The sequence below is a fragment of the Phascolarctos cinereus genome, unplaced genomic scaffold, assembly GCF_003287225.1.
Source record: "Phascolarctos cinereus isolate Bilbo 61053 unplaced genomic scaffold, phaCin_HiC Scaffold_9;HRSCAF=440, whole genome shotgun sequence".
Taxonomy (NCBI): Eukaryota; Metazoa; Chordata; class Mammalia; order Diprotodontia; family Phascolarctidae; genus Phascolarctos; species Phascolarctos cinereus.
The window spans coordinates 218028703-218100791 of record NW_027556402.1 but is presented as its reverse complement, the minus strand read 5'-3'; the positions used below and the strand labels follow the sequence as shown (position 1 = coordinate 218100791).

The 72089-nt window shown below is 40.7% G+C and overlaps 1 protein-coding gene across 1 annotated transcript; it reads left to right on the top strand.

Moving 5' to 3' along the window:
* The first annotated feature begins 25277 nt into the window (after positions 1–25277).
* Positions 25278–50120, top strand: E2F8 (E2F transcription factor 8). Its single transcript, XM_021001889.2, has 13 exons — positions 25278–25588; positions 26843–26977; positions 32259–32537; positions 32893–33049; positions 36027–36338; positions 36543–36704; positions 40591–40728; positions 42349–42552; positions 42880–42967; positions 43221–43788; positions 47795–47927; positions 48124–48521; positions 49327–50120. The coding sequence occupies exons 2-13, from the start codon at positions 26963–26965 to the stop codon at positions 49507–49509; spliced, it is 2637 nt and encodes an 878-aa protein (XP_020857548.1). The 5' UTR covers positions 25278–25588; positions 26843–26962; the 3' UTR covers positions 49510–50120.
* The last annotated feature ends 21969 nt before the right edge of the window (positions 50121–72089 follow it).

Genomic DNA, 72089 nt, shown 5'->3' with positions numbered 1-72089 from the left:
GGAAAAGACTTCTATAGGGACCCTTGGATGAGAGCTCAGGGTTCCAAGAGGTGGAGATGAAGAGGGAGAGCATTCCAAGGATGGAGGGGTGTTCTAGTACAAAACTTCAGAGGAATATGGAACATCATGTCAGGGACAGCAAATGGGCTAGTCTGGCCAAGATGTGTAGCCCACGAAGGTGGGTCATATGCATGCAGTCTAGAAGGATAGGTTTAGGTCAGATCGTGACGGGCCTGAGATGGCAGAGAAATTTGGTATATCCTTATGACCACTGCAATAGGTTTAGGCTTATTGTGTATTGGGGCAGATTTAAAGCCCCCAAGTTGAAAGTGGTTCTGCCCTGGAAAGTGTAGTTAAGTATATGGATGGCTCAGGATTTTGGCCCCAGTTAGAGTAAAAACTCTCAGAGATGGGCTGGGTGGTTGGGACTCCAGTCCTGCACTAGGAAAAGTCACTCTCCTGTGTGGCTTGAGCTGTCCTGTGCATTTATTCTGTGAATGAAGGGACACAGGGGTCTGGAAAAGACAGAATCGACAACAGGTGTTTGTGAAAAATGAGGTTAGATCAGTCAAGTGTAATCTTCAGCAGAATAATAAGACGATCTTGTCCAGCTGAAGAAAGATGGGGAAGAGGATAAGGACCACCAGTTCCTCCATCTCACTTTCCCCCCTCAGCCCTCCAGACATCTGATCAAGCACCTGCAATTAAAACAACATGTTTGGCTCTTACCTCTTGGAAGCTCCATTGGAGGCTTGGGGTTGAGGAGAATTTATGATGTCACTGCTATCGCCATCAGCCCCATAGTTACACTGCAGTTCTGGGCGGGGGGAGGTTCCTGGGGGGAGAGATCACTACTTCCCTCCTCTCCCAACTGCACCCTCTGCACCCAGGAAATAGTTAAAGGCCAATTCCTTGATTTTCTTTTCCCATTCTCCTGCATTTTTCTCTTTCCAGAATGATCCCTAAAACTCCCACTGTAAACAAATGATAAAAATTAAATTTTTATGTGTAATTGAGAAAAATAATTCTTTAAAAAAAATTCTTCAAAAAAACCCTTCCCACTGGAAAACCCCTCCCTCCATCCTGATCACATGTTAGCTTCCTCTTTCCCAAAGCTGGGAAGAAATACAGCTTCCAAAGTCCTTAGCCTTTTAGCCCCCTCACAAGATAGCCAGTCCAAGCCTTGCCATAAAGACTATCACATCCTAAGAGCAATAGGGAGCCATTGAATTTTCTTGAGCTTTTAACACTTTGATGGTTAGGAACCCCCTTTGATCAGCCTTGGAAGGCTTCTTCTCTCTCAGGATTTTAAAAATGGAATATCCTGGAAGACTTGGATCTTAAAGGACAGATGGATGATGCCTTGGCAGATAGATCGGGATTACAAATGCTATTATTTTACCCGGGTTTCCCACAGTTGGATCCTTTTTGTTTTCTTATTCATAATAAGGAATCTATTTGGACAGGCAGTCTGGTGGTGTGATTCACATCATAGTCCTTACCTCTGCAAAACACTTTCTTGTTACAAAACACTTTCCACATATCATTTCTTGGAACCTCTCAGCGGCCCTATAAACTACGCTAGGATTTTTATCCTTATTTTAAGATGGGGAAAACAAGGTTCAGAGAGAAGTGACCTATTTAAGGCCACAGAGCAAGCGGATGACACATTTGGGCCTGGAGCTCAATTATTCTGATGGTTAGTCCAGGCTTCTTTTCCCCATCACCACCTGTCTTCTGTCTCAGCACTAAATGTCCTAGAGCACCAATGACATCTCAGTAGGACAAAAATGGTGCCCTCCCTGGGAAGTTCCTCCTGCTCCATCTGGCAGATTATTACAGAAATAAGTCCACGTCCTGCTCTTCTTCTCACTTTGTAGTTTTTTTTTCTTTACCCTATCAAGTTAGGAAATATTCAATGGCAACAGAAAGGAAAATGAGTCCCGGTGAGAACCTCGACAGTTTTTTCCTGATATAAAATGATAATCCTGTTACCCCATGAAGGCGATGTTTAGAATAATTTTTATAATGGTTTTCTCAGTAATTGGGATAGTGTTTTAGTTCCTTGGATAAAGGAGAGGAGATGAGAAAAGGAAAACAGAGGAGAGGAGGGGAGAGGAGGCGAGAGGAGGAAGAAAGAAGAAAAGAGAGAAAGAAAGGGAAAAAAGAAAGAGGAGGGAAGGAAGAGGGAGGAAGGGAAGGAGAGAGGGAGGGAAGAATTGTTAATAGGGTTACATGGGTTGTGAAAGAAACCAGTGTGGGAAAGGAAAAAAGAGATATTCTTTAAAGGAGAAAGTAAAGTAAAACTAGCTGGTCCGTAAATGTCCAGGTGGCTCTGGAAGGGTGAAATTTCCGAGACCCCAGCCTTTTTATTGGCTGTCCCCCCATGCCTGGAATGTGCATCCTTCTCACCTCCACCTCATCTTTCCCCTGGCCTCCTTCAAGACTCAGCTCAAAGACCTTCTGGAAAAGGTCTTTCCTCCACCGCTCTCACTGCTACTGCTTTCCCTCTGAGCTTATCTCCCATTTACACTGTATATAGCTCGTATATACTAATTCCTACGTGAACTCATTGGGAACAGGGATCTTACTTCTTATTTTCTTTGAATTCTCAGGGTTCGGCAAGTGCCTGGCACTAGTAAGGGCTTAAAAATTCTTAACTGACTGATTGGGCAGGGCCACAGATTCCCATGCTTTTGTCTGAACCCACCTTGCATAGAACTCATTGGGATGACCCTCATAGTACATGGCCTTATGCAGCTAGGAAAAAGTTAAAAGGCCAGTTCCTTGATTTTCTTTCCCCATTGTCCCAACCCAGTTCCAATGTTTGCATTAACTTTTAATTAGTATTTCCTCTGAAAGAAAGCTAGAATCCTATTATTAACCACCGAAGGTGTTAATTTGCTTAGGAATCTCAGATATTAGAATATATTTACCTCTTGTATCAGGAGGCCCCAACACAAATTGATTTAATCTGACCATTTTCAGAAAAGCATGTAACAATTAAAGGCAAATAAATGGAATTAAAATAAAATTGAATCCAGCCTTTCAATAATATGACTTCTGATTTAATTTAAGTGGCCTAATGAATAAAAAATGAAGGCTTAGTGGCTATGACTGACACCAAGTGAGTCAGAGAGAGCCACCTACTGGTCATAAGTTGCTAGTATTTTACCCAGTTCCAGGATTCTTTTTGCTTTCTTATTTATAATTATTGCTCATTTTTCTCTACACTAGATTTCCCACATTATCTAGAAAAAATTTTGACTCAGGCAAAATTCTCTTCATTGTAAAGTCCTACTAAAACCCAAACTCGCATATATCTTTCATAGACTCCTATCCCAGATTTTGATGAAAAAAAAACAGCTTAAAATGGGTTTATCACCACATCTAGGCTGACTTCAGCCACTTCAAAGGTTCAGGGAAAACAATGATAGAAGATTCTCAAGATGTCACTCAGCCTTATTGGAGTCATCATCCTGTAAAATGAGGGCATTGACTCCATGGTCTCCACGATGTCTTCCTGATGTAAATCTATAAACCTATGATCGTTATCATTATTGAAACAAATAATGAACACCTACTACACGCAAAGCCCTGTGCTATGCCCAGGCAGATCCTTAGAACTTTGTGACCTTGGGGAAGTCACTTCCCCTTCCAGGCATCCATTTTCTCATCTTGTGTTATTGTTGTTGTTCAGTTGTTTCAGTCATGTCTGACTCTTCATGACCCCATTTGAGGTTTTCTTGACAAAGATACTAGAGTGATTTACCACTTCCTTCTCCAGCTCATTTTACAGATGAGGAAACTAGGGCAAACAGGATGAAGTAACTTGCCCAGGTCACACAGCTGGTAAGTATCTGAAGTTAGATTTGAACTCAGGTTCTCCTGTCTCCAGGTCTAGCACTCTATCCACCATGCCAGCTTGCTGCCCTTTCTCATCTTTAACATAAGGGGATTGGACATCATGGCATAGAGGTGATCCAAGGTTCTAAAAAGTCTGTACCAGTGGAGAGAGAACTGGAAAGACTGTCAAACTCACAAGAGTCAGGTATGTTGTAAAGGAAGATTCCTGTTCAGAGGTTCAGTCAGGGTGGTACTACGTGGCCTCAGAGGTCCCTTCCAACTGAGATTTTGTGACTGGATGATGTCTAATGAACAAGGCTAGGATCCAAATTGCATAGATGGAGAAGTGTGGTACAGTAGAGAGAGTATTAGTCTGGAGTCAGTCAATAAACATTTATTAAGTACCTACCCCATAGTAGAGTACACTTGGGGTGTACGGGTGTTCAAGAACACTAGCTCCCCTGGTATGAGGGCTGCTGAGACCTTTTCAGGGCTGCTCATATACCTTTGGTGTCCATCTGATTCACTCATCTCTCACCTGTGGCTCCAAGAAGCTGTAGTATGGCCAGTAACCACAACCTGGTAAACTATCTTGGCAGATGAGCTAAACCAGGTTGAGGGTGACAGACAAGCCTCAAACCCAACAGTGAGTTAGGGGGATGTCTTGTGAAGACTTCCTCCAGCGGAATGGGCAGAAGACAACAGTTTGTTCCAATGGCCATGAAGACAGCTGAAGTAGGCACTGTGGAGCGCTTAGAGCTTGGTCAGACACCAAAGACACCAAGATTACCCATCACATCCTGGGCCATTGCCAGTCATTCTAACTTTTGTCTTGCCACTAGGCTTCAATGACTCAGAAAGACATAGTGAGGCCAACCACTTTGTGCAACTCTGCCTCACTCAAATGCAATTCATGAGCGAGTCAAGACATCACCTGTGATGTCATTAGTCCTCTTTGAAAAGGGAGGACAAGCAACAGCAACCTGGTCCTAGACACTATGCTAACTCTAGGGATACAAAGAAAGGCAAAAGCCAGGACCTGCCTTCAGGGAGCTCAGAATCTAATGGGGAAGACAAGCAAGCAACTATGTGCAAACAAGCAATGAAAAGGATAGATTAGAGATAATTCAAAGAGGGCAGGCACTAGAATTAAAAGGGATTGGGAAAGGCTCCCTGTGGAAGGTGGGATTTTAGCTGAGACTGGAAGGAAGCCAAGGAAGGCAGGAGGTGGAGGGGAGGTGAGAGAACATTCCAGGCATGGGATACAGCCAGGGAAAATGCCTGGAGTCTGGAGATGAGTATCTTGTTCAAGGAACAGCCAGGAGGCCCGTGTCACTGGATCAAAGTGTATGTTGGAGGGAGGTTGGGATAAGTTGTAAGAAGACTAGAAAGGTAGGGGAGAGGGGCAGGTTATGAAGGAGTAAGAGGATATGGGTTCGGATTCTACCTCTGATGCTTATATTTCGGTGGCCTTAGGAAGATCGTGGTTTTCTTATCTATAAAAGGAATGGGCTGGATGGGATGGCTTTGGAGGCCCCTTCCAGCTCTACATCAATGATCTTTTGTAAAAAACAAACAAACAAAAAAAGCATATAATACAAGTTGTCACAAAAGCTTAAGTATAGCTATAGGCTTTAATAGCTTAATATTATTTTTTTTGTTGATTATTTACTCACATTAATTGTTAAAAAAGCTTTATGAAACTGCACTAAGGTATTTGGGAAAACTATATAAGATAATATAAACACCAAATGAGGGTGTTCCCCAACAAAAGCTGGAGGAGCTACCATGTCAGGAACAAAGAACATTTACGTTTTTATCAGATTTATTTTAAAGTAATACCTAGTACATAATTATATACATATGATGTCTATGAAGCCAAGATCACCAAACGTGTCTACTCCCGCTACATCCCATAGCACGACTGGAGAGGTGGTTTTCCATTCTGTTTACCCATTGCTGGGTTTTGAACAGCTTCATTTTTGAAAAGGACCGTTTGCAAGAGCAGTTTATGATCATTCAAGTGCAACGAGTCTTTCAGAGCTGTTGCTGCGTTCCGAAAAGTTACTTGCACATTATTGTCAAGGTGGCTGGCTGTGAGAGGGATTGGATCCTATGAACCTGTCAGCTCTTGGCAGGCCTTGACAGATATCACATCAGCCTTTCTATCCTATATGGCATTAAGGTACTTCCATGTTGGGCCCCTTGTTATGTGGGAAGCCCGGGGCAGCTGCCCTTGTTTCCTCCCAGATGGATTTCCTTGGTATGGCTTGGCCTCTGGCAAGACTCTGTCTACCCCTTCTTCAGACTTTGTAAAAAAGCACGGCTTCAGGCCTGTTCATGAAACACTGTCTCTGAATGGAGGACGCATGTCACCTGGAAAAAGCCCTCAATTTGAAATCAAAGAAAACCGAATCTGAATCCTGCTCTGCCACTTAACCAACTAATGACCTTAGACATCTCTCTGGGCCTCAGTTTCCTTATCTGTAAAATGTGGGACTAGTAACCTCAATGGTTTCTTTAAAGATCCATAATTTTATTTCTAGTGATTAGGAGAAATAATGTGTTATGTTACAAATTTTTAAAAATAGGCCCCTTAAAGCACTATCTAATCAAATATTTTCATTGCAGAATTATATATATTACATATATAATTATAATATATACACATATCATTATATTACATGTAATTTCAAAACAACAACAACAGTAATCACTGAATGGTGAGTTAAATTGTGCTGCACTAATGCAGTAGAATTCTATAACGCAATTAAGACCTACAAGTGTAAGGAACACAAAGAAATCTGGAAAGATCTTCATGAAATAATGTAAAGCAAAAAAAGACAGGCCCAAAAGAATGGAGTACACACTCATTACAAGCATATTAAATGAAAAATGAATGAGAAAGGCTGGATAAAGGAGCCTGGTGGAGACTTAGTGGGAGTGATTGAAAAAACTGTACACTTCGTTGTTGAAATTAATTACCTTAAATCTGAATGGTAATTGAGTGAGTTCAGTTGATTGTATCAATATTTGATGTTGAATTTTTAATGAAACACTTAATAAAAATAGCTCCCATGGTTTTGGCAAAGTTACAGAAGCACTTAGCAAACCAAACACAATAGTTTTAAAATCAAAATACTTGAAGTTTTAAAACGTAAATATGATCAACTAAAATGACCTCCCAAAGTGCCAGCTTATGTAAATGAAGGAAAAAAAGAAAATTGTTTTTGAAGCATCTTACCCAGCGAGCGTACCCTTCACAACAAAGCTCCGGTCTGCCTTTCTAAGAAAACTACACATTACTCCTCCTCACCCACAGGGTGGGGAACCTGTGGCCTCAAGGCTACATGTGGCCCTCTAGGTCCTCATGTGCAGCCCTTTGACTGAATCCAAACTTCGGCCTCAAGGCCACGGATGCCCCGCCCCCGCTAGGCCCAATGAAGTTGGCCTAACTGCTATTTCCTAAATAGGATATTCCATTTTCTGCCTTGGTGTTTGTTTGCAAAAGCTGTTCCTCCTGGCCTACAATACTGTTTTTCTTTACCTTCACTTCTTGGAACATTGATGTCCTTTTAAACTCAACCGCCCTATCCTTCAAGAGGCCATTCCTGATTTAGCTGGTAGTGCTGAGCCCTGTCAATCACTCTGTATTTATTTTATGCATCTTGTATTTATTAGTCTGTAAACATACTGAGACTCAGTCTCAAACATCCCATTCCTTGGGAGACACAAAGGCCATAACGCCCTCAAGGAGCTGCCATTTTTTCCCTGCCTGATGGTGATGCAGCCTCTCCACTTGGACACATTTAATGCTGGGCAGCACTGCAGTCCATTCCAGGGAAAGTTCCCATTGTTGATTCTTCAATATACTGATCCAGAATGGAATTTTTTTATTTAACACTTGCTATGTGCCAGGCACTGTGCTAAGTGCTTTACAAATATTATTTCATTTGATCTTCACATCAACCCTGGAAGATAGGTGCTTGCTATTCTTATCTTCATTTTACAGATAAGGACTAGTCCAGGCACGAGACGATAAGGGCCTATACCAGGATAGTGGCCATGTGAGTGGGATGATTGTAGATGGGCAGGGGTGTGGGAACATAGATGATGAGCCAGCAAAGGAGGTGGAGAAAGAATGTCTAGACAAGTAGAAAGGGTAATAGGAGATTGCAATGTTACTAAAACCCAGAGAGGAAAGTATAGCTGGGAGGTAGGTATAGTGAGCAGTGTCAATTTCTACAGAAGTCAAGAAGGATGAGGAATGAGAAATCCATTGGATTTGACATTTGAGAGATCACATAAGAATAATTTCAGTTGAGTGATGAGGTTGGAAGTCAGATTACAAAGATTCAAGAGGAAGAGATGAGGCTTCACTTTTCTCATCTGAAGCATGAAAACACTTGGGTATGTTTTTAGCAGGTATACCTTTAGGGATTGTGTTAGGTTAAATGGCCTCTCCTTAGATGGAGGTCTCCTCCAACTCTTAAATTCTTTACTTTTGTGAAGGTTTAACTCGAAATTTTGTATAAGGTTTCAGCTCCAGCATTCCATGATTTTATAGCTAAGCATGAATCATTATAAGATTTAATGTACAAAAACAAACTGCATAAACATGAAAGTGTGAAGGTTGCCATTGGATGATTAAATTCAAAATAAGTTGTGCAATTAGCAAAGGATGTTGATCATAAAACATGTGACTCATTGTGGCACATTTGAATCTTTGCTAAATTAGATAAATATGGGCTGCTATCATTGACGTGCACAGATTGAGCTGTAAAGTTAAGGAAAACATAAAAGTTAATTATAAAATAGAACTGGTGATATAGTCTATGAATGCTAGGCTGATTATAATTATTACCAAAATAATCACATCTCTCAAAAAATTACAGTGTCAGGAGTATCCTAACCCACAAATTCATGGACGGGGATGAGTCAGGCATGATGGCACCCGCTAATACATTGGAACATGGCAGAGTAGAGGCCACATAGAGCTATCATAAAAAATCGAGGCCAGGATAGATTAGTCACATCAGATATGTAATCACCACTCGAAGCAGAATGCTTCCTTATCCTGTTTAGACCTCCCAGACGCTAAACCTTTGTACCAATCCATGGCTTTTCCACTTTCATTCCAGTCCCTTGCATAATTCTGAGAAATCTCCACTCCTGACATGGCCCTGCCCTTGTTTGATTAGATATAGATTTGAAACCCTGGTCCACTTTTCCGTAGAAGAGCCCACACTCAGTCTAAGTGACCATCCTTTAAATCACCAGCAGAAGCTACCACTCTCTTCTCCTACCCCCACCTCCAGGCAATCACTTAGATGCAGAGCCATAAGTAGGAATTACAGCACCTTGGGCAAATTCAGTTGAGGATCTAGGAGTGTGAGATCCTCCCATCCATGACTAGCCAACTCTTTTCTCACCCTCTTTAAATACCCATGATTCAGAGTTACAGAATGCCTAGGCAAAAACTCCCTTCCACTGGGGCAGCTAGGTGACTCAGTGGATAGAGCACTGGCCCTGGATTCAGGAGGACCTGAGTTCAAATGTGACCTCAGACACATAACACTTATTAGCTATGTGACCCTGGGCAAGTCACTCAACCCCATTGCCTAACCAAAACAACAGCAAAACTCCCTTCCACTGACTGAGCCTTTGTCCCTTTCTACGTCAGCCATATACTCCTGTGGTCTGTCGTGGTCTGCCTTTTGTGTCCTCTGGAAACCCTATTCCAAGGTTAACAAACTTCCCTTTGTCTTGGACATCTCAAGATCCTTTTATCTCCTTGAACTTACAGAGATCTGCCCAACATAACCCCAAGTCTCCCCAAAACATTGTATCTCAGGCCACCTCCCCAGTATTGGTTACACTTTCTTTCATTCTTACCCCCACCACCTCTAAACACATTTGACACCCTCAACAACTGATCATAGCCAAAAGAAATCAAATGAATGTTTATTAAACACTTAAGGTAGAGCAAATAGTAAGTGTAATAAGTAGCTATTACTATGATAATGATATGCTAACATATTACGTTTACCAGTATTTTCAGGTTTGCAAACCAGTTTACACATGTTATTTCATTTCATCTTTATTCAACCACTGAGCTAAGTGCTACAGGCTGAGAAGTTTAATGACTTGCCCTAGGTTACACAAGTTAATAAGCACTAAGGCAGAATCTAAACCCAGGTCTTTCTAATTCCGAATTCTCTTCTCTTCTCAAAAAGTTTAGTACCTGGCTCACAGTCTCTTTCTCCAGTCCAGTATCTGCTCTCACACTGGAACAAAGGTGGAAAGGAAGCAAAAGCCTGCTTGTTACTATGAACATCCAGACTTCCCTTTGACATACTCTACTCACTGGCTGGTTCTCTATTCATATCTCCAGCTCCTTCCTCCTCTCACTCTAGGTTGCTGTCCGAAAGTTTGAGAACATCGGCAGTGCAAAAACTTGAGGGAAAGTAAAGGCCCCCATGGGGGAAATAGAGGCATCCACAGGGAGGCATGGCCTGAGGCTCTCTTTCTCTTCCCCAGCTTTGCCTGAGCTGAAAGGCTCTGACCTGGGCAGAAGGTACTTGCAAGGCTATCCCTGAAGGGCCCTTGTCTTTGTGGGTGGGGGGCTGCTCCCCAGACCCCTCCTGGTGCCTAGGCTACCTAAGAACTGGGAAGCTCCTGTCTCCCAGAATCACCTGGTCGCATGAAGTCCTTACTCTTTCCTAGAGAATCCAGCCCTAATTCCCTGGAATCCCTAGCACCCTAAAGTGTTCCTTGTCCCCTCTGCTTCTTACTTCCTAGTCTCCCCTTCCAATGATCTCTATACCTTGACTTCTGCCTAGACACACCCTTCCTCCTAACCCTAAGGGGTGGTGGTAGCAACTGCTGGCCTCCCCACCCAACTTTCTATTAAACCTCTCTCCCAGGGATGTCTTCCCCATGAACTCTCATGGAAGTAAAGCAGAGGTCAGCAGAGGACTGCAAGGCACACAACAAAGAGCTACCCTACTAGTAACCCAGCCTGCTACCCTACTAACACCCAGAGGCCACCAGAATCCTTGGAGCTGCAGTAAGGGAGCAAGCCTCCCTGGATCTGGCTATATTTTGAAAGGCATTTGAAATAGTGTTGGGGGAAGCAATGGGTGGGGGCCTCCACCCTGTCTAACAAAAGCACTGAGTCCCTCTCCATTTTTTTCATTAAGAAGACCTCTATTCCAGTGTAGGCTGTTCACGGACATCAACCCCCAGGGATTCCCCACAACCCAAATCAAAGTTGCCTTGATATATGTTGTGGGACTGGTTGCCTTTCAACTTTTACCTCACAGGAAATAGCCTGTAGTCTGGTGACATGGAGGGAACCCAAACAGACTTTTGACAAGCTCTTTTATAGCCAAGGTTGTCAACCAACAGATTTATTGGCTTCAGGAGGGGCGAGAGGTTGTGGTGGGATCTACCAGCTCCCTCTGGACCCCAAGTCAGGACTTGACATGAACTACTCCTGCCCTGGTGAATTGGTTTTTAAAGGAGTTAACCATACCTCTTAATGATAAATTAATTCTGGTAGACATGGTTAATGATTTGCCCAAGCTGGTACTCAATTAAGGCCCACCTTCAGTTGGAGCCGAAGAGGGTCCATGATGGTGGATCCTTTTCCATCTATCCATAAGGGAGGAACGGGTTCCACCTAGTGTAATTAGATCTAGCCCATCCTTCTACCTAGGCATGGGGTTCCATCTGAGCGAGAACCCACCTTGAATTCACCACTATTATGTGCAAATATCCTCTTTGTCATGCATTTCCAGACCCTCCAATACTCACACTCCATTTCATATCCTGCCTATTCATAAACCTTAAAATCAATTTGACAGATCTTCATTCATTGTGAGCCTCAACTACAATGTACTTAAGGATCTTTGAAAATTTCATGAAACTGATTTGAAAGTATAGGGAAATAATCCTATACGAAGTCCATGTTACCTAAGTGAGAGTCAAAACCACTGAAGAGGTACCTATTTGGCCCCAGACCAATGACTCAGGACACCAAGTCCTTATGGATCTGAATGAGGAAAAATGAAGAGATATTTACTCTGAAAATAACCTCCTCCTTTCTCTTCTTAGTGCTGGGGATCAGGTGACTGGTTCTATACAATCCAACATTGCATAGGTCCAGTTGTACTCCTGGTACTTCTGGAGAGTAGAACAGATGCATGCCACATCTAGCCATAAACTGAGACAGATTTCCTGCTCCATTCTCAGTACTACTGGGATGTGTTTAGCATAGTCAAGGTAGAAAACATGCCTTCACTAAACCATATGTTTATGATATACCTCATTTTGAAAGCTAAAATCCCAGCTGGCTGGATCTAAATGATGGCCAGGCCAAGGAAGGCAGTCCTATGGAACTTCTTAGGAAAGAATCAAAGTCCTCTAGTACAGAGGTGTCAAAAAAAAAAAAGCCTGTACCAGATTAAAATGTAATTGGGAAGTATTTAACAAAATAAATAAAACTGAAATGGGTGATATTACATTTTAAAACTAAATCAATATTCAGTGATCCTCATATATGGATTGGTGGCCTCCATTTCAATTTGAGTCTGACACCATTTTTCTGACACCGTAGACCTGGTACAAGTCATTAAAAAGGGTAGGAAAGGATGATTCTGGCATAGCTGTAGAGCCCTGAATGCCATTACCACCCAGTATTGGACCAGTTAATAGGGTGGTGATAATTCGCCATTCTGAACCCCTGTGGAGTATAGAAACTGTCCGGATTTTAAAAAAAAAGGCATATCTGGAAGGAGTAAAAGGAAGACTACCACTAGATGATGCTACCATTAGAGGTGGCTAGGTGGCACAGTGGATAGAGCCCTGGACCCGGATTTCAACAAATCACACCTCATTCACTTACTAGCTATAGCTGTGTGACCCTAGGCAAATCACTTAACCTCTGTCTGCCTCAGGTTCCTCAACAGTATAATAGGGATAATAATAGCACATACTTCATAGGGTTGTTGTCAGAATAAATGACTGTGCCTGGCACTTAGTAGACATTTAATAAGTGTTTATTCCCCCTTATACCCACCCCCATAACATTGTAAGCTCTTTGAGGGCAAACACTGTCTCTTCCCTTTCTTTGTATCTGTAGCACTTAGCACAGTGCCTGGCAGTAGTAGATGCTTAACTAAATGCTTATTGACTGACTACGTGAGTACCAGGTTATATAGTCTAGTTTGTAAAGAGTTACTCTCATGCTTGATTTCCTTTTTATTTCGGCCATGTTTATTTTTACAGGGTGTCCCATAAACTTAGTGAAATTTTAAGCTATCAGTTTCTATATACTGGTCTCCTCCATTAAACTGTAAACTTGTTAGAAAGAAGGATTATTTCTTTCCCAGTGTGTAAGTACAATGCCAGCATACAGTAGGTGCTTATCAAATTCTTATTGTCTGTTCCAGACGGAAATTTTCTGGCTCTAGTCTCCTTTCTCCATTATCTCCAATCAGGATCCGTGGATATTTTCACATTTCTAGATTGTACCCCCTCCAGTTAAATATTTACCTTTTTGTGTTACATTGCCTTCAGTCTGAAGGACAGAGGATACAAACTAAACCGTGGAATGGCATGCCCAGTGTTATTCCCCTTATCACCAGAATGACCGTTATCTTAGTACACCACACAGAATGTTGCCATTACCCAGTCTCCAAGGTCTCCTGTTTTGACCAGGTGACTAGACTTGTTGATTAGAGGAATCCCTTTACATAACATTCGATCTTCCATCTCCACACTCTTGCACGGAGTTATCCCCAGGGTCCGTAAAACATACCACCTCTTACAGTGTCCCCTAACCTCCTTCACAGCTCAGCCCACATGAGTTAGTCTTTCTCGATGCTCTCTCCATCCAGTGGCTAGTACTTCCTGAAATTACTTTGTATGCATTTTTGCATTTACTTATCAGTTACACATTGTGTTCCCTTTCTCTTCTTGGGGATAGGAACTGTTTCCTTTCTGTATCCCTAGTATGTACCACAATGCCTTGGTACATTGTCCTTGTCCTTGACATAATCGTCAGTTAACATTTAGAAGGTCTTTGACAAAGTCTGCAAAGCACTTTGACATGTATTCACTCAAAAACCCTGGTAAGTAGGTGATATTGAAGATAGGAAAATTGCGGCTGGGAGGGGGTTAAGGAGTTTGCCCAGGGTTACCCAGCCAGTGGCAGACGCTGCTGGTCCTGTGTGCTACACACTAAGTCGGCCTGACAAAGTAAATTGTTAATGTTTTTCTGCCTGATTAGCTGATAGGAGCATTGTGCCTCATTTGTTGCTATTCAGTAATCAGGACCCGGGAATATGAACGCTAGTCCAGTGTTCAGTCTCTCCTGTAATTTGCACTGCCTAACACCAGGGCAGTCTGAGGTAACTACTGATGTCTGTCCCTGCCTTCAGCTCTCGAAGCATGTCTGTCATTCTCATTTTGGCTCTGCTTCATTTTGGGTGGTATTACTTTCTCGTATTGTCTAGGGATGTCATGGGTTGGTAATTACTCCAATCAAATCTCATGATTCAGTCCCATTTTACTTAGGTCTTTCCCAATGCAATTATAGGACATACAGTATAAAATTTAAACCAAAATGGTAAAAAATAAATCAAAACTGGTTGATATCGATATACTCAACCTGGTATCCTCAATCAGAACTGGACCCAACTACTCTTAAGGGGACAAAACCTAGGAGCCAGGAGCTAAGTAAAAGGATCTTCACTCTATCTAAAGCACAAAAAGCTAGACTTCTCCCTTATTGCTCTGCAGGGCTGGGAAACCTGTGGCCTTGAGACCACATGTGGCCCTCTAGGTCCTCAAGTGCGGTCCTTTGATGTCAAAGGGCTGCACCTGAGGACCCAAAGGGCCACATGCCACAGGTTCCCCACCCCTGGCTGCAGAGAATCTAATCCTATCCCATAGTTTCTTTTTCTCAGGGTTGAATGGGACCTCCCCCAATAGGCCAACCAGATTTTTGCTCACCTTCGCTAGGACTGCTCAGGAATCTAAAAACATGTTGAGTCTCCATCTGGTCCCGCAGCTCTCAACACAAATAGGGAGCAGGTAAACTACTCTAGAGGCCATGCCCACCTGGCCCAGGATGCCAGTCATGAATCTAGTATCCCCATGGCAGGAGGGCTTTGAGCTCATGTCATCCCTTTCCTTCCCTCTCCCACCTTTCACCTTATGCCATTCTTGCTGACATTACCCATGTGGCTGAGTGACAGTGGGCACAATCTCAGCCCAGGACACACCCACTGTCTCTCCCAGCACAGTCAGCACTTAATCTTTATTCATTTGTCACACTCCCGACTCATTGGGCTGGAGAATGCCCTAAAACCTCACTACCTTTTTCATTATCATGCATAGTAGGGTAGCTGATTTTTTTTTAACCCAAGTATAGGGTTTTATAATTATTCTAATGAATTGCACACGGTTCTAGCTGACATTTATATGACACTTTCACATCTTTGGCGAATGTTTTATTGATGCTTTTTGTTCTTACATCACAGTTGTTTTGGAGGGGAAAACAAACAACCGCTCCCCTCCGATTTGAACTCTCTATTACAATGAAAACTAATTAAGCACAAAGGGCTGCTATAGAAACCACTTCTGACAATGAACCCAAGCACTTGCCCTCCCAGTCCCCCGCCTCTCAGTCATAAGGGATATCCTCGTTCACTTGGACCATTATTGGCTTTTCAATTACTCAGAGGCAGGTTACCTTCAGGTTCTCAAAATGGTTCACATGCATCATTTCATCTGATTGTCACCGAGGCTTGTGAGGGAGCTACTGCAAGTATTATCTCCATTTTACAGACGAGGAAACTGGGACTGAGAGGTTTCCTGCCTTGCCCAGGTTCAGAAGCAGAACTGGGAGTCAAATCCTGCTCGCTGCCCTATGTAACACTCCCTCTCATATTTGATTAGGTATGGCCCATCTGTTCAGATGATTTTTTTTTTGGATCTGGACTCTTTTCTTCAGAGTTAGCCATCTTCCCCAAAGCTTTGTGTCATCCACAAATTTGAGAAAACTGGCTTTTGAGCTTTCTCTTCATTGGCCCAGCAGCAGCATGATAGTGGAGGCAAGGGGTGGATGCTGGGTAAGACCGTTCTCCTACTCAACCACCAGAGAGCAGTGGGGCTCTGATCCTCGTCCCAGACAGAGGGGAAAATCGGCTAGGTCTCTGGACTCCTAGGTGGCAAGGATGTTTCTCTATGAACAAACGTGGCCGCTAAAGCCTCCTTGGTACAATTCTACTGAGGGCTATCAGGAGAGCCTATAGGCTCCAAAGGCATCCCAGACCTTTCAGCCCAGAAGGCACCCTAAGCAGCCTCTGGCATGCCAAAAACACTACTACAAATAGAAAGGCCAGACCCCCATGGTACCAAAGGAGATTCCAGAGGCTTCCAGATTCACTCACCTGTTTGAAAATCCCTACTCCCCTCAAGAAACAGTCCTCAGCTATACCTGAAGACCAGACAAAGAGTGACAAGGCCAGATCCTACTTAAAAAGTCCTCCCTCCCATTCCAAGAGGGTCATAACTCACGTACACCATAGAAGTTAACTATTTACTGTGAGGTCCCGGTGGCACTACAACCAGCAGCAACCTCCTTTCATGACTGTTACCTCTGAATATCCTTTCTCTCCTCCTTCCATGTATTCCAGGGGAAGATAGTCCCTTGCATCCAGGAAGTAGTAGGCTGTGTTGCTGGCACCCAGGAAGTTATGAGACATCTTTGGGAGCCAAACAATTGTCTCTACTTTCTATTTCCCCAACAAACTTTATTTTGTGACCTTGGAACTACCATACCAATCATTAAATGCTTGCCATCCCCTGGACCCAATTTTAACCACCTCTCTCCTCCTCTGTTAAGATTTAGATAGATAGGGGCAGCTAGATGACACAGTGGATAGAGCACCGGCCCTGGATTCAAGAAGACCTGAGTTCAGATCTGGCCTCAGACACTTGACACTTACTAGCTGTGTGACCCTGGGCAAGTCACTTCACCTCACCAAAAAAAAATAGATACTCCACTAAAATTTCATTTCTGTAGTTTGTCAACTACTCCTTGTGAACAGAACAGGGCCAAAGACAAATCTCGTGGGACTCTTAAAGAGACCTACCTCCACCTAGGTTGTCATCAACCTGTTTATCGCCATTCCTGAATACTGCCATTCAGTGAATGCCAAATTTGGGTGACTAAACTCACAGCTAACCCTTCTCCATCTTGTCTGAAAGGATTGATTATCATGAGAGTCATCGGTAAATGCCTTGTTTCAAAGCAAGAATGCTATATCAGTGGAAGGTGAAGACAGTCTCCACACCTGGAGTACCCAAATCAGTGGAATCATGGGTTTAGAACATAGAGCTAGATGGCCCTCCCCTGAGCTAATGAACATTTTAATAAAAGGAAATGAAGTTAGTCCAGCAAAGTGAGTTCCTGATGAATGCAATCAGATCTTCCAGTTCTTACAACCCCTGGGAGGTTGCTTGTCCAGGCCTGGTGCTTGAGCTCACTGAGGGTAGGTTGGCATTCTCTTCCATCTCATCATACACAGGGGGTTTCAGATTCCTCGCCAACCCCTTTCCAGTCTGAAGCTCATCCTCTTTGAGAGACAGGACTAAGAATGAGATGTTTAGTCATCTACCATCTGCCATCCTACAACTAGGTTTAAAAAAAAAATCAAGTGCTTAAGTCCCAGTGGGACTCAGTAGATAGATAAGGTCATAGCATTTGGGGTTGGGAGAGAGTGTAGAAATCATCTAGCCTGACTCGGAGCCCAGTTTCATAAGGAAACAAGAACTAAACCAAGGAAGATAATCCTGGGGAAATTCACCCACGAGATTAAGATCTAGATCGATAAACTGATAAACATGTGAAGCACATACTATGAGCCCTGCACTTTGCTAAGCACTGGGGACACAAAAAAATGGCAGAAGATAGTTCCCTGCCCTCAAGGAGCTTACAGTCTAGTGGTGGTGGTGGGGAACGACAACATACAAATATATAAAAAGGGAATATACAGGATGAATAGGAAATAATTAACAAACAGAGGGAAGGTATTCCGTAAAACAAACATGAGTCATATTAGGATTGGTCCAGAGAACCTTGGCAAAATTAAAATGGGCCATTTTAAAAATCAAAAAGCTGTCTTCCCCTCATAAAGCCTGACCTAAATGTTCCTCCCAGGCCAGAAACTCTTGTCAAATGCCAACATTCATTGTATCCATGGTCTGAGATCCTTCTATTCTTTTTTTCCCCTTTTTTTTAGGCAATTGGGGTTAAGTGACTTGCCCAGGGTCACACAGCTAGTATCAAGTGTTTGGTCTGAGGCCAGATTTGAACTCAGGTCCTTCTGATCCACTGCACCATCTAGCAGCCCCTGATCCTTCTATTCTTTGTGCGGTACAAGAGAATCTAGATTAGGGAGTGATTGTCTTTTGTTCCTGTATAAAACTTGTGTGAAATAACAACATGTTGGGATCACTAGCCTGGTAGCAATATGCAGAGTGGATCTGGGCAGAGGCCAAAAGCAAGGAGACCAGTGAAAAGTCTATAGCACTTGTCTAGGCACATGGCAAAGTGGGGTAGCAGTAGAAAACTGAGAAAGAGGGAGAGTGTGAAAAGAATTCACATGATACTGATATGGGAAGGTAAGGGATAGAGGAATGGTGATTTCTTCGGTTTTGATTTTTGGGGTCATAGCCTGAGAACATAATGCACTTCATAAATCAAATGTTCTGATCAATATGGTCACCAAATTATATAAAAATGAGAATATAGGAAAAAACTGGACTGCAAATTCATCAATGAAAGTTGGCAGCTCATTTCTAATGTAAAGTCTTAGAGAGTAGCCCAGTGTCGTGAGAGATTACTTGACCTTACTCATAGAGCCAGTATGTTTCCAGGGCGGGACATGAACTCAGGTCTTCTTGATTCTAAAGCCAGCCCTCTCTATGCCTTTGCCTGTTTGCTGTAGAATATGTTCAAATGAATCTGCAGTCACTTTGGTTTACAATTTCTCCTTCTCAACAGTATAATTCATTCTTGTCTGCCCACCTGCTTCGGGGAGCTTATACCACATGCTGGAGGCCTTCCTAGCTTTCTTCTGACCTTGAGGGGACACTAGGGAAACACTCTGTTATCTCTCACCCTCCCCGTGTGACTAGCCCATCTTTTCTTTCTAATATATACATATGTAATATATATACACATATAATACATAAAAACATACAACATATACATGTTGTATATGTGTATTATATATACATATATACATAATATATGGATATTATATATGTATATATGAGTGTGTGTGTGTGTGTGTGTGTGTGTGTGTGTGTGTATGTGGTGAAATCTGGGCCTGGAATCAGGAAAGCTCATCTTCCTGCCTCAAACACTTACTAGCTGAGTTACTCTGGGCAAGTTACTTAACCTCTGTCTGCCTCAGTTTCCTCATCTGTATAATAAGGATAATAATAGCTCCTCACCCCCAGGGTTGTTGTGAGGATCAAATAAGACATTTGTAAATGCTTTGCAAATCTTGAAGTGCTATGTAAAGGCTCAGTCATGTTCAGCTTTCTGTGACCCTATTTGGGGTTTTCATTTGCCATTTCCTCCTCAACTCATTTTGCAGATGAGAAAACTGAGGCAAACAGGGCTAAGTGACTTTCCCAGGCTCACATAGCTAGCGAGTGTCTAAGGCCAGATTTGAACTCAGGAAGATGAGTCTTCCAGACTCCAGGCTTGTACTCTATCTACTGCACCACCTAGCTGCTCCGCATAAATGCTGGCTATTATTTTTAGAGGCAGCTAGTTGGTGTAGTAAAGTGTCAGGCCTGGAGTCAGGAAGATGGGAATCCAAATCCAGCCTCAGTCGCTTACTAGCTATGTGACCCTGGGCAAATCACTTAACTTCAGTCTACCTTCTTCATTCACTTGACCTCTGAAAGGTCAAATTGTATAAAATTTTCCATATAGTTGCCCCAAGTTTTTATCCTGCTGGGGTCCTTCCAATTTAATTTCATTTCTCTTCCAGTTTTCATAGCCTTTTCCTCATTTCTGCCGCTAATAGAGTAGGGCTAAGGAGGTCATAAGGGTCGTTCCAAAAGAAAGAGTGGGCTGAAAAACTGGGGTTGGCAATATAATTTCAAAAGGCTGTTGAAACTAACATTCGCCAATTACACCTTTAGAACAATAACAATTTTGTAAAATTACAATTCTGGAATCACAGGAGCAATGATTTAGAGATGGAAGGGATCAAGGAGGCCAGCGTCCAGCCCCCTCATTTTACAGACAAGGAAAATGAGTCTTAGAAAGCTTAAGGGACTTAGCTGAGGTCACATAGGTATCTGAGGCAGGTTTTGAACTCAGGTTTTCCTGAATCCAAACCCTTTGCCCTATCTAGTCTGTCATGCTGTCTCTCAAATCATCTCTTAGAATACCGGATTTTGTTCAAAGAAAATATAAGATATAAGTATAAAGGATTCCACCACATGGGGCTACTTATACTTAAACATTCTATTCACACTGAATCTGTCTGCCTTCCTATGTAGATGATCCCTGCTCATGAGTGCTTACTTATCATAGGTAAAATCGTTTCAGAGCAGAATTGTTCTTAGATTTCAAAGGCACCTTGGGTATTCTGAGACAATTTCAGAGGGTCACTTTAGATAAAACCAAAGACTTTAATACTTATTTCATTGTAGGTCACTTATATAGGTACTGATTTTTGACAGCTTTCTCTTCTCATACATAATGGAACCTGGCAGATATCACAGAATTTTGTAATGAATAATAATACGTCATATTTAGTATATAGTGCTCTATGATTTACAATTGGCTTCATGGTTGAAAGTTCACACATAAATCTATAAATATGTGAATTCAGCATAATCAAATTCCATCTTCCGTCATGTATCATTGCCTTTTGTTAAATATTATTTAGAGAGGAGGCTGGCCCTTCATTTGGAAGCTTTAAAGTGATTTGTAAATGAAACAAAGTCATAAAGATCCAGTTTCGATCTGTTATACATAGTAGCAAAAAACTAGATAAAATAGAACTCTATACAATGTGCCATAGTTCGGTACAAGAACAATGCACAATAGCATATGAAATTATACACACTCAGCATTCTGCAAACCTCAAAGTACTATTTTAGAAATCAGTTGTTGCATTTGTTGTTATATTATGTCTCTTAAAATATATTCAAAACAAACATGATACAGACTTTAAGTTAAATGTCTATCACATTCCCAATGCCCTGGTCATATGCAAGGATTTCCCCTAAAATTTTATTTCACTTTTCCTAGGGGAACTTCAAACAGGTTATAAGCAGTATCTTAATCATCCTTACAATATCCCTTGATGCGAGTAGGGATTATTTTCTCCTCATTTTCGACAATGGGAAACTGGGGAAGATTTCTAAGATTTTTCCAAAATAAATGGTAAAGACAGAGTTAGACTCCCAGTGGTGCTGAATTAATCTCAGGTGAGCTCTCTGAACTTTCACACTAAGAATCCTGGGGGAGGAGTGGGCAAGTGGTGCAGTAGATAGAGCACTGGCCCTGGAGTCTGGAGGACCTGAGCTCAAACGTGACCTTAGACACGTGACACTTAACTTGCTATGTGATCCTGAGCAAGTCACTTAACCCTGATTGCCTTGCAAAACAAGCCAAAAAACAACAATAGCAAAGAATCATGGGGCAAGTTTTCTGACTGGTATCAGAAATATCACCAAAGCTGTTTAGTGGCAGTGATGGCATGAGCCAGTTCATCTCCCCCTAACCTCTTCTGCACCTTACATTCCCCCTCCCTCCTCTTCTTATATAAAACTTCTCAGAATCCTATAAAGTAACCTAGACTTTTAGTTAAGGCAGGATGGGAGTAGTGAGGAGACTAAGAAGTGGGAAAAGCTAATCCTTGTGGCCCCAACACATAGGATTTTGTCTGGGGGGGAGCAGTGTGAGAGGTTTGCAAAGTACCTGGATTCAAACCCTAGCTTTGCTGCTTACTATCTGCTTGGCCATGGGCAAATCACTTCATGTGTCTGGGCCTCAGTTTCTTCATCTGTAAAATAAATGGGTTAGATAAGATAACCTTCAAGGTCCTTCTAATTCTACAGTCAGGATCTGGAATGTAATGAATCCTGGAAGAATTTTCAAGAGTTACAAGATTAAAAAAATAAAATTTGAGAGTCATTGCACCGGAGAATTTCCTTTAGCTTACCCCTCTCCCCAATTTTGCTTTCCTGATAGCTAATTTGACTGCTTTGTGACAAAAATATTTTTTAAGTTACCTAGCTATTATATCTGAGACCTGTTCCTTCACCCCCTTATATCAGGCATATTTTTCATAATTCTTTAACTGGTACTGAATTATTTTACACTTTCTTATTTTATGAAAATATTGTGCAGTATATGAGTGCTTTGCAAGTAATGGGAAAGTTGATTGAACTTCAGTAAGACATAAAAAAATGCGGAGTGTTATATTCTAAGTAGATACAGTTTACCTTCTTTGGATTCTTTAACTACTCACTGGAAAACAATTGGATACAGTTTCAGGCCTCATACATCTGGCCACTTACCTTTCATAAATAAATGTAGCATCAATACGTTGCAGAAAGAGGTCTGGCTTGGGAATACAGAGCATAGCTCCCTTTAACCGAGTGACTATGGAGAAATCACTTTCCCCTTAGCATCATAAGATTTTAAAGCTTGTCATTTAGTTTAACCACCTTATTTTATAGGTGAGGAAACTGAGGCTCAGAGTTTAAGTGGCTTGCTCAAGATCATACAGGAAGTAAGTAGCAGATCCAGGATTGTACCCAGGTCCCCTGCTCCAAATCTAGTCTTGTTCCTACACCATACTCAGCTTCCTCTGCTACAAATTGCGACATGGACTAGATAATCTCTTTTTTCTCATATCCCTCCTGATCTAAGATTCTCTGCAGTGAAAAAAGGTTTCCTGGTTTCTAAGTCTCAATTAAACCCCCCCCCAACTAAATTTCCAGTTTCAATTTGTCCTATTTTGGTCAGAAAAAGCATTAGGTCTCCACAGCAAAAACCAATTCCATCCTTATTTAAGAACTGTTTTTATCCATTGGACTTTCAGTGCATAATATTGCGCCATAGACTGAGTCCTGAAAATGGTCACAAGAAATTATTTCCAACCTGGTCTTTCTTGTTTCTTGCTGAATGATTCAAAGGACGTATGATCTGGTGAAAGAAGCCTGGAGCAATGAATCGAAACCTCTGGGTTTTAGATCTGGTTCTTCCATGATTAAACAAGTCCCTACCTTTCTCTGTCTTAGCTTCTTCTGTGAAATAGAGATACTCTCTACCCTACCTACCATTTGGGATTGTTGGAAGATTATAAGCATGAAAGTACTTTGATAAGTCAAAAGTCCAAAACAAATTCAAGGCAATATTAGGAGTATGAATTCTGTGCTTAATTGGGAGGCAAATCCTACCTACAGTGTGTCTGTTGCTGCTATTTTTGTAACTTCTGCACTAGGAGTTTTAACTCTTTACCTATTTATAGAAAAATGGGTTAAAATTCAGAAAGTATAGAAAACTAGAAAAACGGTTAAAATTCAAATCTACTCCTATGTAGTACAGACCGAAAACATATATACACACTTAAGTCTTGATTTGGGGTATCTGGAAGAGTGTTCAAGTAGGTGCACTAAATGTAATTACTGTAAAACTATATACCAACTCGGCAAAAAATGCCAATTATTGCATTGTGCTTATAAATAATGTTTCATTAGCATATAACCCACTGACCTTCCTTTTTTTTTAATCAGAAATGCAGACTGCCAGGGGAATGTATTTAAAACACAAATACCATAAAACCTGACATGATGTCATAATGTGTACTTCAGCAAAATATCACCCAATGGGATTATAGTTTCCTACAAATCCGTGAAAACGTTTCCATTCCATTTGCTTGGACTCTCCAAGGAATCTTGAGAAAAGCAGGAAGGAAGGAAAAGTGCTCCAGAGCAAGTTCTATGAATTTTCAACCTAAGATTGAACATAAGTGGTGTAACCTCTTCTTTGTATTTGAGAAATCTTGCTGCTCTTATCTTAAGGGGAACAATATAAGAATATGTTTGGTTCAAAGTAAGTAACTAGTGATTCGAAGCCACATAAAGTAAGCCAATTGGACTGCAGTAGCAAGGCCAGGGAGTCTTTAGGTGGCTTACAGAGAAGAGATAAAATAAAGAGAGGGTTACAGAATAAGAGGAAGAGATCAAACTAAAACAATGTAAAATGGATGGCTGCTCCGATCTTGGGGGAGTTGGGCAATGGAAACTTCCTAGCAAAGCCAGAAACGCCAGCACCTAAAAGAGAGACACAAGAGAGGAAAAGGGAGGGAAAGAGGAAAAAAGAGAGAGGAAGGAGGGAGACAGGAAAAGAGAGGAAGAGAGAAAGGGGAAAGTAGGGAGGGGGGAAGGAGAGAAAGAAGAGGAAAGGAGAGAAGAAAAGAGAGGGAGAGAGGGAAAGGAGAAAGGGAAGGAAGGGAGAGGGAGAGAGAAAGGAAGAGAGAAGTGGGAGAGGGAAAGGGAAAAGGAAAAGGAAGAGGAAGAGGAGGAGGAGAGGGAGAGATAGCTAAGGATAGGGAAAGAGACAAACTTCAGCATTTCTACATATACACTTATAAAAGTTCCTAGTTCTCTGGGACTCAGGTTTCCCATCTGTAAAAGTGGGGAGGAGGTAACTAGATGACTTTCAGGGTTTACCTCCTGACTCAGGCAGCTGGGGAAGGGGGGAGGGGAAGATGCAGGGAAGGCAGGAGGAGGGAAGTCGGGAGGAGTTGGCGGGTTTTCAACTTTAAACTCCCTCCACACCTAAACCCTCATCTTCTGGATAAAGCTCTGCAGGGTCCCCACTTCTGGTAACAGGGGATCGGATTTCCAAGTCATAAATACCCTGATTTTCAGAAACGATGATGAAGGGCTCATCTTTGGGATAAAGCTCTCCCGGACCCCATCTCTAGCAACCCGGGCTCAAGGTTCAAGTCATAAATACCCCGGTTTTCGGAAACGGTGTTGGAGAGGGCAGCCTCCGCCACTGCCCTCGGCTACAGCTCGGAAAGGTAAGAAGCGTGGAGCGGGCAGGTGGGGAGCTCTGCAGCACGGGGACCTGGCTTGACAACTGAAGGGGAGGGCAGGGGAGAGGAGACGGAGATGCGATCCCAGCCCGCTCGCAGGTACCCGGCGAAGCCCTCCTTGACTTGAGTGGAGCCCCCCCCCCAAAAAAAGAAGAAAAGTTTCTTAACTTTTGGCCCAACTTCGCGGGGAGGGCGGTGCCGGCCTCTGATTGGCTCGTGGCTCTTGGCGGGAGATTCGGATTGGCCCAGAAGGGCCCGAGCGGGGCGGAGAGGACCCGGGGGGAGCGGCCCTCCCAGATCCAACCCGTCCGAGCCGCTCGCGCGGACAGCGGGTTAATTTCAAATCGGGGGCTCCGGGAAGGTCACGCGCCCGCCGTTCCGCCACCCTCCCGCCGGGCCACCGACGGACACTCCCGCTCCGCCTTCCACACCCACCTCCGAGTGACACCTGGACGGCCGGCCGGGTGGCGGGATCCCGAGCCTCGGGCGGAACTGGGGGACGAGGACGAGGAGGAGGAGGAGCAGCAGGAGCAGCAGAGGCGGCCTCCCTCCCTCCTGCCAGGGGCCGCCCACCCCGACAGGTGAGGGGGCGCCCGGGCCCGGCCGGAGCTCCGCGGCCCCTGCAGGGATCCCGGTACGCTGGCTCCCCCAGCCGGGCAGCCCAGCCGAGCCACGCCGAGCCGAGCGGAGCCGGGCCGGACCGAGGGGGCGGGAAGGCGGCCGGCGGTTTCCCGCCTCCCCCTCCGGCGCCCACGGAAGGAGGAGCCGAGCTCCCGCGCTGAGGGGGCGGGGCAGGGACCGGGGGCTCCCCGGGGGGGCCTGGGGGGATGGGAAGGGGGCTGCTGGCGCTGGCGACGGCGCGGGGTCGCCGGCCGACCTGCCCGCCCTCCGGCTCGCTATCCCCGCGCTCGGCTGGGCGGCACCCGCCGCGGCCCGGGTTTTCCCCGCCAAATTTTTAAATCGAAGTCTGAAGGTTGGGGCCCGCCCCCTGCCCGGAGGACCAATCGCGGGCCAGCCACCGGGCCTCTCATTGGTCCGGGCCTGTTACCCTGGAGACCACGAGGAAGCTGTCAAGGAACTGTCCTCAAGGTGGGCGGAGGGGAGGAGCAGTTAAGCAGAGGGGGAAGTTCTTTGGGCCCGCGCTAGTGGCCACTGGGAACCTTGGGGGCTCTCCGCGGGACACCTTGTGGGTTTCCCGGGTAAATAAATGGCTGGGCCCGGAGCCACCCAACCAATGAGTTAGGATAACGAATTAAAAATCAATCATGGTAGACATCTGATTATTGGGAAAAAAGTAGTAATGATTGCTCAACAACAAATTATGGAGGTGCGCGCGCGTGCGTGTGTGTGTGTGTGTGTGTGTGTGTGTGTGTGTGTGTGTGTGTGTGTGTGTGTGTATATATATATATGTATGTATGTATATGCACCTCCATAATGTAGTTACGTATGTGCACCTCCACAATGTATTTATGTGTGTGCACCTCCATAATGTATTTATATATCTGCATCAGTGGAGGGAATTTCCTCACTGAATTTCTTACACTGATGAAATTGTATCTACTATGGTCATCGATGTATTTTTTTAATGGAAAGTCCTAACTTAAAATTCTTTCAATTGTTGCTTGCTGCCTAATTACACCTCGATAAGAATTTTGAAAAGTTATTGCATCTATATACCAGTAGTAAAATTGTGGCCCATTTCCTTTTGTTTTTCATTTTTGTTTCAGAAAGCTGGGTGATATATGGGGGGCTGCATTAGAATTTCCAAGAAATTGTCTTCTCTTATGCATTATATTTCCTGTTTTTAAATTAACTTTTTTTCTTTTTTCTTGAAGGATATTACAAATTTATAAAAAATAAATAAATAAAATATACTGGCATGTATGAGCCATCAGAATTTCTAGGAGAAAATAAACATCTTTAATTTTTAAGAAAATATATGAAGAGTTTACAAAATGGAGAATGAGAAGGTAATGTGGTTTTCATATCCATTGCTACAGTTTTAAGTGTAATGCCCTCTTGCTTTTTTTCTGACTTTCAGGGTTTTTTTTCTTTTCAAGAAAATGGTGCCTAGACTTATATTAAATAGTGCTAGGGTTTGGGGGGATTTTGGGGTTGTGTATATGTGTGTGTGTAGGTGTATGTGTGCACTCACACCCACATGCAAGTTTTACTGAGGCCACATCCTCTTCTACACATTTCTTGGTAAAGACAAGAGGGGTTAAAAAAAAAACAACTAATTTATTTGTGCTAGTGCAAAAAAAAAGGGAAGGAAGCCCTGTAGTAGTTTACCCTAGATCTGTGAAATCATTCTATAATTTTCAGTAGTTCAGATCAAAGACTGACCAATAAAAATGTGCATGAAAATGTACCATAAGAATGGAACATGTGAACGTGTCTATCCTAGAAAAGAAGTAAATAACATGCATGGTGTCCCAGAAGTCTTAGTCTTCGTGCAGTTTTAAACTATTTTCATTTTCAGTTTGACATTTCTGAGGGAAGTACAACACCAAGATTTTGCTGAGTGCTCTACCATGAATCTAGTTTCACATGATTGCAGAGTTGATTTCTTTTACCAAGGATAATCATTTTTCCCAGCTCTCATGTACTTATCCAGATGAATACACTATAAACCACAAAATTATGCAAATAGCTGTACCCGCTTGTTCCCAAAAGTTAAACTTACCCACAAAGCAGGAAGATTCAGCATGCTGCTAATTACCATTACTCCAAGTGGAATAGCAACCATCCACTTCCTTCTAATTCCCAAAGCCGTTACTAAATGATTTGTCTACCTTACGAAAAATTTTCTCACTTGGTCAGCATCTCTGATGTGGATACTAACAAGGATTACTATCACTTCCAACTAAACTCGTATGGATTATTTCTTTCTTTGTTTTTTTTTTAGGCAATTGGGGTTAAGTGACTTGCCCAGAGTCACACAGCTAGTAAGTGTTATGTGTGTGTGGTCAGATTTGAACTTGAGTCCTCCTGACTTCAAGGCTGATGCTCTATCCACTGCACCACCTAGCTGCCCCTTGGATCCTTTAATCCAAGAATATAAAGTTACTGAGGAGTAAAAACAGACTTGTTTTTCTGTTGAACCAATAATGGAAATCAATCAAAAGTATTTATTGAGCCTCTCTTGTGTGCCAGGCACTATATTAGGCCCTGAAGGATACAAAGTCAAAAGTGAAACATCCCATGTCCTCAAGGAGCTTACATTCTATCAAGGGAGCCCCCTTATACATAAATAAGTAAACAGAATAAATTCAAGGTAAACCGGGATGGGGGAGCAGTAGGAGATGGGGACATCTGGAAAAGCCTCACGTAGAAGATGGCACTTGGGCAGAATTTCGAAGGAAAAACAGTCTGAGAGGTGGGAGTACATTCCCAACATGATGAGGACAGCCAGTGCATTCTCATGGAGACAGGAGATGGAGTGTCCCTTGCAAGGAAGAGCAAGGCCACTTGGACCAGAGCAGAGTGTAGGAGGACATGGAATGTGTAATAAGATTACAAAAGTGCGGCTGGGGCCAGGTTGTTAAGGGTTTTAAAAGTTAAACAAAAGAGCTTATTTTTGTTTCTAGACACAATAGGAGCCCTTGGAGTTTACTAAATAGGAGAATGGCACAGTCTGTCTTGCTCTTTAGGGAAATCACTTTGGAGATCACAGAGGATGAACTGGAGCAGGGAGAGAGGCTTGCGGCAGGGAGCCCATGGAGGAGGTTCTTGGTATAGGCCGTGCTGGAGGTGATGAAGGCCAGAGCCAGTGTGGTGCCTCTGAGAATGGAGAAAAGGATAAGAGATACTGTAGCTACAGAGAGGATGACTGATTGGATACATTAGGCAAGGGGAAGGGAACCAAAGTTGCGAAGCTGAGCATCTGGGAGATGGTGGTGCCCTTGACAGAAGCAGGGAAAGAGCTCTGAATTGGCGTTCTGGTGAACCAAGCGCTGCCCTGCCTTGGCTAGTTGTTATCTGTGGTCTGGATCCCAGGAGTTGTTTCACTCCCTCTGTACCACAGTTTCTCTGTAAAGCAAAGGAGTTAGAGAGGGTCATCCACAGATTTCATGTTTGAAAGGACTCCTTATTTTACAGATGAGGATGTCTAAGATCTTGCCCCAGGTCATCTGGTTAGTCAGTGACTCAGCTGAGAGTTCATCCCTAGTCCCTAACTTCAGCTCTAATCTTCTTTCCACTACACCAAAGCCTCTTCCAGCCCCAACGTGCTGTGAGTCTGTGATCATCTGTATAATGCACTATTAGAGGGCTTTGCGTCCTACAATTTCAAGTTTAGAATAGACACTTTGATGAGCCTTTGATCTCACTTCTTACCTGTGCAGACGACCACCCATCCACACCTTATCCTGTGTAATTCTTGTCCCTATTCTTCAATAAATTCTACATGGGGGATACACCCGCTGTGCTGGAGGCTGTCCTCTGGTATTTAGGGTTTCCTGGACACCAATGCAAGATACAGGTTGTCTGCTTTCATTTTTGTCATGTGACTAGGCACATATCATTGTGATTCATTTTACGCTGCTTCAGTTAATCAATTAATAAGCATTTTTTGTGTGTCTTATATGTGTGAAAATAACAAAGTCAAAAATTCAACAGCCCTTAGCCTCAGGGAGCTTACATTCAACAAAGGAAGAAAGCATGTATATATGTATAAGCATATATAAAAAAATGGATTTTTAAAAAAATATGTTTTTATTGATATCTTCTGTTTCTTACATGATCATGGTTATCCCAAGTACCCCTTTCTTTCCCCCTCCCAGAGAGCCATCCTGTAGAACAAATAGTATTTTTTAGAAAGGGAAAAAAAAATCAGCACAAAACTGATCATTACATTGAAAAAAGTCTAAAATCAGGCTCAACTGAGTGATTCCTGCTTGGTCTGTATAATTTGATTACATTTACTATTGTTTTGGGGGTAGCTAGGTGGTGCAGTCCATAGAACACTAACCTAGAGTCAGGAAGACCTGAGTTCAAATCTGGCTTCAGATACTTAGTAGCTATGTGACCCTGAGCAAGTCACTTAACCCTGTTTGCCTCAGTTTCCTCCTTTTTAAAATGAGCTGGGGAAGGAAATGGCAAACCACTCCAGTATCTTTACCAAGAAAACCCCAAAAGGGGTCACAAGGAGTCAGTCATGATCGAACAACAACTACTATTGCTTTTTTGGTGTATAGTTCTTTCTGTACATTGTAGTTAGTGTGTACATTATTTTCTTGGCTCTGCTCACTTCACTCTGCCTCAGTACTTGAATTGAAGTTGGAAGGATTTTGATTTTTGAAAGTGAGAAGGGAGTATATTTCAGGCCTGGGGACCAGCCGGTGCAAAGGAGATGGAGTATTGTGTGTGAGGAACAGCAAGGAGGTCTGTTTGCCTGGACTGGAGAGTGCATAAAAAGAGGAATATCTGATAAAACTGGAAAGGTAGAGTGGGACTTGGCTATAAAGTTCCTTCAATGCCAAAAGGAAGCGTTGGTATCTCCTTCTAAAAGTAAAAGGGAGTCACTGGCATTTATTGAGTAGAGGAGTGACTCGGTTGCTTTTTTAGGGAAATCATTTTGGCCTTTACTTCTTGTTCCCAAGTCACCCTTAGAAATGTACGTCACCATTCATTATGGCTTTGCAATTCTCTTTGGGGCGCCAGCATTTTTAGTTCCGATGAAGTCATGGTGTTCCACCTTAGAAGGGAGAAAGGTAGGAATTAGAATGGCTAAAGGCAGGAATCAAGGAAACCACCAGTGTTAGCAGTGGTTAGGATGCAAATGGTGGGACACGAAATAGCTGAGTTAGCCATTGTCTGATACTCCTGGTAGGGGCTCTGTTGCCCTCTACTGGTCAGTGAGTCTTGTTCTCTCCTGGATTTTCCTTCTAAGTATGCCCATGGGCCAGCCCTAATTCATTCCAAATCTCCATTGCCGGCAGGCCTGGACTCATGCTTGTTCGATATTATGAGTAACCATTTGATCTGTCTCATCATGAAGTGCACTATGATAGCTGTGAATCATTTCAAGCTAAGAAGACTTTTTAAAATGGGCCAAATCATCAGATGTAGAAGGTTTGAGGCAATGTTTGGTTGCTAGGCATTTTGACGGTTTTAGCTGTCGGAATGGTAATATTAAATGGTCATTCTGTTACTGTAATCAGGAAGGCAAGGTCTCTGAGCTCTGGGAACAGGAAGACGGTATCTGCTGTCAGTATGCCAAATAAGGGCATTAATCTCTCTTCTACAGCAAGGCTTCCTGCCTATAGGTCAACATACAAAAATAGAGATAGCCCAGGCTATCCTAGCCCAGGATCATGTTACCTAACCAGTCCCTTATCCTGTGACTGGAGAGCTTATTGATCGACAGCAAAGTGGTTCAGCTCCACGGAGTCTGGTTTCCTTCGTGACTTTTCCTGGGTTCTGAACTTGTGTTCCCCTGGGCTCTGTGTGTCTCTGTGGACAGTCTCATGCATTGCTCTATCCTAGGAGCTGTTTTTGAAGTGTTAGGTACAGACTTTAGCAAAATACTGTCTAATGAGACTGGTTTACGAGGTCGATAACAGCTACATCTTTCCTTGATGATATCTTGGGGTCCTAGGATTTAGAGATGGCGAAGGCCTGGTCCAGTGCCTTAATTTTATAGATGAGTAAATGAAGGCTCAGAGGCTAAACGACTTACCCAAAATCATACTAGGCTGTACAATGCAGAGCTGCATTTGAATTCAAGTCCTCTGCCTCCACATCTTTCTCTGTTCTTTTGGACAGGTCTTTATCAAAGGTCATAGGACCCTAATACATTGGCAGATTGTTGATGGATATTATCACTTTTTTTTTAAATAATCTTCCTGGGTTTTATTTTCTGACAATATTTATAAACCTAAAGACGAATGAAATTTAGAGAAGAAATAGATACAGGTCCCATTGATGGCATTAAGTTCCTTCACTGGAGGTCATCACTTGAAGCTGGAGGACCACTTGCTGAGAATGTTGAAGGAGGATTCCTGTTTAGGCGCATGTTGGACTAAATGCCTTCTGAGATTCCACAATTTTATCAAATCCTATCACCTCATTGTGCAGATGGAGAAACTGAGCTCAGCCAAGGGAAATGACCTGCCCAAGGTTACACAGGGAGTGGCAGAGCTTGAACTAGAAGTCAGGTCTCCTTTCTATGTTTTTTTGTTAGTCTGTTAAGACAGAGATGGCTATTTGTTATATGATGAATGTAATTTTTAAATTTTCTGATTACAGGAAAATCATTTCTTTGAGCCACATAAAAGGATATTGATAAAAACTCCACAGAAGGAGTCAGCTACTCCAAATTCAGTCTTAGCCGAGATTCAGCCCAACTTTGGACCATTAACAACACCCACAAAGCCTAAGGAAATCTCTCCAGGTGAACCATGGACGCCAACGGCGAACCTTAAAATGTTGATCAGTGCTGCTAGTCCTGAAATCCGAAACAGAGACCAGAAAAGAGGATTGTCTGACAATAGGAGTGGAATCCTTGAGGCCAAAGATTGTTTACACGTAGGTTTTCCAAGGGCTCTGGATACTGTTTGACCACAGCAGTGAGGATGTTGAAAGAATGGCGGCAGGGACGATTTTAAGAGATCATTGTCATTCAGCTAATTCAGAATAAGACAAAAGGTTTTAGCCAAAGAAAATAGAGAATTAAGGATTCTGGGATGCTGGTATTTTTAGTACTAGATTGCCTTTCCAATCTGCCAAGTAAGGTTTACTAGTATATTTCTCTTTTCAAAGCTTGGCAGCTGTTGAAGCTATAGCACATGGTATAAGTATTAGTCATTAAGTGCAGGTGCCTCTCATAAATCTGTCAAGCTTATATTTCTATATTTAAAATAATTTTCATCTTCTTGTGCAGGAACATTTATCTGGAGATGAATATGAGAAATCTCAACCAAGTCGTAAAGAAAAAAGTTTAGGATTATTGTGTCATAAATTCTTAGCACGATATCCTAACTATCCTAACCCTGCTGTGAATAATGACATTTGTCTTGATGAAGTAGCAGAAGAGCTCAGTAAGTACATAAATGTGTGTGTATATGAATATTTAATAATTAGAGTGATTATATATGTGTGTGTGTGTGTATATATGTGTATATGGGGCCGCTATGTGAAGTGCAGAGTGCTGGGCCTAGAGTCAGAAAGACTCATCTTCCTGAGTTCAAATATGGCCTCACACACGTCTTTGCTATGTTACCTTGGGCAAGTCACCTGACTCTGTTTGACTCATTTTCCCTTTCTGTAAAATGAGCTGGAGAAGGAAATTGCAAACCACTCTAGTATCTTTGCCAAGAAACCCCTAATGGGGTCATGAAGAGTCGGACATGAATGAACAACAAATATATATTTATGGCAATCTGTTCTTATCAAAAGAATCTTTTCTCACTTGAATATGGCCGTATTAAACGGTAAGTTTCTAAAATAACAGTTGAATAGTTTTTATTTGCTGGCGTTGCATACTTAGCATATAATTATTTTAAATTAATGTTTGTAGTAGTCTAAGGACTGTGTGAATTTTATGTGATTTTCTGCTTATTTTTCTGATAGAGGAAAAATTCCTTCCTGGAATTCTGATGAGGCACTTCTCTGTACTTAGAGACTCAGCTTTGGACCCCATTTACCTAGTCAATTACCAGGCTTATACTCTATTCCTTTCCATCTTGTACTCCATTAGTATAGCCTTGGAGAACACAACAAAAACTCTCTTCCCATGTCTTGAAGAGGCAAATGGAGTAGGATATTTGTGAAGGTATAAGTATATTCCAAAAACATACTATGGCATGTGATTTTTACTTTCTTCTTCTTCTTCTTTTTTTTTTTTTGGTGAGGTGATCGGGGTCAAGTGACTTGCCCAAGGTCACACAGCTAGTAAGTGTTAAGTGTCTGAGGCTGGATTTGAACTCAGGTCCTCTTGACTCCAAGGCCAGAACTCTATTCACTGTGCCTCCTAGCTGCCCCTGGCATGTGATTTTTAAAAGAAAGATTTGTAACATGCAAAGGCAAAAATAGTTTCATGAAGAAAATGATATAGTGGAAAATCAGGAACCTGGAGTCATGGGACCTGGGTTCAAATGCTGCCCATGCTACTTACTAGCTATGTGACCTCAGGCAAGTCATTTCCCCTCTCTTGGTCTCCATTTCTTCATCTGTAAAATGAAGGGGTTAGAGTATATGGCCTCTAAAGTATATTCCGGCTCTAAGTCTGGGGTCCTATAAAATCTTATCCGTGCTCAACCTCTGGCTTACTGCATTCACAAGTGATTTCATTACCTCTAGCTTTCATCTATGTATCTGCTTATTAGTTTTTTTAAAGTGGGAATTAAACAACTTCAGTTTGTTAAGTTCATTAACTTTGGCACAATGTGCCATGGAAAATTGTTGGGGTTGTTTCTCTGTGTCTTTTTACATGCTGCCCTCCCATATCCCCCTTCCTTAAACACGTACTGTATGTGTTCATACAAATGCAAAATTATTAAATCACATTTTAAAACTAAAAATAGGTATCTGGCTATATTTTGAGCTACTGAAATGGATCAAAAGATCTGCATATAACAAACATACAAATCAATATAACTAATAACTATGATTATATGGTTATATAATAATAATAATATAACTTATCAACTTATAGAGAAAATAGCTTAACTCTTAAGGGTTTTTTTTTAATCTTTAAAATACATTTTAAACATACTAACAGCTAAAATGTTACGTTTAAAGATTATTCAACTTGGATTGGTCTGTTTTGTCCATAATATTACTTTGTATTAAAAAGATGGACCTTTGTTTCAGGGAGAAGTTTGGGACCATTAAAGAACTTTGCCATTTTCCAAAGGCAATCCAGCCTGCTTTCCTCCTCCTGTTCAATTATGAGTTCAACTCATTGTCCACTTGCAGTGTTTGTACAGTATGTATGTGTATACATGTATAAATATGTATATATCTTCTGATGGATGAGCTCTATAGACTGTCCATCCAACTGCATATCATAATCAGGACAATATGCATTCTTCATCCACTTGGCTTTCCTGTGTGGATAGTTAGATCACATTCTCTTTAAAACAATTATGAATGTCATGCAGGAAGCTCTACACTGTTCTGGGACTTGATACCATCAGCATTTTTAATGTCACTGTTCTTCTGGTCTTGTCCACTGACTACAAATCATGGAACATTAGAGGCTCCAAAGAATTAAAATTGAAAATCACTCAAAGAGCAATGGAGAGGCACATGGTGGAGAGGAACAGGCTTGTAGCATATTACAGATAAGGAACTCCAAAGGAGCAAAGGATACCATCAAAGAAATAATATGAAAGAAAAAGAAGATGGGCTGGTCACATGGTGGTAGGGAGGGCTAACCATCGGACCACACTCCTTTGACATCCTTGCAATGTCAAGTGAGGAGGGCTGCAGCACATAGGTGGACCTCTTGTGATGAACATGTGGAGAACATGGACAAAGCTCTCATAGGAATGGCATGCATAGATGGTTTGCTTTCTTCATCATTGGAGGGAATGTCTATGAATACAGTCACAGATTGATTGTAAATCTCATTGTGCTGATGTTATTACCATTCTCGATGCAGAATGTTTATTTTTTAATTCTTTTTTTTTAAAAGGCCGTAGTAACCATTTAGAATTAAGAATAACAGCCATTGCAACTGAATGAAAGGTATTAAACAAATGTGGATTCTGTGTTATTTGTGGTACTCCATAACATTGAATAGTCTAAACCTATTAATATCACAGAATTATTTGTACCCAATGTTAACCATAGTTGTCAAAGATGGGCTGAAAATATGACCCACAGATGTGTATTTTATGTGTTTTCCCAGTCACGTGGTCAATGTGCTTGAAGTTAATGCTTTTATATTAGTTAAAACTTCATCAATAAAACTGCAGTTGTATTGATGCAGAAAAAACTTACTCAATTTAAAGTGTCCTAAAGAATCTTCAGGTAATTTGAAAGTAATGGTCAATTGTCCTTTTTTTGTAGATGTTGAGCGTAGACGCATTTATGATATTGTAAATGTCCTAGAAAGTTTGCATATGGTCAGTCGCCTGGCAAAGAACAGATATACTTGGCATGGGCGTCATAATCTCAACAAAACCCTTGGAACTTTGAAAAACGTTGGTATGGAGAACAAATATGCAGAACAGATCATGATGATCAAGAAGAGAGAGTATGAGCAAGAGTTTGACTTTAATAGTGACAAAAATGAAGAGGCCGCAGTGAAATCCAGCTCTGGCCAAAATGGACATTCAGATATGTGCTTTGTGGAACTTCCTGGAGTGGAATTTCGAGCAGGTGAGATTTTTTGAAAAGAGCAGTTTACTTCTTTTTCTGTATAAGGAAAACAGATGCTAAAAGACACTCTTGTCAGGCCATTTTCAAAATTTTATAGTTGTTATGAATGTGATAAGTTCCTTTATTTTCTACCTTTTTACCATATATCGTTCAGCTTCTCCATGGATTTTAATTTTTTTAGTCCCTTTCCTCTTTTTTGCATAGCCTCTGTAAATAGCCGAAAAGACAAGTCTTTGAGAGTGATGAGCCAGAAATTTGTGATGCTCTTTCTCGTATCGACCCCTCAAATAGTAAGCCTTGAAGTTGCTGCCAAAATTTTAATTGGTGAGGACCATGTAGAAGATTTGGATAAAAGCAAGTTTAAAAGTAAGTGTGCTGGTAGTGTGAGTATGCCTTTGCTTAGATTTACTGAATGTTTGGATCCAGTTTGAGAATTTATTAATATAGACTTGGTATATAATTGCATCCTCTCAGGCTGTGTTTTTAAATTCCTTTGGAAGCTATAATATCATTGCTTTAAATCAAACAGCTAGGATTCATTTTGTCAGAGATACTTATGTTTGATGCTATAAATAGCTCTCTAATTGTTTTCCAAGTGCTCAAAAACATAGTAGGTCTTATTTCTAGAAAAAGGATTTTGGCCAGGATATTTAGCATTCAAAGTAAACAAAAAACCATGCTTTTATTTCTTCTAAACTTAGGAAGCCTCTAGAAGAGGGAACTCAAGCATATTTGGGAAACCTTAGCCCCTGCCCTCCACCCTCACCCTCACTCCCACCCCATGACCCCCTTTTGAGAGGGAGGAACTACTTTCATTTCACTGAAGCCTTAAAATGGGCTAGAAGAGGAGGCAGTTACTGCCGGGAGAGCACCTTACAGAGGAGGGAGGGCAGCCACTGCTGTCCAAATTCTTCTGCCCACTGGGAATCCCAGCAAACTACAGAGAGCAGAGCATAGCAGACAGAAGCATGGAAGCCACAGCTGAGCCACATCCTGGGGTGGGGGGTGGGTGTGCGGCTTAGACGCTGACCAGAGATCGCATTCTGCTGATGGGCCCTGCTGACTCCAGCTTTCAGCTTTCTGTAGAACAACGCCTAACATCAGCCACAGATACATCTCCTAGGATCATAGATTTAGAGCTGGAGGGGCCTTAGAGGCCCTGGAGTCCAACCCCTTGGTATTTCAAAAGTGGAGACTGAGACCCAGAGAGATTGTGACCTGGCTACAGTCACACGGGCACCAAATGAAATGGATAGGTTTGAGACCCTGTCATCCGATGCTCAGTCCAGTGTTCTCTCTACTGTACCATGACTGAGGAAACTGAGAAGGCTAGAAACTGGAAGGGACCTGATAGCGTTTAGTTCTGTCTCCTCATTTTGCATCTAAGAAATTGCTCCAAGAAAAGGTAGATGATGGACCACGTTGACAAGGTAGGTCGTGGAATGGTGGAATTAGAACACTGGCCCTTTCTGCCTGTTGTAAACGCAAAAGACTAGTTCCTGTCTTCTAGACTAACCGTGACACGGAAGACAGGAAACAAGGAAAGGATGATGCGTTCCCGGAGTCCTGGCCATGAGCGATGGCCCAAACATGGCGGACTCTGAAAGGGAAAGCAAGGCTCAAATAGCACTGCCTGTTTTCCTTCTCGACCTCAAAAGCCTCAGGATTTTAAAAGAGACATAAAACAGACAGGCTAAAGCAAGACACGAGTGTGTTTTTTCTCTCTTAATATTCTGAGCACACATCTTTTATTTATTTACTTATTTTTAGCATCCTTCCTTAGGTACTTTTCAGGCTTACAGCCAAACAGACTCACATTCATTTTAGTGGCTAAAAGCATTATAAGCGTCTTTAGGTTGTCCAAAGAGGTTCTTGGTACAGTGGAAAGAACAGCTGGCTCTAGAGTCAGAGAACCTGGGTTCAAATCCTGCCTTTGACAATAACTAAATGTGTGACCCTGGGCAAACAAGTCACTTAACCTCCCTGGTCCCCAATACGTTGTGCTAGATTGCCTCTGATGATGCCTTTTTTTTTTTTAAAGGCAATTGGGGTTAAGTGACTTGCCCAGGGTCACACAGCTAGTGAGTGGCAAGTGTTTGGTCTGAGAACAGATTTGAACTCAGGTCCTCCTGACTTCAGGGCTGGTGCTCTATCCATTGCACCACCTTGCTGCCCCTGATGATCCCTTTCATCTGTCGATCGTCATCCTAAGTCTCTTATCCTATAAAATTGACACAGCACAGCCCCTTCCCCTTGGGAGGACTGAGTGATTGTACTTTGCAAAACTTAAGAAGCAACATAAACATTAGTTGTTATTTTTACTTCTCGGTAAGGTACCCAACAGCCCTTTTATCTTTGACAGCTGAGCAAGAAACATATTTATCATGTAATTGAACTGTTTGTATAGAATATCTCTACCGTGTTAAGGATAAACCTACTCTTTATCACCATGAAAATAACAATTTACCTTTATATAGCTTGGTTAAGGTTTGCAAAGCATCATGTTCCCCAAGACCCTGTGAAGTAGAAAGTATTGAGATTCCCTACCTGTTAACGTACATATGAAGGCAGAAGGAAATGGAAAATCAAGGCAATCATCCAGGTCATTTGGGCTGAAAGATCTGCCATTTCCACTAGGAAAAATTGTAACCTGCATTATACAGATGGGCTACAACAGACAGTGTTCCACTCTTCGTGGCATTTTCTTTGTCTAGACACAGTTGCAGATTCTTCCTTTAGTTCTGAAATCAGTAGAATTCACTAAATCCCCAGGGAGTTTAGAGCCCTCTGGCTCAGCTATGAAGACGAAGCTAACTTTGCAAATGGCTACCATTTGCTGCGATGGCGCATCACTGGGGAGGCACATGCAGGCCTTTTCAATGAAATATATGCCATTGCAGGCTGGCTTTTCAAAAGTGCAGAGTGTAGCTTGGTCTTTTAACGAGGCATCTGCATCTTAGGTCATGTCACATGCCACTGTCAGGAATGACCAAGGGGGAGCTTAGTGTGTTAGAAACAAAGCTGATGTCAGCAGACAGAAATTCAGATCCCATCCGACCCTAGCTAGCTGTCCATCCTTACTTCATCTAAGCTTTCTAAACCTCAGTTTCTCTATCTTACAAAATGAGATTATGCTTTATGGCCTTATAGTCCATTTGTAAATCTTAAAGCGCTATAAAAGTGTACATTGTGATTACAACGAAAAGCAAAAAGTGGATGCTACTTGTAGCTCTATTTCCATCCCTTGTAAAATTCTGCAGAATATGTTGAAAGACCCCTCAAGAATTAAGCCATTGAAATCTATTAAATAATTCTTGATGGGATTACCTTATAATGCTAGTTTCTTTAATCAAGGTGTGCTTTTGTTCATTCTCAATTCAGCACCACTCATTTAAGGCTCAACAAATCCTTCTTATGTTTAAAATATTTTAAAAGTTATGCCTATTATTTTCTCATTCCTGGAAAATTAGCTACCAGGTGATAAACTTGGGGGTAATTTGAGCATGTAAGTGTTGCCATCTACATCATAGACTATAAATGCCAACCTGAGAGGGACCTTGGGCCCTCCAGTACAACTCCCTTCCTTCTATAGGTTCATGGAAACTGAGTCTTAACAAAAGTGAAATGAGTTGCCTAAGTTTATACCAGTAAGAAGCGTCAGTGGCAGTATTTAAATCTGAGTTTTCTAACTCCATATTCAGTGTCTTTTCTCTTGTACCACACAGTCTTACTGGAAGGAACATCTGATGAGATCACATATCTTTTGAGGTGGTTTAAAAAAAAACAAATAAATAAATATTGTCACTAGAATAACTTAGAAAAGTAGTCTTATGTGGAGGCAGCTAGGTGGCGAAGTGGGTAGAGTTCCGGCCTTGAAGTCAGGAGGACCTGACTTCAAATCTGACCTCAGACATTTGACACTTACTAGCTGTGTGACCCTGGGCAAGTCACTTAACCCTGATTGTCTCACTCACTCACACACACACACACACACACACACACACACACACACACACACACACAGAGATTATAAAGATTTGGGGCAATTAGGTGGCTCAGTGGATAGAGCCTTGGAGTCTTAACCCCAATTGCCTCACCAAAAAAAGACCAAAAAAAAAAAGAAAGAAAAGTAGTCTTATGTGTTTGACAGTTTAGTTAACTTAAACATACAGTGTTCAGTTTTAATGGGAAAATGTTTTGAAAAACAGACTAAAGGAGTCTTCTATTAATTGCTCTGTTTACTTGATTCCAGCTAAAATTAGAAGGCTATATGATATAGCAAATGTTCTGAGTAGTTTGGAGCTTATCAAGAAAGTTCATGTTACAGAGGAAAGAGGCCGAAAACCAGCTTTTAAATGGACGGGGCCAGAAATCTGTTCCAATTCCACAGGTGTGTATTTCTTTTTCCTTTTTTTCCTCCGTTATTGTGATTTAATACGCAAATAGAGAATTCCCCACCCACCCACTCCCAAGGAGACTGTGTAAGCATACCTCAAGTTGATATTTTGTAATGTCTCTCCCTCCCATTCCCCTGCTCTGCTGAGTTCCTTGTTTCATACCTTGCCAAGAAAATAGAAGCCCTTCGCCTGTGAGCCCCCTCTTTTCCCCTTCTCTACATCCCTTGATGACATCCCCCATTCCCCCCCCTTTTTACTCTTAGTCTCTCATGAAGAGATGGTTCTTTTCCTTACCAGGCCAGCTTTCCTTTACAAACTTTGATCCCATCCCCTCCTGCCTTCTTTGGCAGATTGCCCCCAAAACAATTTTGTCTCTCATCTTAATTATCTTCCTATCTGCTGGTTACTTTCCTGCTGCCGGCAAACAGGCGCACATCTTCCCTATCCTTGAACAATCCTCTCTCGACCTTGCTGTCCCCTCAAGCTGTTATCATTTATCTACCCTGCTTTCACTGTCAGACTCCTTAAAAAAAGCTTTTATTCATTTGTTGCCTTTATTTCCTCTCCTCTTACTCACTTCTCACCAATAATCTAATTGTCAAATCGAATGATCTTTTCTTACTCGTCATCCTCCTTGACTTCTCTGTGGCCTTTGGCATTGGCCATATTGACACTGATAACATACTATGGTCCCTTTATTCTCAATTATTGTGTTTTGTGAGTTTCTTGTAATTTTGAAGATTGTGGCAGTCTATGATTCTCAACCATACAGCTTCTCTAGGAGAACAGAGGTTTTAAAGAGAGGCTTATGTGACAGTGATCATTGAAATCACGGCTCATTTTCCTAAATTCCATCCAGTAGGATCTTCTCCTCATTTATTCTGAGCTTAGCTCCTTGCCCCATAATAGCCTATGAGATGTGTATATGTGTGTGTGTGTATATATGTGTGTGTGTGTGTGTGTGTGTGTGTGTGTGTGTGTATGTATATGTATATGTATGTATGTATACACATATGTGTGTGTGTGTGTGTGTATACATATATATGATAGATTAACTCAGGGGGCTGCCCCTTACAGCTGTATTTCCTCACTGCCTTATAATCACTTCACTTTTCCAGCATGATCTTCTAAAATACATGTAATGGTTGAAAAACATTGAGCCTTTCAACAACCACATCCTGTTAAGGTTTCTCCTATTAAATGCCTCCTTCAATGAAGTTGTTTCTAGGCAATCAAAGAAAAACAAACCTAATTTAAAAATACAATCCCACCTTCACTTTCAAAGCCCAGGGAATGGAATGTCATCGTGAAAGCACTTCAGAAAGGTAGAAAAAACTCTACGAATAGAAGGCATCATCAGTGTTATTATTTTACAGCTCAGTAATTTTTGTAACAGTGACTGGCTATTTTTCTACTGCAAGCAGTCAACTTTACTGTCAACGTTTACGTTTTTATCTTTCCACTGATAACAGAATTTTTTTTATTTTCTCTTTTTTAAGATGTTTGTACTAATTATTACTTAAGATATTCTCAGAGGAATATATTTAATTCACTTGCATACGTATTTAATCCACTGTATACATTTTCATACATTAATCTCTTTTGTGTTTCAGTTCTGAGCCCTGTAACTTCCTTTGACTCATCTGATTTGGAACCACCTCAGTCTTCCAAAGAACAATGTGCTAAAAATCTCTTCTCTACCACTGGGAAGCCAAATTTTACCAGGCATCCCTCTCTAATAAAACTAGTAAAAAGTATAGAAAATGACCGGAGAAAGATAAGTTCTGCTCCCAGTAGCCCCATCAAAACCAGTAAAGGTAGGTATTTGAGAAGAAGATGTTGGGATGTAGCACTAACAATAATAGGGTCTTTCTACCACAAAGCATTTTTATTGAATTAGTTTAGTATCCATTAGATTAATTCAACAAATTAGAGAATTACGATAACCTTTATTCATTCAAACATTCTCAACTTCTAAATCATGCATGAACCAAGTGGTAGGAAGATAATTTTGTGGAGTTTCATTTGCTTAGTGACTCTGGGACAAAAACATGAAATGTTTTCATATAATTTCCATCATGGTGGTTTCATATGGAAGAAGGTGTCTGTTCTTTGCCTTAATCTACATTGTTCTATTTTACCAGCTGAGAGCTCTCTGAAGTCAGCGCCCTTGCCAAGTAAAATGGCCCAACTCGCAGCTATTTGCAAAATGCAATTAGAAGAACAATCCAGGTAGGTGGGGGTTTTAATATTGTGCTGAATTAATTTTCTCTGATTTACATGGATTCCTTATTTTATCCAGGAATGTTGATTAGATTTAGGAACTGGTAAGATATTTTTATTGCTCAGCTACTTTCAAAGAATATTGGGATTTAACACAAGCTCCCGTAAAAGCACTGATTTTTTTTTACCCCAAAACTTAAAATGATAGACTATTTCATGGTTGTTGATTTTCAACGTGTGGATTTTTATTTTGTTTTTTCAGTGAACTAAAAAAGAAGGTGAAAGTGCAATTGACAAGACCTACAGTGCACTGTCAATCTCTTGACTTCATAGCAAATGCTGAGCCCAACCGAACCGTGTCCTCTTCTCAGACACCATCTCTCATTCAGCCACTAGGGGTCCTACCTCTGATCCACAGCCCCTTATCTTCTGCAGTGCCTGTAATTGTGCCTCATGCCCACTCGGGTACCTCCTATGCAATCTATCTGCATCCTTCCCAGGCCCAAACTGTGACACCCCAAAACCTAAATTCCACTGTACACACTGTTCCCTGTGCTAATGTAACTGGAACTAAAGGTTCTACTGATAATACTAACTCCCATCTCTTAACTACTAAAATGACCACAGAAAAAGTCCCTAGTGATGTGGTCAAGGCTGATGTCCCCACTAAGCCTGGGAAAGCGTTGCCCACCTCCGAAGGGCAAACCTCAAGGAACCAAGAAAGAGAACCAACTGCTGAAAGATGTTTGAAGAGACAGAACACGCCAGAAGACAGCGGCTCCACAAAAAAACTGAAAGAGGATCTGAAAGGACTTGAAAACATCCCAGCAGTAAGTAAAGTTCTTCCTTGTTCAGACCCGGGAGCTCCTAGTTAGCCAGGGGCTGGGTTGTTTACAAACCTTCCAGTCTCAGAGGGAGCTTCTCAGTAGGAGTGGGAGTGCCCATTCTGGCATCCTAAACTGATCCCCAGGCACCTCAGACAGTTAATCTCCTGCCGAGGATCACCACACAGGCATCCTTAACCTTTGTGGACAGGGATTACTCTTGGGCTTTCAAGCAGTCCCAGTATTGGCTCTATGTTAACTGTGTTCCCGGCAGTTATATGGGACATGAACACCTGTTTAATAGGTTGAAGGAATTTATGGGTTAAAGTAGTACCAAATGAATGTGTGCTTACAACAGTCTCCATAAAAGCTGCTTTCTGAATCATAGCCTAGGGAGGCATTTATGTATTTGGTGATTGGGAAAGAGATCATAAAATCCCCCCATTTTCCCCTCTGCCTTTTAAAAAGTTTTCACCATCATTTCACTTCAAAACTACATTCACAAAGAAACATATAGATAGAAAATTTGAAGTGGATCTTGGTAGAGCTTTAGGAATTGGGGTATGTGGATTTTGTAAGGATCTTGGCATGTTAGGTTAAATTCTCTTATGTAGACAGATTAAATTCTGTGTGGAAATGACATAATCCAGAGGGAAACACTGCATGGAAATAGAATTGGATTTCACTTCTCACTCTCCTAGCAATTTCTTCTTTGACCTTGGGCAAATTACTTAACTTCCCCTACCTGAGGTTCCACCTACCATGAGGGTTTTACTTCTACTATGGTTACTTTTTCAGGAATTTTCTGAAGATATATGAAAAGTTTGTGGAAAATAGTGTTATGTAAATAGGTTTGAGATTCTCTAAAACACACAAGCTGAAGGGTATTTATTACCTATTGTTGGGCATAGCTCTAGCTAACAAACAAGTTGTTCCTTTTTAAGCTGTCTATGGGCCTCGCAGTTGCCACTCTTAATATGGATTTTTTCCCTGATATTCTGATGTTAATATAGTTTCTGAGCAGGAGAAGCAGAAAAGGAACTAAATCAGAGATCTCTTTGGCTGGTACACTCTTTTAAGTTCCCGGGGTGTACTTGACAATGAGCTGAAATATTTCAGTGAACGTCAAAGACCTTGACATGAGGTCACGGATGCTAATATGTTACTAAATAGGATTTTATCACTTCCATTTCATAATCTTCTGAGACCTTACTGTTTTCTTCCAATGTTTATAAACCTGTAGCCCTATAGAGTTTTAGGGCTGGAGTGGCTGTTAGAGGAGAAAGAGGTGGGGAAGGGAATAAACATTTATAGAGTGCCTACTGTGTGCCAGGCACTGGTCTAAGTGCTTTACAGAGAGGCAGGTGGTATTATTATCTACATTTTACAGTTGAGGAAGCTGAGGGAAACAGGTTACTTGACTTTTTCAGCGTCCCACATCTACTAAGTGTCTGAAGGGGGAGTTGTACTCAGGTCTTCTCGACCCTACACTTGGTGCTCTATCCACTGTAGCACCTATCTGCCTCTAAATAGGAGTAGACTGTTCTCTAGCAGTGATGGGTTTACTTTCAGTAGGGGTTTGCAAGTAGTATTGGATGACCACTTATTAAGAACAGTGCAGAGGGATTACTGTGGAAGGACAGTTTGGATGAGACGGCCTTCAAGGCCCTTACAGCTCTGAGATTCTGTGATTTCAATGTGGCTGCACCAGTATGGGTACTGCCTCCACTCATATAGATTGCAATCCCTCCATGCTTCAGTAGACAGGCTTTATAAGCTGTTGTGGCTAAACAATTCAGTCATTCATTGTCCAGCCTTTAGGCCGTGAGGCTCTCCAGCTTGGCTCGAGTGGTCCTCAGGTGACAAAGGAAACAAATCAAATTTCAGTTCTGCCATTAACTAACTGTGGGATCTTGGACAAGTCATTTTCTTGCATCAGACTTATATTCCCTCATCTGTAAGATGAGGACCTTGGATTAGATGATCTCTCGGGTTCCTTGTAGTTTTAACTATCTCTGTTAATTAATGATAATAGCTAACATTTATATAGTTCCTATTATGTGCCAGGCACTGTGCTAAGTACTTTATAAATATTATCTCATTTCATCCTTACAACTACCCTGGGAGGTAGGCACTATTATCTCCATTTTACAGATGAGCAAACTGAGGCAGAGAAGTTAAGTGACTTGCTCAGTAACACAGCTAGTAGGGATCTGAGGCCAGATTTGAACTCAGGGGCTTCCTGACTCCAGGCAGAGCGCTCTATCCACTGTACCACCTAGCTGCTCCCCAAAATTAAACATTATCTTCCTCTAGTACAACATTTATATAGTTGATAGCCATGTAGCATCGTAGGTCACTGCCAGGTCCCCACTGAAAGCCTTTTCAGCCTAGTAGGGCTTGCCAGAGATTGTGTTTGGCTGGCATAGTCTCTTATGAAGCCAGTGTGTCACTTCTACTACGATGACGCATTATAGTAAACTGACCACTTAGAGCCAACTTAATTGTCCAAGAGCTAGTTACTCGGTGGGTGTGGTGTAGAATTATAATCAGTCAAAAGCACTTACTTTGTGCTAAACACCAGGGATACAAAAAAAAAGGCAAAAACCCAGTCCCTGCCCCCAGGGGCCTTTCAGGCTGGGAAAGATCTGGTAGACCTTAGAGATTTAGGCCAACCCTCTCATTTTCTAAATGAGGAAACAGGCCCAAAGAAGCGGCTGATTTGCCCAATTTCATATAGCTAGAATGGAGAATGGAAGGGCAGAACTCAAAAGTCTTCTGTCCTCAGATGCCATGTCCCAGCCTGCTATTCTATTCTGTTTCTAGGATTATCTTGGCAAAGAAAAAGTGTCTTATGGTGGATAAGAGACAGGTCATTTGTTTACAGGGAATGCCTTTAATTTTTGTTAGTTTTGCTCATGTTCAGGTTGAAATGGGCTTTTTAAGCATTTGATTGACTCATAAATGTTTTCTCTCTCTGACACAGTGTAATGATAAGGCAGACAGAGGCCAGATGATGCGATGGTCAGGACTTTCCATTTTCAGAAAGAACTTGCTAAATTTGGGGGAATTTGAAGGCTTTTGTCCTGATCTCCACTATTTCACAGAGGGACCCCATTTAAAAAAAAAGACTTCCTTTTTCTTTTCCAACTTCCCTCAAGCTTTTTTAACTTACATCAGTAAAAACTCTGGGATTAAGAACTTTATCATAATCATTGTCCCTTTACATTTTCCCTTGTAACGTCTCAAGAATCTTTGAAATAGATGATTTGGCAAGTAGCTGTCACCTTCATTTAAATCTGATTGGGTCCCTTGGAAGCACTTTGTGAGGGTAAGCTTTACTGGTTCTTCAGGAAATTCACATTTGTATCCAGTAAAGGTATTGTTTAGTTGTTTTCAGTCCTGTCAGACTCTTCATGATTCCATCTGGGGTTTTCTTGGCAAAGATACTGGAGTGGTTTGCCATTTCCTTCTCCAGCTCATTTTACAGATGAGGAAACTGAGGCAAACAAGGTGAAGTGACTTGCCCAAAGTCACACAGGTAGTAAGTATCTGAGGCCAGATATGAACTAGGGAAGATGAATCTTCCTGACTCTACTGGGCGGATACTCCCATCTTTTTTTTTGAAATCATAGGAAGCATTTCTAAGAACTACTTAACGACCTCCAAGGAGTAGAATGTGTTGTTTTCCTCAGGCAACCACCAGAGGACCAAGAAAGAATCCCAAAATAATTGTCCGGGGGGCAGCTAGATGGTGCAGTGGATAGAGCACCAGCCCTGGGGTCAGGGGGACCTGAGTTCAAATCTAGCCTCAGACACTTACTAGCTGTGTGACCCTGGGCAAGTCACTTTACCCCAATTACCTTAAAAAAAAACCCAAAACAAAATAATTGTCCTCCTAGAATATCACCCATGGTAAACAGCTGAATCCCAGTGGTCAAAGAAGAAAGCAGATGTGATTTTTTTTTTTTACTATATTTGTGTAGCAAAACCACCTCTTCTTGTTTTCTAGACCTTGTTTCCATCGGGATACCTTATTCCTCTCACACAGTGCCCGTCGCTTGGTACAGAATCCATTTTGTCTCATAAAGAAAACGCAGGTGCATGTTCTCCAAATAATAGGATCTACAACTCGCCGATTACAGGTGTGTGCTTTAAAACCTGTTCATAGGAAAAGAAGAATGTTTAAATTGTTTTTATGTGTAATTGGGGGGAGAAAATAAAATAATAAGTAAAAAACCTGTTCATATAGGAGTGGATCTCGAGTGTTCTCAAGCCATACGAGCATCTCCGTCTCATGCCTTTCCTTTTAATAGTTTGTCTTCTCCCTTTGCCTTCCAGGTGTCATTCCTGTGACAACATCTGACCTCACCGCTGTGAACTTTCCCACTTTTCATGTTACGCCTTTGAAGCTGATGGTTTCACCAACCTCTGTAGGGACCGTACCTGTCGTCAACAGTCCGTCCCTTCCTTCCTCAGGCCACTCCATTCCTGTCCAAAACCCAAGTTCGGCCATTGTGAACTTTACCCTGCAACATTTAGGGCTGATATCTCCAAGTGTGCAGGTGTCTGCAAATGCTGGCGCGGGCTCCGTTCCAGTGTCTCCAAGAATAGAGCCCATTAGCACTCCCTCTGAGAACACCAGCGTGCAGCAAGGAAAGGTCACCAAGCATGAGTCACCTGTTCCTGGGCATAGTCAGCTAAGTGGACAATCCATCACTGGGGTTGCTGGACAGCAGGTAGGCGTGTTTACTAATAAAGCCATTTCCATTTCATTTGAATGATAAATGAATCATCATTTACTATGCTGATAAGACCCAAATGTCATTTCCACGTTGGAACACCTTCCTTAGTTGGCAATTTTTATAGTTGTTTTTTTCATTCTCATTTTAGAGGTTATCCTTATGAAAGCCAAGTGTTCTGATTTCCCCTTTTAAACATGTGGTACAAAAGGAATGGTGATAACCTAGCATCTGCCATACGATGGAGCAATGATTTGGCTCCATTGAATACCACTGAATTTACTTTTCCCCATTTGTACATGAAAACAGCCACTTATGAGCGTGAAGGATGTCGTCTGCACGTAGGTCTAAAAAGCTGTATTTGGGGAGACATACATTGTTCCTATTAGATTATATTGTGGTTCTTTGAAAATGCCTTCAAGTCAGCCTTTTGACAAAGTGGGAATCAATCGATGGCATTTCTTGGCCACATCCCAAGCATATAGGCCTGTATCTAGCAATCTAAGAGGTGTGGAAAGCAGAGAGAGGTCCTTCTCTTCTCCTTTACAGAGTCTACTAGGGCACATTATCAGACCCTCCCAAGCCCAAGGTTTCAGTGTATCATGTGCTGTTGCCTAGATATATGGTTTATCATCTTGACTCAATGAAAACCGGGTGAACAGCTTGTCATAATTTGCATAGCAGGTTTCTAGACAGGCCGTATTTCCAACATTTTAAACGTTAAACCAGGCTGCTTTTTGTTTAAGCTCCTTCCCGAAACATTTAGTCTTGACCGGTTTTCTTTTCCGTTTCTTTCAATTAGCCTGTCCCAGTGACACCCAAAGGATCACAACTAGTGACTGAAAACTTCTTCCGAACGCCGGGAGGACCAACTAAACTTCTGGCTTCGACTTGTGATGATTTGGATGGTACTCACGGCACCTCGCTAGGACCCCTCTTTGTTCCTCAGCGCAAGCTTGAAGTGTCTACCGAAGATGTTCACTAACGGAGTGAACCAAACCTTAATGCTTAATAAAGATTTGAATTAATAGGAAAAGAGCTTAACACAAAAGATGTTAACATACTTATTTGGAGAGCAGGTACTACCCCAGAAAAGTTGTAAATATGTTTAGTGACTGCTTAATGCAGACCAGACTCTATTTTAATGTGTGTGTGTATATGTATACATATATATGTATATATATATATATATTTGTATAAGTACAGCCTTTAATAGCTACAAAATTAATGAAAAATATTGAACTCAGGTACATTACCTTCTAGGAAAGATTCATTATTTCAACGAAATACTCTGTACCTGTGATATTCCACAGAGTAACTGTTCTTAGTTACAATTTACTCTATAGAAAATTAAATTATATTGGCATATCAGAACAACATTCTACTGCACTTTGCACAAGAAGTGCAATGTATAATATTGTATTTCTAAATAGGTGGGACTATAGCTATATTTTGTAATATCTTTGATCCCACATTCTTGCAGTAATGTCTTTTGTAAAGGTAGGAGTGAGTCTTAATCAAGTCTATGAAAGAAGGAATTATTTATATAATGTATTTTTAATCATAAATTGTTCAAATTAAAACTTTTCTAAAACATCTTAATGTATTCATTTGGACCTTCTGAGAAGTAGTTTTGCTAATGACTTTATCTCTAGCACCAGCGACCAGAAGACGGCCTAAAGTGTTGGTTTATATCCTGATGCTAAAGTGGGAAGAGTATAATCTTCAGTATTGGGAAGTTCCCCTTCTGTCCCACACAATGAAGCCCAGGGAGGGGAAGGAATAAGCCAATGGAAAGGTGATAGAAGATCATAGGTCCTTTGGAGGGGGAGACTGCAGATAAAGGGCAGGACACAAAGTTACTCCCCTGAGCACCTCAGCCACAAGCTATACGGCAAAGGAAGAAGCTGACAATTCAGCCTCTGTGGGCTCAGGGAAGAAATGAGCTGAATTTTTTTTTTTGATCAGGCAATAGGGTTAAGTGACTTGCCCAGGGTCACACAGCTAGTACGTGTTATGTGTCTGAGGCAGGATTTGAACTCAGGTCCTCCTGAATCCAGGGCTGGTGCTCTATGCACCACACAACCTAGCTGCCCCGAGCTGAAATTTTTAAGGGTATACCTGAGCCCTTGGCAGTGGAAGGTCTGCATATCAGTAAGTGTACACATTCTGCCATGGTTTTTGAACCTTCTTACTAGATTCAGACCAGGCATAAAGAATATTATTTAAATAATCCCCTAAAGCTTTAAAATATACTTCTGAATGGCATTTTGAAAGATCTATGACTTACTCTGTTCTGAGTATTCCCTCCAACGACAGGCTACAACTCTTCCAATCCTCATCCTATGCCTTTCTTATTTATGTTTTCCCATACGTCTTAGTTCCTTTGATGTACTTTGGGTATGGAGTAGCCATGTACCATTTTAACTCTTAAGAGCATGATGCTCCATGATATTTTAGTCACATATAGCATGACTGGGAGAATTTGATGGGAAAAAGATGTTGGGTTTTTGGGTTTGGGATTTTGGTTTTTTGTTTGTTTGTTTTTTGTAGAGAACAACTTCCAGATTGTTAAAAAAAATATCGTTTCCCAAATGCTATCCATTCTTATTTCCTACCCAGTTCCAGATCTAGCTCAATCATCTACTGGGATTGTTGAAAATATATATATTGATAGATTATCCATGCAGCTGAATGTCATCATCATCAACTGTATATATTTATCAACTGCTTCGTTTTCCCAGTGTGGATGGTTAAACCCATCTTCTTCATGATACTATGCATTTCATTGAAGAAGCATTGCAATTTTCCAAGGTTTGATGGAATTATGATTTCATCTGAAAATAGCATTTAGAGAACTTCACCACCAAGAGGAAAGACTTCTTTGGGCCTCATTGAGGACATTTTCTATGACACCAGTGCCCACCTTTAATGAACATCTGTTTCTTTACCTGTGGATTTCTTGATGTGAGAGGCAGCGTGGAGCAGTGGAAAGAGGACAGGGTTTGGAGTCAGGGGACCTACCTCTGCCTCATCCTGTCTATGTGATAGAATCTCCAGGGAAGGAAGGAAAGAAGGAAGGAAGGTCCCTTTCAGCTCTGAAACTATAATCCTCTGATGTCAGTGCTCAATTGGTCACTAAGCAAAATGATCTCTGCAGTTACATTTGTCATGGGATCCTGTATAATTTTAATGTAAAAGTGAGGCACCTCTGAGGAGAGTCTACAAGGCTGAATATTGTTCTTCTAGGTCAAAGGCTTTAAAAAAAAACTTTTAGAGTAGAATACTAGATTTTTGACATTTCCATTCCAGGAACCCATGTGACCATTCAGACCTGGCCTACTAAAGTAAGTCTGCCCTTTCCCGTGTTTTTGCCAAGGATGTCCTCAATTGGAGCATTCTCAAAGATTTTTATGGAGAGGCAGCTTAGCTAGGTAGTGCAGTGGATAGAGCACCAACTCTGACATTATAGGAGCACCTGAGTTCAAATCCAGCCTCAGACCAAACACTTGACACTTAATAGCTGTGACCCTGGGCAAGTCACTTAACCCCAATTGCCTAAAAAAACAAAAACAAAAAAAAATAGAGAAAACAATATTGGAGCAGCTAGGTGGCACAGTGGATAGAGCACCAGCCCTGGAGTCAGGAGGACCTGAGTTCAAAACCTGTCTCAGAACAGGCACTTGACACTTAATAGCTGTGTGACCTTGGGTAAGTCACTTAACCCCAATTGCCTCATTTAAAAAAAAAAAGATTTTATGGAGATGAAAAAGTCTTATGATGTAGTGTTATTTTATTTGCCCTGCCGGGAGAAGCCAAGGCTATGTACTAGCTGTTGGGTATAAAGGGAGCTCCACTTCTGGCAGATGTTTTGGATGATTAAATTCTCTGGTTCCTTCCAGCTTTGAGATTCTAGGGTTCTATCAGCTCAGGACAGCTGATATTTGGGTTATTTAGCTAAATAGTAGCTGAGATTTCTATAACACATTGTACAAAGTGCCTTACCTGCAGTATCTCATTTGACCCTCAAATAACTCTGAGGCACCACAGGTATTATCCCACTTCACAGATAAGAAAACTGAGGCTCACCAAGGCTGAGTGACTTGCCCATGGTCACATAACTAGTAGGGGTTAGGGGCAGGATTTGAATAAAAGGTGATTTTACAAATTTTATTCTTACTACAGATAACACTTAGCCTATATTAATTACCGCACTCCGTATGAGAAAGTGTGACTTAAAGGAAAAGGTCCTGGCTTTGGCCCCAGAAGACCTAGGAAGCTGAATTATAGCTTTGCCACTTCCTGTGTGATCTGGGGAAGGTCATTTTGTCCAGCCAGCTTCATTTAAACAATCACGAAGTAGGATTTGAGCATTTCTCAAGTTCTTTCCACCCCTAAATCCTATGAACAAATGATTATTGAGCACCTTCCTACAATATTCTAGTCATATCAGGTGCAGGGAGGCCTATAAAGACACAGGTGTATTAGACAGTGCCTGCCATTATAAATGTCACATTGAAATTAGTGGGATCGGGATAGCGACTGGACTTCTGATTTCATTAGTTTAGGGGACTTCCCAATGAGTCAACCACTTTGACTAATACAATTTGGTACCTTCACTGCAGCTAGGGGAAGCTAGGTGGTGCAGTGGATAGGGTACTGGGCTAGGAGTTAGGAAGACCTGAGTTCAAATGTGACCTCAGACTTTTACTAGCTGTGTGACCTGGGGCAAGTCACTTAACCTCTGTTTGCCCTAATCAACTGGAGAAGGAAATGGCAAACCACTCCAGAATCTTTACCAAGAAAACCCCATGGATAGTATGGTCCACAAAGTCATGAAGAGTCAGACACAACTGCCCCACACTGAAGCTAATAGTCTTAAAATTCTAGGAAACCAAAGGACTGAAGGAAGTTCAATGAATTAAACACTGAACCTGGAGTCTCAGGAAAATTTGCCACACTGCCATGCACTTTTCAGTGCAGTGACACCAGCCTCCTGGCCGTTCCTTGGAAAAAGACTCTCCTTCTCCTTCCTTTTTTTTCCCCTCAGGCTGTTCCCCATATCTGGAATTTCCTCTTGCCATTTCCTATGCCCGGAACTTCTCCCTCCTAATCTCTGCCTCCAGGCTGCCCTGGCTTTCTTCAGGTCCCAGCTAAAATCGCACCTTCCACCTGAAGCCTTTCCCAGCCCCTCTGACTTCTAGGGCCTTCCTCCATGGATTATTTCTGACTTAACCTGTATGATAGCTTGTTTGCACACAGTTGTTTGCAAGGTGTCTTCCCCATTAATTAAATTGTGAACCCCTTGGTAGCAGATACTTTCTTTTATCTCTCTTTGTTTCCCCAGATGCTGGAACATAATAGCCATGTAGTAAGTATTTATGGATAGATTTACTGGCTTGAGTTCAAACCCTACCTCAGAAACTTATTAGTAACATAACCCTGAGCAAATCACTTAACCTTTCAACATCAATTTTCCCATCTGTAAAATGGGGATAATAACAACATCTGTCTCGTTAGGTCATTGTGAGAATCAAATGAGATAACATATTAAAGGGTTTTGAAAACCTTAAATCCCTATATAAATGTCAGTTTTTGTTAGTAGTAATGTATTTTTTTTTGGTAGTGAAATTAGTAGTAGCAATAAGTGAGCCAATATTTATTTGAGACATGAATGGAACCCATGTCGTCCTAGTTTCCAGCTCTCTATTATTCTATGCTACTTCTCCAGTTAGAGAAACAGGACATAAACATGGTAAATGTTAAATCAGTTCAGAAGCTAATATTCAATAACAGAAATATCCGAAGGCATCCAAATAAATGATATAGGGGTTCAGAGGAAGGAGAGATGACCCTGGGCTAGGGTGAATCTAGGAAGGCTTCCTACACACTTAGGGTGTGTGGACTCAGCTGGCATATATATACAAAGTGAGTAACAGAATGCTTGCCAGGGCAGAGAGTGCAAATTATTTACCTATGGGAAAGTAAATGTAAAGTGGATAGAGGAGCACTTTGTAATGCCACTGAAAGTGTAAAATGCTTAGAACTGTGATCAGAAGGGGGGAGGGTGGGGATAGTAACCTTGAAAATGGAAGCAGTATTCTTTAAGAAATAAAGCATAATTATAAAGATAAGCTCTCTCTGGCTCAAATCCTGCTTCTAATGCTTACTGCCTGTGCAGCCTTGGACAAATTGGTTAGCTTTTCTAAGCTTCCATGTCTTCATCTATAAAGCAAAGGACTTGACCAGGTGGTATCTAAAGTCCTCCCTAACCTGCCCCTCCTTGCCCCCCCAGCTCTAAATCCTATACTCCTATAATATTATGAATTCTATCTCACCCTTTTCAAGTGATTAGTCTTCTTACAAGTGGAAGATAATAAGATTTTAGAAACTTAAGTAGATAAGTACTCTGGTAATAATCTTATTAATGGTATAAAAGAAATATGGCTTGATTTCAGATTCTTACAATGTTCTTCAAATCCTGACAGCTTTCTGATCTAGGGGCCTAAGTAAGAGACAAGAAAATGAAAATGCCTTTGTTCTGGAGGGAAAAAAAAATTAACTTATTGATCAATTAATAAAGAATTTGTTTAAATGTTTATGCCTCAAAGCCCAATTTAAATTCATTTAAGTCAATGATGTGAATGAACTAAATGCTGAGTGGTAAATATAGGATTCTAATAAATAAAAACTTGATACCTTGGGGAAAATACTGGCAAGTCTTTAAGTTGTTATGTATATTTGTGAAAGGCTAGGAGGCACAGTATACTTCTATTACACTTAGCTTTAAGATATGTGTTCCATTCAATTCAAACATTTTTGAGTAAATACTATATGTTATGCTTCATTCTAGGTATAATAATGCCTTATTTATACAGTGTCACTATAGAATGTTCTGCAGAATATTAGGCCATTGGATTCTACCAATCTTCTTTCTGAACCTAATGAAATCTGCTCTCACCAAATCTGGAATGCGTGTCAGATGATGCCAGGATTTCTGCTGCTTGTCTATAAATTCTAAATTCTATGATGAAGTGTCACTTGCCCCCAAGATTCCCCATTTCTGTTTCAGGATGTCGACCCTCTCTGTTGATGAGAGCTGGGTCCACAACTATATTTTTCCTTGTCTCAAATATACTTTTAGAAGGATAAGTATCATTAAGATGTTACTAATGTCTCTAATTTTGGGCTTTGTCCAGAGAGAACTCCAACAGATATCCAAATAAAGTCCCTCATCATAGCATACAGGCCTCCATGCCAAATTTGTAATGTTTCCCTAGGTTTTCATCTGATTTTTCGTCCTGCCCCAGTGGGTCTGTATTGCTTGCTTTTAATTCATTGATCCTCCACTAGATGCTCTGCATCATGTTTATCCCCATCAAGTTCCGAAATTTACTCACATATTTTAATGTACAATAATGGTGTGATGCCCCCTTTTTCCTATCCTCATCCTACTGAATCAATTTCAACACTAAGTCTGTCCCACCACATCTCAGAAGTCCCACCACATACCTAGAAGGGCAAATTTGCCCTCTTGAATTAGAGCAGAGGTTCTTGACTTAATAGGGTCCATGAACTTGGATAGGAAAAAAATACATCTTTATTTCACTAATCTTCCACTGAAATTTAGCATTTCCTTCATTTATTTAAAAACATTCTGAAAAGGTGTCCATGGACTTCATTAGACTGCCAAAGGGGTGTTGTGACAGACACAAAAGGATGAGAACTCTTGTACTAGAAGTTCTAATTCACCTTCTTCAGTAGCCATACTTTGAATATTTGTACACAGGCAGATAAGGCCATGATTTTTATTTCTAGTGCTCTTTCTATGAATTAATGGTTCCATCTCATGTCACTCTTCTTCCAATATTGTCCTTGCTACTTTCTTTAATCCCAGGCATGTCAAATAATAAGAATGATCATGACATATATCATAACCTGAGAGGAGCTGTTTCATTCTTCATATTTAGATCTCTAGTACTATGCACCATCCCTGGCACATAGGAGGCACTTAATATATGCCTGGTGATGATTAATTAATAATCATAACATTATATAGCACTTTGAGGTTTGCAGAGAATGATCATACCACCCTAGGAGGCACGTATTTTTATTCTCATCTTAGGGAAGAGGCTTTGAAAGGTCATATAAATTGCTCATGATAATCTAGTAAGTATCAAGGCAAGATTCAGAATGACTGTCCAGCAATCCATCCACTCTTCTATTCTGTCTCTCATTATTCTCTTCCCCTGCCTTTAGTTTAAATCCCCTTGATCAAACTTGCAAAACTCTGGACAAGTATGTTTTAATGGGTCCTCATTAGGTACACTCCATTCCTCGCCAAATGTCCATCATTTGTGCCTTTTAAGTAATAGTTCTCAAATCTACATGCTATTCTCAGACAATACTCTAACCATTAGTAATTTTTCAAACCCACATTTTTCTTCGGAATTCCTAACTTCTAATTGTCAGTAGTGATGAAAAGATATAATCTGTGTCCCTAAAATCATCTCTTTTTAAGCCCCCAATTCAATTATACTTGACAATATTTTCTAGGTTCCTTTTGCCTATATGTCTCTGGGAAATGCTAGGAGAATTCAGTTATCAGCTTTGACAAGTCTCAAGAGATTCCCTATGAAATCAATCATGCAATAAATCCCTGCTTTGTATCATGAGCTGGACTATGTACTGGGGATAAGATAGAAATGAAATAAACCCAGTCAGTCAATCGATAAACATTTATCACACTCCTACTACATGCCTACTGTACTAAGTGCTAAGGATACAAAGAAAGGCAAAAAAAATAGTCCTTGCCCTCAAGGAACTCATAGTCTGTTGGGGAAAACACGATGTATAAATATAAGTGTGTACAAAATCTACACAAAATAAACACAAGGTGATTTGGGGGAAGGGAAGGCACTGGAAAATCAGAAAAGAGGAGACAGAGCTTGAGCTGAGTTTTGAAGAAAGCAAGTGAGGGAACGAATTATAGGCACAAGGGACAGCCTATGCTAAGACATGAAGGTGGAAGGTAGGACACTGAGTTCAGGGAAGAGCAAGGAGGTCAGTTTGGCTGGATTATAAAGTACATGAAGCGGAGTGATGTGTAATACACCTAGAAAGGTGGGCTGGAGCCAGGTTGTAAAGGACTTTAAATGTCAAACAAAGGAGTTTGGGTTTAATCCCAAAGAAAATAATCAAGTTTTTATTAAATGCCTACTGTGTGCCAGACCAGAACTAGCTACATAATAGGATACAAGGAAAAAAATGAAAACAGTCCTTGCCCTCAAAGAACTTATATTCTATTGGGAGAAACACATGCACCTAAATACAGAGGAGAAGATATAACAAATAGAGGGTAATTTGGTGAGAGAAGATACGAGGAGCTGGGGAAATTAGGAAAGTCTTCATTTAAGAGGTTGTGCTTTGAGCTGAGTCAATGCTGTATTTCAATATAATTAGTTTGGTTATAACTGTACAAAGTGATGCAAATTATGATGAAGAAAGAGCTATTTCTGGGATTCTATATAAAAGAGCTCAGTGTCAATGTTAGTGTAAGTGCATACAATGGTATGGAATTGAAAATGATCTTTGCATTTCCTGATGCTTATGGTGAAAAGATGGAAAAAGGGCTTACCCTATGAAAGATTTATAACCTAGACAAAACCAGAAGCAATGACCTTCTCTTAAAAAAATTAATTTAATTTATTTTTTGTTACATTTTATATTCCAAACTGTCTTCCTCCCTCCCCACTCCGCACTAAAGAAGACTACCATTTCATCACACATACACACACACACACACACACACACACATACACACACATTCATTCATACATACATGCATTTTATTTTTCTCATCTGTAAAACCATACTATTCATACTTAGAAGCAATGACCTTGCTGAAAATTCTTAACAAGCAATTGTCACTCTCCAAAATCGAGATGGGAGTGTCTTATGACATGATTCATATTCTCTGCACGTTGGGAATGCCCTATGTCTTTCCTGAGCACAAAGCTGACTTTTCTAGATTATCAACACTCAAAAGTTTGTACCTGTCAAGGACTTTTCACTCATTTTCTCTGGAATTCAATGAAGAAGGCATCAAAGCATCTGCAGCCACTGTAACAGCACAGATGCCAGCATCTGCAAAAAGAAAAGAAGGACTTAAGACTCCTGGCTTATTCCTTTTCTTTATCTAGAGCCATAAAATTAAGGGCACCCTGTCCTATGGCAGAATTTCCCCTCCCTAAAGAGACTCTCCCCAAAGCACCGTTGTTTAAAAAAAAAATCCTTTCCTCTCCTCTGCCTCTTGGCATTCCTAGTTTCCTGCCATGAGGGACAGCCAGTGCAGAGGACAGGAGATGGAGTGTCATGTTTGAGGAAGAGCAAGACTGCCAGTTTGCCTGCACCATAGAGTGTGGGAATAAGAAGGCTAAAACAGGAAGCTTGAGGTCAGTCTGTGAAGGGTTTTAAATGCCAAACAGAGTTTATATTTCTTCTTTCTTTTCTAATTAATTAGCACCCTGGGTTCTATTGCTACTCTACTATTAGTGCTTCATGTGATCTTGAGGAAGTCACTTAACTTCTCATTTTTCTCATCTGCAAGTGAAGGAATCAGAGTAGCTGCTTCAATAATCATTCAAAGTAATTATTAGCACCCAGATTTTTGAGGGGCCTACCATATACATGTTGAGGTGCTAAGTGCTGAATAATACCTTCCCTGTCATCAAGGATTGTATAGTCCAGCAGGGAAAACAACATATACACACAAAATAACCACAGTACAATAATGACAGGTGCATAGAAGAGATAAGAATTACTATGAGAGATCCAAGGAATGATACATCTCTTCTTGGAGCTAGATCAATGGAAATTTCCTAGAGAACATGTATCTGAGACTGATTTATTTTAAAATATGGAAGTGATTTTTAACAGGTGGAGGTAAAGGTTGAGTGGAAGTTGATACCAACAAGTTAGTGAATGGAATGGTTTGAATGAAGATATGTATATGGAGGCATAAGATGCGATAGGGGACAGATCCTTTCCAGCTCTAAAATTCTCCCATTTTATGATGAACTGATTCTCCACTGAACTCCTACTCATTGTGGAATGGAAGTGACTCTGGGTTATCAAAGGTTATCTCTATGGAATGTAAGCTCTGAAAGAAAAGTCCTACCAAACTAAAAGGCTTTATGTAGAGACCCAGGAACAGACTAGTTCTGTTATCTGAGAACCAGTTTAGCTAAACTGGAGAAATGGAGGGATTTATTATCTGAAGGTTGGCCCCTATGTGCCGAATTTTTTTAAACCTTTGTGAAACTCTCCACTAAGACATGACAGAATTGTGATCTATGTTAGTGAAGTTTGTATAATGAAGAAATCACAGATCTCTTAAATCTGTTGAATTTTGAATACTGAAGTATGAAAAGCCAATACCATGGAATCACAATAGTGTGGCAGGCTTGTGCTAACCCACATGGAGCAATTTCATGAACTTAGCCCAACATGAAGCGAGGGGTGGGTATCTGCGATGAAAGCTATGAACAATACCTTCCAGGTGCTTTTAGGAACACACCCAAACCCTCTCCTTCAGCATGCTATTGGCATGTTACCCTTTCCCTAGGTTCAATGACAATCTGGTAGGTATGAATGAAAATTATCTCAGAAAAGTAATTAAAATGCAAAATCTCTCTCATGAATTAGACATAAATCTTTACTCCAGAGGGCAGCTAGGTGGCACAGTATGCCAGGCCTGGAGTCAGGAAGACTCATCTTCCTGGGTTAAAATCTGGCTTCAGACACTTACTAGCTATGTAACCCTGGGCAAGTCACTTAACCCTGCTTGCCTCAGTTTTCTCATCTGTAAAAGGAGCTAGAGAATGAAATGGCAAACCACATCAGTATCTTTGTCAAGAAAACCCCAAATGGGGTCATGAAGAGTCACACAACTGAAAAATAACTGAACAACAACTCTACCCCAGTGCTTAAGAGCTACGTATGTACATGTGAAAAACTTGTCATAAGCTGTCTCTCTTCCCTCACTCTTAACCCCTGAACTTGTAGTTTCAGACAATGTTATTGTTACTACTGATGGAATTGTTTATATTTTCTTTTTTTTAATTTTATAAACTTATCAAACATCAACAAACAGGATCACTAGAAGAAAAAGAGGATGGTATATGAAACAGTGGGTCTCTATTGCATACAGTATTTTTTAAAAAAGTCTTTATCAACCAAAGGACTTATGATGAAAAATGCTATCCACCTCCAGAGAAAGAACTGATGGAGTCTGAATATAGATTGAAGCACACTTTTTAAACTTTATTTTTCTTATTGTTTTTTTTGTCTGTGTTTTCTTTCACAACAAGGCTAATATGCAAATATGTTTTGCATGACTATGTATATAACTATATCAAATTTCTTGCCTTCTCAAGGTGAGGGAAAGGAGAGGGAAGGAGAGAATTTGGAACTCAAAATTTTTAAAAATTAATGTTACAAATTCTTATTACATATAATTTGGAAAAAATTAAATATAAAAATTTTGTAAATAAAGTATCAAATTTAACATAGTATTTCTAAATCTGTTCTGCTTATCTGTATCTTCCTTTGAAGCTTCTGGTCTCTTCTGTCCATTTTAAAATGTTTTATTAATATGCTTTTGTTTTCTTACTTTCTTTTTTTATTAATATTATCATTACTTCTCCTCTTTCCCCATCTGCACAAACAAAAATCCTCCCCTGTAATAAGCATATTCAAGTAATACAAATGTATTCATTGACCGTATCTGAAAATGTATGTCTCAGTCTACATCTCTAGTCTATCACCTCTGGAATTAGTCATTGTAATGATCAGAATTCTTAAATCTTTAAAATTTGTTTTCTTTCACATTGCTGTAGTCACTGCATAAACTCTTCTCTTAGTTCTTATCTGACTACGCATCAGTTCATACAAGTCTTCTCAGGTTTCTCTGCATTTATTCCTTTCATTATTTTTATGGCACAGTAATATTCTATTACATTCATATACCATAATTCCTTTATCCTTTTTCCAGTTGATAGACAATGCACATTGTTTTCAATTCTTTGGTACAACAAAAAGTTCTGCTGTAAATATTTTTGTACAAATGGGTCTTGTAATTCTGCCTTTTGGGGAATATGTCTGATACCCATATAGCTATTGACATGAACAAATAATACAAAGACATAGGTAAATAATTATGTAATTTATAGGATGTGAGAAAGGGTACAGCCAGAGTCACATCTATGCTCTAGAAGGGAAAGGACAAGACAGTTTTTAACTAGAGTCTCTCACTAACAGCTGCAACAGCTGGCTTCTCCTGTCCAACAGTTCATCCATTCTCAGAGAGATAAGGTAATTGAGTTTGCCTGAGGATCAGTTCCCCTCGGGACTTCCCTTCTACAGAATGCCTTTCTAACAAAATGGCTCAGCCACATAACATAGAGTCGTTCAGAGATGATGGTTAACTATCCAAATCTCTGACAGACTCTTGTCCAAAGACCTGTCAGTCTTTTTAGGAATAACAATTCTCTCTCAGTGTTTCCCATAAGACTCCTTCAAAAAAGTTGGTTAATTTTCTGGGGCCCAAGATGGTGGAGTAAGCAGTAAGTCACTCTCACACTCCCTTATTGACCTTTAAAAACCCAGAGAACACTGCCCCAGGAAAAATGCTGAAATAGTAGAGTCAGCAGAGAGACTAGATACAGCAGTCTTTTAGCTCGTGAGGCTAGGGAGATTAACGGGAAAGATCTCTCTTGCTCTGGCTAAATGGGACTAGTACAGGAAGGGAGGCATCCCAGCAAGCCAGTGGCAAGCCCTACCTCAGCAAGCCAGTAATCCAGGCCCCTAGCCCCTAGCACTGGAAGCCTGGGACAGTACCCCCTGTGCCCCAGAAACAGAGATCAACTTTAAAAGCCAGGGGGAAAAAAAGGAAAACAAAGAAGCAAGGTAGAAAAACAATGACCATAGAAAAGTATCTTGGTGACAGGGAAGATCAAAACACAAATTCAGGGGAGGATAACATTGTCAATATACCCACATCTGAAAACTCAGAGGGGAATATGAACTGGTCTCAAGCCCAAAAAGCCTTCTTGGAAGAGCTGAAGAAGGATTTTAAAAATCAAATAAGGGAGGTGGAAGAAAAATCGAACAATTCATTTTTTTAAATGGGAAAAAAGTACACTGAAGAAAACAACTCCTTAAAAATTAGAATTGGGCAATTGGAAGCTAATGACTCTGAGACATCAAGAATCAGTAAAACAAAATTTAAAAAAAGAAAAAAAGAAGAAAATGTAAAATTATTCATTGGAAAAACAACTGACCTGCAAAATAGATTCAGGAGAGATAACTTAAGAATTATTGGTCTACCTGAAAGCCCTGATTAAAAAAAAAAAGAGCCTGGACAGCATCTTTCAGGAGATCATCAAGGAAAACTGCCCTGTGGTCCTAGAACCTGAGGGTAAAATAGTCATTGAAAGAATCCACCGATCACCTCCTGAAAGAGATCTCAAATTTAAAATACCAAGGAATATTGTAGCCAAATTCCAGAATTATCAGGTCAAGGAGAAAATCCTGCAAGCAGCTAGAAAGAAACAATTAAAATATCATGGGACCACAGTCAAGATTACACAGGACCTTGCAGTTTTTACATTAAAAGATTGGAGGGCTTGGAATATGATATTCTGTAAGGCAAAGGAGCTTGGATTACAACCAAGGATCAACTACCCAGCAAAACTGAGCATAATCTTTCAGGGGAGGAGATTGACATTCAATGAAATAGGGGACTTCCAGACTTTCCTGATCAAAGGCCAGAGCTCAATGGAAAATATGATCTTCAAATACAAGACTCAAGAGAAGCATAAAAAGGTAAACAGGAAAGAGAAAAAAATCATATTATTCAATAAGGGTAAACTGTTTATATCCCTACATGTGAAGATGATACTTATAACTCTTGAGAACTGTATCTTTATTATGACATTTAGAAGGTATATACATAGACAGAGGGGATGGGTTTAAGTTGACTTTGATATGATAATAAAAAACCTAATGAAACAGTGAAAAGAATTGTAATGGGGAGAAGAGGAAAGGAGGAAATAGAAGAGGGTAAATTGCATCACAATAAGAGGCACAGACATATTACAGTAGAAGGAAAGAAGGGAGGGAGATGAGCATCATTTCAACTTTACTGTCATCAGATTTGGCTCAAGGAGGAAAAAACATGCTCAGTTGGACATAGATATTTAAATTGCCATATAGGCAGTAGGAGGGGAAAGGGTAAAGAAAAGGGAAAGGTGGACAGAAGGGAGGGAAGAAATAGTAAGGGGAAAGGGAAAGAAAAGGGAGGGGGCTGATAGAAAGGAGGGCAGATTGAGGGAGGCAGTGGTCAAAAGCAAAACTCTAGTGAGGAATTCTTTACAACATGACTATGTATAATAAGAATGTATATATAGAGATATCAGGTTGTACACCATCTTGGGGAGGGAGGTAGAAAGAGGGGGGGGAGAAAATTTAAAACTCAAAGGCTTATGGAAGTGAATGTTGAAAACTAAAAATAAATTAATATTAAAAAAAAAGTAGGTTAATTATCAGTCTTCAAATTCTCTGGCCCAGCAATAGAATTCAAAGTTCCTATGAGAGGCATCATTTAAGCTGGGATTATAAAGACAGCTTCCAGGTGATATCAAGGTTTCTCTGTGTATTCAAATTAATCTCCCACAACATCTATAGCTACATTAACAGTAGTAAATAGTGAATAATAATTAGTGATTTTGTAACACAAGAAAAGTTACATAAAATACTCCCACAAGTCCACTTTTTTTTAAAAAAAAATAAAAAAAATACACGAAACAATGGCAGGAAACACCTTAGAATATCACAATGTTTCTATTGGGAAGCATGGATTCTATTGCCATTGAGGGGGCCAGGATTGCAGTAGAGTGGGACTGGCCAAGGAGGATATCACCTGAGATAAAGCCTCTATTGGTAGCTTCCCATTTTAATTATTCTTGTTAATTATTTTACCTAACTGGCTTTTACCTTCTAAAGGAATCCAAATACTAACAAAGGATCACAGAGTTGGTAGGGACCTGAGAGACTGTCAGCCCTTTTTACAGATGGAGAAATTGAGGAACCTTTCTATAGAGGTTAAATGATTTACCCAGGGCACAGATAGAATCTGAGGCAAGATTTGAATCTAGAACTTCTGGTCCAGCATCCTCCCTATTCAATATACCTTACTAACTCAAATTTCCAGCATCTCTCTTAATTTTAGTGCCCCAATAAGAGATCCTAATTTTTATAGTTATGGCTCTAATGAGAACTGATGTTTAGATATCAAGTTGCTCAAAAGTCCCCAGTAATTAATTGAAGCAGATTGGACATTTTGGAAAGATTATCAACAAGAGTGGAAACAAAAGGTTTTTTTTTCTAATAAATTTCCAGTTGCTCAGAAAATTAAATTATATGCAACACTCCATTACTTAAACTCGAGTTAAGCCAGGTTTTGTGTTTTCTTGACCCTATAGCTCTAGCTGAATCTTTTCTTGGTCTCATGTCATGCTTTCCATTCCACAAGGCCAAAAAGAAATAGAGATCTTACAAGGCAAAGTCAAGATATAAAAAGTTCACAAGACAGAGATTGGAATCCCAACCTTTAACTCCATTTAGATTACAGCCTTTTACAATAATAGCATCAATAAACTCTTAAATCCTTTCCCTGGGGTGTTAGCCAAGAGAAACACCATGTGCACTCAAGAGGATTAGAGATTCAGTCAAGAAATTGGAGAGTCAGTCTTTGCTATGGATCCACCCATTCCCCAGCTCCTATGTATTTAACAATAATCTAGCTTTAGGGCTCCGAGAAGGGGGACTCGACATTTTCTTAGTGTAGCAGGGTTCAGGGACTATGACTCGTATGGTATAACATTAGTAAGAAAGATTTTAGATGGGTTTTCTTCGTAGAAACTTGGGAAGGCTGGGTCAAATGTCTACAGCTGCTAGTAGCTGAGTTCCACACAGTACATTTGAAAAGAGACAGGCACTTTGGGCTAAGTTCAGCTGCTATGTGCACTCCAGACTTTCAAAATACTGGCAGTAAAATTTACCAAGGGGTCACAGACTGGCAAATGGCTTTCTGAGCCTTTTGTTTAAAGGCAACCCTAAGATATCCCTGTCCTTACCATCTCCGAAATTCTTTGAAACTTCTCCAACTGAGGGGCACATACATCATGATTTCTGTAATGGTAAAGGTATGTGGCAGGGAGTGGGGGTGGGGGGAGTGGCAGCAGGATGAAAGGAGTAGAGTTCAGGATAATGTTCACTGAAACTGCTTCCATTTATTATTGACAGTGTGGCATTGCCTTCTTTAAATAGAGACTAAAAATTTAGTGTAGGGCTGGTAGCTCTTTTGAGCCTAAAACTTTATGTGACCAAATTAATTTATTTACTGAGTAGTAATTAATATTAAGTTATTGAGAAATTAGAGACTGTTATGTCAACAACTGTGAGGTGAATTTTACCTAGTCCCCAATGGATTTTATAATCCTTCTGTAGTCATAGAATTAGAATTGACAACCCATTGGCACAGTAGATTGATAAAGTGCTAGAACTGAGAAGCTGGATGATTCAGTGGATAGATTACTGAGCCCCCGAGTCAAGAAAACCTAAGTTCAAATCTGGCCTCAGACACTTACCAGCTGTGTGATCCTGGACAAGTCATTTAACCCTGTTTGCCTCAGTTTCCTCATCTGTAAAAATGAGTGCTGGTTTTCATTAGCATTTGAAGGAATCTCAAAAGTCATTGAACCCAATAGAGTTCTCTCCATGCCATCTCATACCCTGCTCTCTCCAAGCTAAAGCATCATCCTTGTTCTTACTGTTACAAGCACAGTGCATTTACCTAAAAGACTATTTTATGGAGAACTCACACAAGGCAAATGCTCACACACAGGTCAGAAGAAGCAGGATACTCTCAAGGTCTCTCAAAAGAACTTTAGTATTGATTGTGAGATATGGGAAATGCTGGTGTCAGACTGCCCAGCATGGCAAGCCCTCATCAAAGAAGGTGCCATACTCCATGAGAAAAAAGGAATCGTAGTAGCACAAAGGAAACACGTGATGTGCAAATCTACAGATATCTCCATTCCAAATGTTCAAACAGACTATTTGTGCTTGACCTGTGGTAGAGCCTCCCAAGCTTGTATTAGACTGATCAGCCACAGTCAAACCACTATACCTGGACCCCAGCACCATGATGTCATTGGTCCTCTTCAAGTACAAAGGACAAACAAAAATGAGCGCAGTAAAACTCTAAAACAGTTTACAATTTGTAAACTGCTTTACAAACATCTTATTTGAACCTCATGTCAGCCCTTTGTGGTTCCAGGAATTGTGGTCCTCATTTTGTAGAGGAGAAGTAAGAGCCACACAAGCAGTAAGAATCCTAGGCAAGATTTGAATTCAATACTTCCAGACACCAAGTTGAACACTTCACAAAGATATTTAAAGAAGTAGATAAATAATACATAGCTGGATAGATAGACAGAAGATGGTTAAGAAAAAGAAACCAACATATTGCCCATATCTGATCATACACAATTCAAACCATACCTATAGACATCAACACTCTGCTGGTGGAGGAATATATAAATTTCACCTTGTCCTCTCAAGTCAAGATTAGTGACTTCATTATTCAGGATTCTGATGTATTTCAATGTTGTTTTCTATTTCTTTGTATATTTTACTTATATATGTCCTGATAGACTGTAAGCTCCTCCTTAAGGGCAGGGTTGGTTTCATTTCTGTCTCTATTTTTAGCATCAAGCACAATGCCTGGTGCATTCTAGGTGCTTAACAAATGATTATTGATTAATTGATTGATAATGAAGTCATCATCTAAGTTGTTCTATTGGTTCTCTTTTCTTTACTCAGTGTCAGTTTCTACGAGTCTTCCCACATTTCTCTGATTTGTTCATATTTTTCATTCATTATATCATGAAAACATTCTATTTCACCATTTTACCATAATTTGTTCGGCCATTCCCAACGAATGAGCATCCGTTTTATTTCTAGTACTTGGCTTGATTGTGGCCATCGGTGGGCACAGTCTTGAACCAGACTGAACTGGGTAATTGTGGTTGCTGAGGGATTTAGTGCTGGGCACTTACTTCCTCCTCTTAGCACTGGCTCAAAGAAGGGCTGATTGAGGTCAGTACAGTGCTTGGATCACACCCCCCCCCCATGGGGATTAACTTACTTTACTTTCTTTTAATTTGTCTATTTTCTTTGTTGATTTTTTGCTCATTTGGTACAGTTTCTTATTGATGAGGTGATTTTAGAGGAAGCTGGTTTAGGCTGAAACATTCCATATTGCCATTCTTGCCAGAAGTCTATATATGTTTTTTTCTCTCTCTTACTACACTGTAATGCCTATTTTATATGTAAATGTATACTTACATACTAGATATGCAATATATGAATATTCACTCCTACTTCAGTCCATCCTTGACACAACTGCCAGCATAACCAGGTGCTATCTAGCACCTGCAGACTGAAATGCAAATTCCTTACTTAGCCTGGCATTCAGGGCTCCATACAATCTGTCACCAGTCTGTCTTTCCAGCTTTATTTCAAACTTCACACACACCAATTGTGTTACCCAAATTTCACATGTGTCTTTATGCCTCCATACATTCACACAGACCTGGAATGTGCTTCTTCCTTATATCAGCCTTTTAGAGTTTTTATCTTTCTTCAAAATTCAGCTCAAATGTCACTACCTCATTAAGCCTTCCCTCATTCTTCCCCACTCAAAGCATTTTTTTCTCCCCCTGTGGTAGAGCTTTCTAAGCTCATATTGGTTTAATCAGCCACAGTTGGATACACTCTTGACTCCAACATAGTGATGTCATTTTGGTCCCCTTTGAGAATGAAAGACAACAACCAATTCCCCCTATTTTTTTCTAGAGTGTCTTATCTGGATCTCTCACTTGCCCCAACTTCATTCTCCTTTGCTTTCTAGTATCTGTACAAATGTCATATTCTGCTCCTTCCACTCCAGCATTCATACTCTTTGAAGGCAGTGATTTGGTAATTGCTTTATCTTTTTATCTCCAGTACTTAGTACAAGGCCTTGTATGTTACAAGTACTTAATAAATATTTTGTTGAAAAAAATGTTGAAATAAGTAATCCACAAACAAATTAGTATGTGCTAGACCTAATACACAGATATATATGTATATATATATATATGTATATATATATATATACATAAACACATGAACACACATGCACACACATGTGTGTTATTTATAGACTTCCAGTGTACTGTATGTCTCTTAAGTCTACAGTTTGGATTGATTTTCAGCCATGGTAACTCTTAAAGACTAAGAAAGAGAGTTGCAGCCTACACTGATAGAGAAAGTACCACGCTGACGAAACCATGGATTCTATGTGGCCAACGTGATAATGATGATGATGATGATGGTGATAGTGGTGGTGATGGTGCTGGTGATAGCATTTACATGGTACTTTAAAGCTGGCACAGTGTTTTACATATGTTATCTCATCTCAAAACAACTCTGTGAAGTAGATACTTGTATTATCTATATTTTATAGACAAGGAAACTGAGGCAGATAGGGTCATATAGCTATAAGTATATGAGGCAAGATTTGACCTTTATCTTTCTGAGACCAAGTCTAACACTCCATCCACCATCCTGTGTATCTGCCAAAGTAATAAGTTTTTACAGCAGTTCTTGACCTGGTAGTCTATGAACTTAAAAAAAATTCATAACTGTATTTTATTAAAAATTGGTTTCTTTTGCAATTACAAGTTTTAAAAACATTATTCTGGGGGAGGAATCTATACTTCACAAGGGTACTAACAAAAAAAGAACCTTGTATTATGGTAAGGAGACTCTGTGACCTCAGTCAGGCTGGTCTGTGGGTCAATTTCATTCAACAAGCATTTATTAAGAACCTACAAAGTGCAAGGTACTATGTCAGCCATAGACAATGCACATCATCATGGGCCCATCCTTAAAACCTTCCTGGCTTGGTAGCACCTGAAAGGACTTGTGATTTAAGGCAGAGATGTCAGACACATGGCCCATGAGCTGCATGTGGTCCACAACACCCTTCAGCATGAGCCAAACCAGATCAAAATGTAATTAGAAAATATTTAACAAAGCAAATAAAAATTCAATGAAACATTGATATTACAATTTAAACCTAAGTCAATATGCAGTCCCCGGGGATCCGTATTATAAATTAGTGGCCTCTATTTCTGTTTGAGTTTGACAATGCCACTTTAAGGCATAGTCTTTGAGAACTTTGAGAATCCAAGGTCACCCCTATGTCACAATGAGACAGAGGATTTTAGGGGAGTGTGTGTTTACATATACATACATTCATACGTACACATATAGACATACACATATACACACACATACACATATACATATATACATGCATATACATATATATACATATAATATTGTATAATATAATATTTATATGTGTGAAAATACACAACGCATATATGTAGGTTTATATAGGCATATATATGTATATATGTATATAGATATATGTTTATATGCTGGAAATAAACAGAAAAAATCAAGCGCATGAAGAGGCTTATTGTCTAGTCTATTGTGTGAAATTAGAGGCAAGGTAAGAAGCATTTATTAAGCACTTACTGTGTGCCAGATGCTGTACTAAGAAAACTGAGAATATTTATACAAGTGAGAAAAAAAGGTAGCCCCTACACTTAAGAAGCTTGCATTATATGTGAGAATAGAAAATACATTTGTTAGGCCACACAAAAGTAACCTGAAAACCTGTGGGAGGAGGGAGGAAGGTGTCAAGGTGAGAAGACATCTGAGGCTTGGTGGCAAAGTTCTGAGAGCCAGATGCTAAGCCAGAAGGCAAATGAAGTATGGCTGGCCTGGGCTCCTCCCCAAAATGGAGCTCCTAGGAAAAGCTTGCTAATGAAAGAAGGAAGCTACATGGATGAAGGGATATTCCAGGGGGCACTGAGGGAACTTCCAGAGCTATATGGAATGGATAACCCACAAGGCCCATTAATTCGTGAATGTATCTTGGACAGATATGACAAAGGGAAAATGAGCTGGACCTAGAATTAAACAGGAGCAGAGGGTGTGTTGATAAATCACATAATTCTTTTAGTGGCTCTAGGCTTCTCCCTGAAACAAAAGCCCAAATTTTAATATTTTTTAATATTAATATTTTATTGATGTCTTTTAACAATATAGCTGTCACTTTCCAACATTTTATTTTACCTTAATGTAAACATTTGATAGCATTCTCAATTTTGGGGAAGAGTAGCTACATTGATGAGATTACAGAATCTTGTAGGATGAATGTTGGCATGTGTGTTTTATTCATATAGAAATAAATTCTCCTAAATCTATACAGTCAATGAACCTGCATTATGCATCACAACAATTTTTAATCAACGCTCTGTGAGTGATGATTGCAGTTTAAATATTCACCACACAATAAATCCAATCTCAGGCTTCAGTCCTGTTGAGACTTTTTGTGGCCTGCATCTTCTCTGCAGTCACTCACAGACCACAACGACTTTAAATCAAAGACTTTTCTCTCTTCCCTCAGCAGCTAACCCCAGGCTCCTTCCTCATGAATTGGCACCTGCTTTTCTAAGTTAAGAATTAAGAAAGTTCTGATCCACATAAATGGATTCTTAGGTAGCTATCTGATCATATCCAAGAAGTCACCACAGCAGCTCTTGATTTACAGCATTTGAAATTTTATGAAGCAATTTCTTTGACTCTTGGAAGTAAGCAGTATTTTTATTGTTGTTATCACTTTACACATGAGCAAGTGGCATGATAGAGTAGGAAGATCACTGGCTCAAGAGGCAGAGTATCTTGGTTCAAATCTCATCTGATATTTAGAAGCTGGGTGATCTTGAAGAAATCACTTAACCTCCTTAGCTCTTGACTTTCTCTATAAAATGGGACTACATGTTCTCTAACATTTCCTCCAATTCTCATCTATGATGCTATGAAATCAAAAGGTGGGGAAGGTTCTTTTTAAAAATCCATAGCAATTAAGATAGTGTTCCAGAAATTGGATCTAATCTGAATTTTCTAGGAACAGTACTGATTTCAATGAAAAGAAAATTCACTTTCAACAAGGCTGGGAAAGATGTATATCTTTTGTTAGGCCACGTATTCTGGTTTTTGGATTCAAAAATATGGTCACTTTGTGCAGGTCACCCTTTGCCCATCTGCTGCTTATTGGACTAGAGCAGTTGCTAAAGAGCTAATGATCTCTGCCTATTAGCAGCTGCCTAAGTCGCAGCTTATGAAGAAGTCTGCTGACCATCAACTGAAGCTGTGGAGTGCTGGCCTGAAGAGGCCAGGCTGCTTATATCGAGTACATAAGATACTCTCTGCTATGGGGAAGTTGCAATCATTTAAAAAATTAACTTATACTCTGCCCAGAAAGCTAGCCACTGGGACTCATGGGAAGAAGGAATATTGAGAAGGTAGAAAAGCTTG

Excerpts from the sequence above, each read along its gene's own strand:
- E2F8 (XM_021001889.2), top strand. Across the intron at positions 33,050-36,026 it reads TGAAGTAGCAGAAGAGCTCA|ATGTTGAGCGTAGACGCATT; the intron begins GTAAGTACATAA and ends CTTTTTTTGTAG. Across the intron at positions 40,729-42,348 it reads AATCTGTTCCAATTCCACAG|TTCTGAGCCCTGTAACTTCC; the intron begins GTGTGTATTTCT and ends TTTGTGTTTCAG.